The sequence below is a fragment of the Mobula birostris genome, chromosome X (genome assembly GCF_030028105.1).
Source record: "Mobula birostris isolate sMobBir1 chromosome X, sMobBir1.hap1, whole genome shotgun sequence".
NCBI classification, from domain to species: Eukaryota; Metazoa; Chordata; class Chondrichthyes; order Myliobatiformes; family Myliobatidae; genus Mobula; species Mobula birostris.
Genome location: NC_092402.1, coordinates 5,409,839 through 5,481,927, shown reverse-complemented (window position 1 = coordinate 5,481,927; position 72,089 = coordinate 5,409,839). Strand labels below are relative to the sequence as shown.

Below are 72,089 nucleotides of genomic sequence, written 5' to 3'. Positions count from 1 at the left end.
AGACCAGCAGTTGCCCATGCTGCAAGTCTCCCCTCTCCACGCCACCGATGTTGTCCAAAGGAAGGACATTAGGACCGATACAGCTTACAGCTGATTCTGATTAGGCTAGGATTAAATCGGGGGTTGCTGGTTGGCCCAGCTCAAAGAGCTGAATGCCTATTCCACGCCATATCGCAACAAAACTCCTTTTTTAAAAAAAAATACAGCGCGGAACATGCCTTTGCTGAGCCGGGACGCCCAGCAACTCACCGATTTAACACACGGCTAAATCGCAGGACAACTTAGAATCAGCAGCCAACCTGGTCTTCAAATTTGACCTGTGGGAGGAAACCAGAGCCCCCCGGAGGAAACCCCCTGCGGACAGGGCCGGAATTGGACTCTGAACCCCGGAAAGCCCCCGAGCTGCGATGGTGTTGCACAAATTGCTACACTTCCCCGGGTGCCCTAGAGGTTTGAGGCATAAGCAGAGCGGACTGCCCGAGACTTTATCCCCAGGATGGGAAAAGTGGTTAATGCAGCAGGGCCCGATCTTAGGGTGATTAGGGGGATGTCAGAGAGGGGTTTTTTTTTGCACTGGGTGTGGTGGCTGTGTGGAACGGCCTGCCAGGGGTGGTGGTAGAGGCAGAACTTTTAACAGACTCTTAGAGAACCTACTCTGGAAACTGCCTAGAATTTCCCCACCACATAACCCTCTACTTTTCTAAGCTCCATGTACCTATCTAAGAGTCTTTTAAAAGACCCTGTCATATCTGCCTCCACCACTGTCGCCGGCAGCCCATTCCACACACTCACCAGTCTCTGCATAAAAAACTTACCCCTGACATCTCCTCTGTACCTACTTTCAAGCACCTTAAAACTGTGCCCTCTTGTGCTAGCCATTTCAGCCCTGGGGAAAAGCCTCCGACTATCCACACGATCAATGCCTCTCATCATCTTGTACACCTCTATCAGGTCACCTCTCATCCTCCGTCGCTCCAAGGAGAAAAGGCCGAGTTCACTCAACCTATTCTCATAAGACATGCTCCCCAATCCAGGCAAAATCCTTGTAAATCTCCTCTGCACCCTTTCTATGGTTTCCACATCCTCCCTGTAGTGAGGCGATCAGAACTGAGCACAGTACTCCAAGTGGGGTCTGACCAGGGTCCTATATAGCTGTAACATTACCTCTCGGCTCTTAAACTCAATCCCACGGTTGATGAATGCCAACACACCATACGCCTTCTTAACAACACTGTCAACCTGCACAGCAGCTTTGAGTGTCCCGTGGACATAGACCCCAAGATCCGTCTGATCCTCCACACTGCCAAGAGTCTTACCATGTCTTCAAACTTGACCCACCAAAATGAACGACTTCACACTTACCTGGGTTGAGCTCCATCTGACGCTCCTCAGCCCAGATCTTCATCCTACTGACGTCCCACTATAACCTCTGACAACCCTCCAAACTACCCACAACACCCCCAACTTTTGTACCATCAGCAAACTTACTAACCCATCGCTCTACTTCCTCATCCAGCTCAGTTCATCTCCAACATTTTTGTCCTGTAATTTTCCGGTTCTCCTTTCCGATTCCCAGCCTACTGTTATTATGCAGTCACAGCACCAAAACAGGCCCTTTGGCCCATCTAGTTCGTGCCAAACCATTATTCTGCCTCGTCCCATTGACCCCCACCTGGACCGCAGACCCCCCCCCAACCATGTACCCATCCAAACTTCTCTTAAACGTTGAAATCGAAATCGCATGCACCACTTGCACTGGCAGCTCTCACTGGCCCTCTGAGTGGAGAAGTTTCCCCCCATTTTAACTTTCACTGTTAACCCACGACCTCCACCCAACCTCAGTGGGGGAAAGTCTGCTTGCATTTACCCTACCTGCATCACTCAAAATGTTGTATGCCGCTGTCAAATCTGCCCTCCAGGGAATAAAATCCAAACCAATTTAACCTTTCCCAACAACTCATGTCCCGGCCACATTCTTGTCTACCTTTCTCTGCACTCTTACAAACCGATTGACATCTTTCCCATAGGCGGGTGACCAGAACCGGGGCACGCGCCCGCTGGCAGCTGGTCGCACCCTCACGCTGCCCCCTGGGTTAGTTCTGCCGAAATATCCCGCCAACACCCGCCTAAAGGCCATTCACCTCTCGGCGGGATCTCACGTCGGTTTCGGAAAGATGTATTCAGTGGTAACACATTTTGAGAACAGTGACGGCACGTACTGGTCCCGGTATGCCCCAATTAACCGGAATCTACTGCACCTCCATCAAATCTCTCCTCACACTCCCATGCTCCAGGAAATAAAGTCCTAACCTATTCAATACTTTCTCTACAACGCAGGTCCCAGCAACATCCGTGTATAATTTTCTCTGTACTCTTTTCAATCTTATTGACCTCCAGGGCAGATCGCGCTTTGTGTAAAATGACATTCCCCCCTATACTTCCTGCCAAGTTCCCCTGAAGCATTTCACCTTTCACCCTCAACCCATGACCCGTGACCCTTAACCCATGACCCTGTGCTCAGTGGAATAAGCCTGCCTGCACTTACCCTATCTATAACCCCCCCCCCAACATAATTTTGTATCATTCTTCACAGGCCATGTCATATGACATGGGCGATCACGGTCTTTGACCACAGTTGTTCTTGGCAAAAGTTTTCTAACATAAGTGGTTTGCCATCGCCTTCTTCTGGGCAGTGACTTTACTAGATGAGTGACCCCCCACCCCCCCACCTACAGTCATTATCAATACAGGCATCCGTTAGTCTCATGAGAAGGTAAATCCAGGCAGGCTTATTCCACATTATAGGAGGTCAGTATTGGAGTGAATTTTTGGGGTCAGGACATAGACATTTAGCAACTGAATTTGGCTACCAGTCTTCATATCTGAATATGTGTTGGGGATTTAATTTGGGGTGCAGATCTGAACTTTATATATAGGCATCCGAGACCATGGATTTGCACCTTGGAAGGTCTCCAGGGCGCAGGCCTGGGCAAGGTTGTATGGAAGACCGGCAGTTGCCCATGCTACAAGTCTCCCCTCTCCACGACACCGATGTTGTCCAAGGGAAGGGCATGAGGACCCATACAGCTTGGCACCGGTGTCATCGCAGAGCACTGTGTGGTTAAGTGCCTTGTTCAGGGACACAACACGCTGCCTCGGCTGAGGCTCGAACTCACGACCTTCAGGTCGCTAGTCCAATGCCTTAACCACTTGGCCAACACAGCCATCATCAATACTCTTCATAGATTGTCTGCCTCGCGTCAGTGGTCGCGTCACCAGGACTTGTGATCTGCACCGGCAGGGTTTAGTGAGTTGCGGCCTTGGGGCTGCCCCCAGCGGTTCCTCGGACCGCGCCGGCCGGTCGACGCGAACGATTGCATTCCATCGGATGTCCGAATGTACGTGTGACCAAATAAAGCAAACTCCCCGCCACACAGTCACAGCGTTTGGAACAAGGACCTATAGAGGAGACACACACACACACACACACACACACACACACACAGCCGGTGGGAATCAGCAGCTCAGGCAGCATCTATGGAGAGGCAGTACGCGGTTGACGTCTTGGCCCCGAGACCCCTCACCAGGACACGCGGGATAGAAAGGTTTAAGGAGGAGGGGTTCCCAGCCTGACCCCCTCGTAATAAGACCATGAGATATAGGAGCAGAAGTAGGCCATTCAGCCTGCCATTCAATCACGGGCCGATGCAATTCTTCCAGCCCTCCTCACAAGGTCGAGGAACCCCCGGTTTAGAGGGATACGGGCCTCAGCAGGAAAAGTGGGGCTAGCTGGGTGAGGCAGCATGCAAGAGACGGGCCGAAGGGCCCCTGTTTCTGTGCTCCGTTACTCTGTGAATCCGCGATCCCGTCTTGTCCCGAACAGCGGAAGGTCAAAGGGTTTCAACTCCTCCTGGATAGTCTCCTCCAGCTCCCCTTTACCCGTCTACATCTGCTGAATGGAATTCCAGCATCGACAGAATCTCTTTATATTTATTGTGTGTGTGTGTGTGTGTCTAGTTTTTAAAAACTGTGTTCTTATCTTAGCGTTATCCGGAGCAATAATTATTTTGTTCTCCTTTACACTTGTGTACTGGAAACGTCAGTAAACAATCTTGAGTCTCCATGCACTGGAAAACCTCGACGGGCCGAACGGCCCAGTTCTGGTCCTGCGTTCTATGGTGCTCACCTGAACTCTCCTTCCTGCACCGGCGGCTGCCAAGGTTTGGAGCCCTCGCTTTCCTCCCCGAAATTTGTCCGCCTTATCTGCCGCCGACCTCTCTCCGTGACCCCCCCCCCACCCGCATGTCAAAACCTTCAAAATGGACCTGCTCCCGTCGTTAGAACCTAAGGGGGTCCTAAACTCTGTGTGTGTGTGTTTGTGTGTGTGTCTGTCTGTGTGTGGAGGAGATGGATAATTTGTGTAATTCAGTCGGCCCAGCGGCCGGATGAGTGGGGAAAGGCGCGATCTCCCTCCTGGCCCCACCGGGGAGGGAGGGCGATGTCGTAGCGAGCGAGCGAGCGAGCTGTCAGTCAGCGGGACCACTGGCTCGGGTCGGGAGGAGCCGAGCGCCGACCCAAGTACGTGGCATTTCTCACACAGACCCCTCCTGCAACTCCAGACAGTAACGGGGGAGTGGGACTGAGGGACAGTGGAAAGACACCTTCGGGACGGGACGGGACGGGGCGGGGCGGGGAGAAGAGAAAAAAAACTAATTTGGCGTAAGGGAAACGGACTGGTCCCGACACCCACTTTCGGAGTTCGTGAGATGGGGAGGAGGGGGTGAGGAAAGACAGAGGACGAGGATGGAGGGGAAAAATAAAGGGAGGTATGGAGGGGGAGAGGAGGGAAATAGTGGGGTGGAGACGGCAAGATTTTTTTTTAAAAACTGTATCCAGAAGATTACACCATCGCCGACCCGGTCTGATTCCACGGGGTGGAATTTATGTCAAACCGTAGGACGATAGGAGCGGAATTAGGCCCATTCGGTCCATCGATACTGTCTCGCCATTCGGTCACGGCTGATTTACTATCCCTCTCAACCCCCATTCTCCTGCCTTCTCCCCGTAACCTCTAACGCCCCCGACTAATCAGGGAAACCTCCGCTGTAAATACACGCAATGACTCACTCTCCCGCCGCCGCCCTGAGAGAGAGAGAGGGGAGAGAGACAGAGAGAGGGAGATATCGCGGAATCTAGAGAAGCGAAGAGAGTTCAGACAGGCAGTGTTTCCCATCTCAACCCATTTTTTTAAAAAAAGAGTCGAGGCGCGTTCACTGCAAGCCGGCATTCACACCCCATATACGCGCGGGACAGCACGTACCCCCGCGACCGCGCTTGGTACAAAAGTATCTGTGAACTAGGAACACAAAATATTCTGCAGATGCTGGAAATCCAGAGCAACACACACACACACACACACACACACAATGCTGGAGGAACTCAGCAGGTCTGGATGTACAGACAGTGGATGTGTTTTTTTTGGGGGGGGGCAGGACGAGATCTTTCATCTGAAGTCTGGGGGCCGAGATTTCCACAGATGCTGCCTGCCCTGCTGAGTTCCTCCCGCACTCCGTGCGCGAACGTCTCGACACGCCGCGGCCGCCGGTCGGTGCCCACCTGGAAGAAGGCGTTCTCCAAGTACTTGTAGGGGACGCGGTTCTCCATCTGAACGAGGGTCTCCCTGTCCGGGGGGGCGAGCCTAAAGACAGGCAGCGACCGCTTGCAGCGCCTGAGGCACGCGGCCCGGTGCAGGATGTGGCCGAAGGTCCGGAGCTCGTCGAGGTCGGGACCGGACGGCGGCCGCCCGGGGCTCAGCCGGCACTCGGCGCCGCAGTGAGCCTGGCTCTCCCGCAGCAGCCGGTGCAGCCGCAAGCTCAGCTCCAGGTAGCGGATGCTCTCCCGCCAGTGGCCCGCCGCGAACTGCTCCAGCGCGTAGCGGTACGCCGAGTCCAGCGGCACCAGCTCGTCCCGCGGGAAGCTGCGCCAGCTATACTTCTCGTACTGGGCCGCTGTCAACAGCACGCCGCCCAGCAGCAACACGGCGCAGCGGCTCGCCCGCTCCATCCCCCTCCCACCACCAACTGGCTACCGACTTAGCACGGGGGCCAGGCCCGGCGAGGCAGCTGGGACCCCACCAGGTCCTAAAACCCTCCTCCTTTCAGCCTCTCTCCTCCCCGATCTGCTGAACTCCCAATCACCGGGTAATCCGAGATTCAAGATTGCTGATAGTAATTTTCCAGTACTCGAGTGTAAAAGAAAACTCCTCCACTATTTTAATATTTCCTGTCAGGAACCTATCAACTTTCGCCTCTAACTTTCTTTTTGTTAAACAGCTGCGCTCGGAGCAGGAATTTTTTTTTCCCAACACGGCCCTGAAAGTTACACTCCATTTTAAATATATATGGGCACATGCAAGAAATGCAAGCCGCAACTCACCACACAAGTTGTCAGAGCAACCGACAGGCACGATGGCAAGAAGTAAAATGTTTTGGCTAGATGGCGTCGGCGTTCAGCGGGGCTGCCAGTTCATTGAGGATGAGCTACCGGCTTCCATTCTGTGTTTACTGTTACCATTTGTAATCTGTGCTGCAACTTGAAACACTGACAATGTAAATATGTTGAAGATCTGAAATGTTTATTACTTAAAAGATTTGTGGAATTTATTTATTTATACTTTACTGTCGCCAAACAATTGATACTAGGATGTACAATCATCACAGCGATGTTTGATTCTGCGCCTCCCGCTCCCTGAAGTACAAATCGATAGTAAATATTAAAAATTTAAATTATAAATCATAAATAGAAAAGGGGAAGTAAGGTAGTGCAAAAAAACCGAGAGGCAGGTCCGGATATTTGGAGGGTACGGCCCAGATCCGGGTCAGGATCCGTTCAGCAGTCTGATCACAGTTGGAAAGAAGCTGTTCCCAAATCTGGCCGTACGAGTCTTCAAGCTCCTGAGCCTTCTCCCGGAGGGAAGAGGGACGAAAAGTGTGTTGGCTGGGTGGGTCATGTCCTTGATTATCCTGGCAGCACTGCTCCGACAGCGTGCGGTGTAAAGTGAGTCCAAGGACGGAAGATTGGTTTGTGTGATGTGCTGCGTCATGTTCACGATCTTCTGCAGCTTCTTCCGGTCTTGGACAGGACAACTTCCATACCAGGTTGTGATGCACCCTAGAAGAATGTTTTCTACGGTGCACCTATAAAAATTAGTGAGGGTTTTAGGGGACACGCCAAATTTCTTTAGTTTTTTTCAGGAAGTAAAGGTGCTGCTGGGCCTTCTTGGCAGTGAACTCTGCTTAGTTGGACCAAGTCAGGTCATTTGTGATATTGACCCCGAGGAACTTAAAGCTTTTGACCTGTTCCACTTGCACACCACCAATGTAAATTGGGTCGTGCAGTCCACTACTCCTTCTGAAGTCAACAACCAATTCCTTCGTCTTGCTGACGTTGACAGATAGGTTATTGTCTTCACACCATGCCACCAGGTTCTTAATTTCCTCTCTGTACTCAAACTCATCATTACCCGAGATACGGCCTACATATTGTTGTGTCATCAGCAAACTTATATATTGAGTTTGATGGAAACTTGGCTACACTTGAGTACAGCAGGGGGCTGAGTATACAACCTTGTGGGGCACCGGTGCTCAGCGTGATTGTAGAGGAGAGCTTGTCCCCTATTTTTACAGCCTGGGTCCTGTCTGCGAGGAAGTTGAAGATCCAGCTGCAGATCTGAGTGCTAAGGCCCAGGTTCCGGAGCTTAGGAATCTGTGTCTTATTGAGACACAGATAGCCCCTTCCGGCCCTTAGACCCACACCGCCCCAATAACCCCCAATTTAACCCTAGCCTAGTCACGGGACAATTTACAATAACCAATTAAACTACCAACCCTAATGTCTTTTGGATTGTGGGAGGAAACCAGAGCACCCGGTGGAAACCCACGTGGTCACGCCGAGAACGTGCAAACTCCTCGCAGGCAGCAGCAGGAATTAAACCCGGGTCCCGGGTACTGTAAAGCGCCGTGCTCACCACTGCGCTGCCTGTAAACACGTAATTAATTACAGGGCATTTCACAGTTATATTAACACAGTTTCCCAAATGATATTAGCTTTATATAAAAAGAAATTTCCAGCTGGCGTGGCGACGAAGGCTATGTGCACGGGGACATTTCAGTTACTGCGTGGCCATGTACTTATGCGGCTTAGAGGGAACAGTTGGCAACCTAGCGCCACTTTATCAACATACAATCTATATATATATAGATTGTAATAGACAATAGGTGCAGTAGGCCATTCAGCCCTTCAAGCCAGCACCACCATTCACTGTGATCATGGCTGATCATCCACAATCAGTACCCTTTTCCTGCCTTCTCCCCATATCCCTTCACTCCGCTATCTTTAAGAGCCCTATCTAACTCTTTCTTGAAAGAATCCAGAGAATTGGATTATATATATATATATATATATATATATATATATATATATATATATACACACACACACACACACATATATGTAAATAAGCAAACTTAAGTATTTATATTTATTGTAATTTAAGAAATTATTGTGTTATTTATTAAAATGTAATTTTTGCATTGCATCAGATCTGGGAACAATTATTTTGTTTTCCTTGCTGCTGAACAGATCCTGACCTGGATCTGGGCCGTACCCTCCAAATATCCGGACCTGCCTCTCGGACTTTTGCACTACCTTACTTCCCCTTTTCTATTTTCTATTTCTGATTTATAATTTAAATTTTTACTATCGATTTGAACTCCAGGGAGTGCGAAGCGCAGAATCAAATATCGCTGTGATGATTGTACGCTCTAGTATCAGTTGTTTTAAGGTGACTCAAGTCATGCACAGGAATTATAATTATTTATTATAATTCTTTCTTTCTTTTTTTATTTGCAGTTTGTTCTCTTTTGCACTCCGGTTGAACGCCCAAGTTGTCACGGTCTTTCATTGATTCTGTTATGGTTACTATTCTATTATAGATTTATTGAGTATGCCTGCAAGAAAATAAATCTTGGGGTTGTACGTGGTGACAGAGATGTACTACAATAATAAATTTTTTAGATTATGAGGACATGCAGTCCTCTTTTATTGTCATTTAGTAATACATGCATTAAGAAATGATACAATATTCCTCCGGTGTGATATCACAAAACACAGGACAGACCAAGACTGAAAAAACTGACAAAACCACATAATTATAACATATAGTTACAACAGTGCAACAATACCATAACTTGATGAAGAAGTCCATGAGCACAGTAAAAAGTTCAAAGTCTCTCAAATCTCCCACATCTCACGCAGACGGGGGAAGGAAGAAAAACTCTCCCTGCTATGCCCGACCACAGTCCGACTCTGAGTCGTCTGAAAACTTTGATCCTCTGATCAGCTCTCCGACACCGACACTCTCTCTGTGTGCCATCTCTATCCAAACTATTCGACCTCAATCTCAGTTGCCAACAGCAGGCAAGGCTGGGGGATTTTGAGGCCTTCCCTCCGGAAGATTCCCAACTGCGCAGTAATGACCGCAGCGAATGAGCGTTTCGGAAATTTCTCCAGATGTTCCTCTGTGCTTTCACACCTGTCTCCATCAAATCAGAATTGTCCACGGCCCCTATTTAACGGATACGATATCATTTTTCACCGGAGAGCTGCACACGCACGACGCGCTGCACTCTCTCCTCCAAGCCTTAACTGAACTTTAAATTTTACTTCAAAATTTACTTTGAACTTTGATCTTGGTGAGCCTCCATTGGACACGGCCTGCTGTGATACACACTAAGAGATTCTGCAGACGCTGGAAATCCACAGCAACACACACACAAAATGCTGGAGGAACTCAGCAGGTCAGGCAGCATCAGCAGAGGAGGATAAACAGTCGACGTTTCAGGCCGAGATCCTTCATGGGGACTGGGAAACGAAGTGGGGGGGGGTCAAAAGTCCTCCCCTTTACCCCTAATTGGCCTTTTTATTTCAGCTTCTGTCCTCTGCCTTTCCAGTCCTGATGAAGGGTTTCAGACAAAAACGCCGACTCTTTATTCCTTTCCAGAGATGCTGCCTGATCTACTGAGTTACTCCAGCATATTATGCATATAAATTAATTTTATGTATGTAAAATTATACTACACACATATACGTAAATCTAGGGAAGACAATCTCCAGCCCTGCCAAACGTCTGAGTCGCGAGCCCACCCTGAAACCGCCCCCCCGCCATTCGTATGGGTGCTGCATGATTCGTCACCCTGTTACAAATCAGTGCCGAGAGGTAACAGACAGCACACCACATACAATTAAAAGATTTAGCTTTAAAATTCTTGATTTGACTAAAGGGTGAGTAAAGAAAGAACCAGAAAAGGGCCCATTAGGTCTAACGTGCACACGTTGGAGCTCGCGGTTTTCCCTTCGCCGGTCCTCCCTCGATCTCACCCCGGGCTTTGTCGAATCCTGGCCCCACTCCAGGTCGAGTCTTACCACCTCCTCTCTCTTCATCTCCTTAACAAAAGCCCCAGGCCCAACCTTGGTGTCCCTCACCAGAGAAACATCCCCTTAATCCGGCCATCCCAACTGGATGGCACACGATTCTCCCCTCTCTTATCTTCAACAGTAACCTGAAAAAGCAGCTTGTAGAGAACACACAGCAGAACAGTAAAAAAATACGAACCAGGGCATTACACACACACACACACACACACACAGTCTCTCTCTCCCTATCCATCCCATAGGATGATGATGGTTCCTTTCAGTCAGTTAGTGGGGTTCAGGAACAGTTATTACCCCTCAACCATCAGGAAGGAGGTACAGGAGCCTCAGGACCCACACCACCAGGTTCAGGAACAGTTATTACCCCTCAACCATCAGGAAGGAGGTACAGGAGCCTCAGGACCCACACCACCAGGTTCAGGAACGGTTATTACCCCCCTCAACCATCAGGAAGGAGGTACAAGAGCCTCAGGACCCACACCACCAGGTCCAGGGACAGTTATTACCCCTCAACCATCAGGAAGGAGGTACAGGAGCCTCAGGTCCCACACCACCAGGTTCAGTAACAGTTATTAACCCCTGAACCATCAGGAAGGATGTACAAGAGCCTCAGGACCCACACCACCAGGTTCAGGAACAGTTATTATCCCTCAACCATCAGGAAGGAGGTACAGGAGCCTCAGGACCCACACCCCCAGGTTCAGGGACAGTTATTACCCCTCAACAATCAGGAAGGAGATACAGGAGCCTCAGGTCCCACACCACCAGGTTCAGGGACAGTTATTACCCCCCAACCATCAGGAAGGAGGTACAGGAGCCTCAGGACCCACACCCCCAGGTTCAGGAACAGTTATTACCCCCTGAACCATCAGGCTCTTGAAGCTGAGGGGATAACTCTACTTGCCCCATCATTGAAATGCTCGCATAATCTCGCACACTCTCAAGGACTCTTCAACTCACGTTCTCGATATTTATTGCTTATTTATTTATTTATTATTATTTCTTTGTTTTTGTATTTGCACAGTCTGTTGTCTTTCGCGCTCTGGGCTGAACACCCAAGTTATTGCGGTGTTCCATCGATTCTGTTATCATTCAATTACCGATTTATTGAGTAGGGTCGTGAAGAAAATGAACGTCAGGACAATAAATTAACTGGTAGGATATTTTACTGATTGCCTTGCACTGCTACCGCAAAACAGAGTATTTGACGACACAAGTCGGTGACAGTAAACCCGGATTTGATTGTGGTAGCGCCTTACGGTGGGGCAGAAATCTGACCCTTAAGCCTTCTCACTTTATCCTTTCCCAGAGACGCCAGCGTTTTTTTTTGTGCGTGTGTTGCTCCGGATTTCCAGTCTCTGCGCGGACCTGTTTTCCCCGCTGACTGGTTGCTGCACGCCCGGTCTAAAACTGAGCGGCGGCGGGCGCTAGCTTCGCGCAGGGTCCGCTCCCTCCTCCCCGCTTTGAAGAGGGTCTTGACACCCTTTCATCTCGCTGCCTCCCGCCGGCCGAGCTGTTCCCCCCGATCGCCATCGGCGACTTTGACAAAGGGGGTGGGAGGCAAAGGCGGCCGGCGCTGGAGTGGCGGCTTTGGGGAGGTGGGGGGAGCTGATGCGGGAAAGGCGGAGCCGCGCTCCTCGGCCAACTACATCCTGCCTCCAAAGACCGCCTTACACGTTTGCAACATTCCTGAGGGAAGAGCCGGGAGGGGCGGGGGGGGGGCGTGCTGGCGGGTGGGGGGGGGGGAGGGCGGTTAGACGAGGCTGAGCTCGCCACCGAGGAGGATCACTGGAAACTGCCCCCGGGTCCTTCTCGCTGCAACTTCGTACACCGGTTTTTTCTCACGGGGAAACATTTGTAACCCCCCTCCACCAACAAGCTCCCGTTACCTTGTATCCTTTCCTCCGCCATGAGTCCGCTGGTGCTGGTCTGCGTGTGTCTGCTGTTGGCCGCGGTGCTCTGCGAGCCGGGACCCCTCAGCGACGTCCTGGTTGACAGATACTTCGTCCCACCCGAGTGCCCGCGGGAGGTGCAGACCGGGGACTTCATCCGCTACCATTACAACGGCACCTTCGCGAACGGGAACCAGTTCGACTCCAGGTAAAAACGGAGGGGGAGGGAGGGAATCGAACTGGCCACGGACTCCGGCCGCGAAACAATCCGCCGGATATTCCAGCATCTTGGGTATCCGCAGAGCCCAGCCAGGCCTGGGTCACTGTGGCGTAGTGAGGGCCTTTGTTATTGCTATGGGCCATGAACAAGGGATTGGTGGATCCCGGGGTTGGGACCCCCCCCAAAAAAAAAGCGGGAATCTTCGTAAATCGCTGATTATCGGCTTCCTGTTTCCAGGGTGCGTTTCGTGTGTATTGTACTCAGCGGGTCGAGCAGCATCTGAAGGTGGGTGTGTGAGTAGGGGGGAGGTCCCGAACGTCGACAATAGCTTCCCCCACCTCCCCCGGTCCCACAGATTCTGCTGGACCCGGTGAGTTCCTGCAGCGGACTGTTTGTGGCTCTGGATTCTCGTATCTCCGGGAAGTGTTTTTAAAGGGGCCTCGTCTCTGTCGGACATCTGATCGTGGGTCTCCGCCGTTACCCGTGTTTTGGCAGAACCTCGGGATCGGCGACCCCAGTCGCTCGCCACTTCTGCGGGACTGCAGACACGCAGGAACGAAACGGCGAAATTTAAGCACACCTCTCCTCCCCTTCCTTGTCCCCCTCCTCCCTCTTCATCCCCATCCCCTCCCCTCCATTCCCTCCCTCCTCCCCTCCTCTCCCCTTCCCTCTTAGCCCCTCCTCTACCATACCCTAGCCCCCTCGCCTACCCTAGCTTCCTCACCTCCCCAGCCCCCTTACCTCCCCTCCCTCACCCCCTCCCCTCACCCTTCCCTTCCCCTCCTTCCAATCCCATCACTCCCCTTACCTCTCCTCCCCTCCCTCCTTCCCCTCCCCTCCCTCCTGTCCCTCCTCTCCAAATTTCCGCCCCAGTACAGTTCTCCATATATTCCCCGTCCCCATCTCCCGACCACTGCCACATCAGCGGGTCCGCAGCGGGAGGCGCTGCCGGTGCGGGATGATACCTCGGCCGGCCCGTTGCCTTGCTCATGGAAATCGAAGGCCCAGATCCACGCAGCAAAATCCCACGGACCCAGTAAATACACACTCACCCCGCCTGCCTCTGCCCGTTAACTTTTCTGAACGTAGCGCGGGTGGGGAGGGGTGTCTTCCCCCGCCCCGGGACAGCCCCGTTCCGTGTCGGCTCTCCAGAGTGCGGCCGGACCTAACAAATAGTTAGTCAGCCTTTCGGCCCCTCGAGCCGGCCGCACCGTATGACTGACCTTTCACCTCGGCACCAAGTTGCCACGTGAATCTTCTCAGGTTTTCCGTCTCCTCCGCCACTCTGGGTGTAAAAAAAAATTCTCATTTCTGTCTCCAGTCCTGAGCCCCGAGGCTAACAGACGTGGTTCTGGACACCCCCCCCCCCCACCAACCACGCCGGGGGATGTATTATCCCCCACTATTCTGTCGGCGCGACCCCCGCCCACCCCAATCATGTTGTACTTCACACTCAGATTCCTCTTTCCATTGGACCCCAAAACATAGGACGTCCCTCTGTAATGTGACCATGTCCTCCGAAAAAACCTCTCCAAACCCACTCTATCTGTGTTCTCTGGTCCTAGACTCCCCCACTGTAGGAAACATCCTCTCCACATCCACTCTATCTGTGTCCTCTGGTCCTAGACTCCCCCCACTATAGGAAACATCTTCTCCACATCCACTCTATCTGTGTCCTCTGGTCCGTGACTTCCTCACCACAGGAAACATCCTCTCCACATCTACTCTATCTGTGTCCTCTGGTCCCAGACTCCCCCACTATAGGAAACATCCTCTCCACATCCACTCTATCTGTGCCCTCTGGTCCTAGACTCCCCCCACTATAGGAAACATCCTCTCCACATCCACCCTATCTGTGTCCCCTGGTCCTAGACTCCCCCCACTATAGGAGACATCCTCTCCACATCCACTCTATCTAGGTCTTTAAGTATTCGAGGGTTTACATCCCTTGAACCCTGCAGTTTACGGACCCAGACAACTGAGGTGCCACTTGTCGATCTGGTGAGTTTCTACCACACTGCGTTTACAATCAGAATCGGGTTTTTTTATCCACTGGAATATGTTGTGAAATGTCTTCTTTTGCTGCAGCAGGCCAGCGCAGTAGATAAAAAGTTACTGAGTTATGATAAGAATTGTTTTAAAAAGTAAGTAATGCAAGAAGCGAGAAAAAGCAGTGAGGTAGTGTCCATGGGTTCAATGTCCATTCAGGAATCTGATAGCAGAGGGGAAGAAGCTGTTCCTGAATCGTTGAGTGTGTGCCTTCAGGCTCCTGTACCTCCTCCCTGATGGTAGGAATGAGAAGAGGGCATGTCCTGGGTGGTGGGGGTCCTTAATGACGGACGCTGCCTTTTTGAGGCATCGCTCCTTGAAGATGTCCTAGATGCTGGGGAGGCCGGTGCCCATAACGGAGATGGCTGAGGTCACAACTTTCTGTAGCTTATTCCGATCCTTTGCAGTGGCCCCTCCACACCAGACGGTGTTGCAAACGGTCAGAATGTTTGTAGAAATTTGCTGGCTTCTCTGGTGATGTATCCAATCTCCTCAAACTCCCAGTGAGATACAGCTGCTTTCTTTGTAATTGCATCGGTGTGTTGGGCTAGGGATAGGTCTTCAGGGATAGACCTTCAGCCCACAAAGCTGTGCCGAAAATGTCTTTACCTTAGAAATTACCCAGGGTTCCCCATAGCCCTCTATTTTTCTAAGCTCCATGTACTTATCCCGGAGTCTCTTAAAAGACCCTATCGTATCCGTCTCCACCACCGTCGCCGGCAGCCCATTCCACATACTCACCCCCCTCTGCGTAAAAAAACTTACCCCTGACATCTCCTCTGTACCGACTTCCAAGCACCTTAAAACTGTGCCCTCTTGTGCTAGCCATTTCAGCCCTGGGAAAAAGCCTCTGACTATCCACACGATCAATGCCTCTCATCATCTTGTACACCTCTATCAGGTCACCTCTCATTCTTCGTCGCTCCAAGGAAAAAAGGCCAAGTTCACTCAATCTATTCTCATAAGACATGCTCCCCCAGTCCAGGCAGCATCCTTGTAAACCTCCTCTGCACCCTTTCTATGGTTTCCACATCCTTCCTGTAGTGAGGCGACCAGAACTGAGCACAGTACTCCAAGTGGGGTCTGACCAGGGTCCTAAATAGCCGCAACATTACCTCTCAGCTCTTAAGCTCAATCCCACGATTGATGAAGGCCAATGCACTGTATGCCTTCTTAACCACAGAGTCAACCTGCACAGCATATTTGAGTGTCCTGTGGATGTTGACACCCAGGAGCTGGAAACTGCTCACCGCTGAGCCCTCGAGGCAGACTGGTGTGTGTTCCCTCATCTTCCCCTTCCTGAATTCCACAGCCAGTTCCTTGGTCTTTCTGAGTGGAAGGTTGTTGCCGAGGCTCCTCCCTGGGTGGAGTGGACCTCATTCCCCCGAGAGTCCGGGTTCTGCTGGAAGATCCTCGGCCCCCGGCCGATCTTCTCCCCCGGGATCCCACACTGCTGAATCCGATTTTCCTACTGCCTTGCGGGCTCGGGGTCCCAGATACCGACGAAGGCACATGACCAGCCCTGTGCACACGGTGGAGCTGCTCCCTGGGTTGAAAATGCCCTGACTTCCAGAAATCTGACTTTATGCAAACTCTCCCATTTAAAAAAAACAATCATTTTCAAGCTGGGTCACTTAAGTGCAGAAATTCAAACATCTTCAGTGGCGATCGGGTGGAGATAGCCATCAGTTAATTCAAAAGATAACCAGTCAATTACGTAAGACCATGAGGCATGGGAGCAGAAATTAGGCCATTCGGCCCGTCGAATCTAGCCTGTCATTCCTGATTTATAATCCCCCTCAACCCCATTCTTCTGGCTTCTCCCCGACACTCTTGACATCCTGACAAATCAAAAACCGCCTTTGCCTGATGGTATGAACATCGATTTTTCAACTTCTGGTAATGACCCCCCCCCCCCATCCCTTCATCATTTCCCACCCCCTTTTTCCTCTCTCACCTTACCTCCTTGCCTGCCCATCGCCTCCCTCTGGGGCTCCACCTCTCTGTTCTTTCTTTCTTCCACGGCCTTCTGTCCTCTCCTATCAGGCTCCTCCCCTCCACCTTTTCCAGCCCTGTATCTCGTTCACCAATCAACCTCCCAGCTCCTTGCTTCATCCGTCCCCCACCCGGTTTCACCTATCACCTTGTGTTTCTCCCTCCCCTCCTCCCACCTTTTAAATCTACGCCCCAGCTTTCTTTTTTCTCCAGTCCTGCTGAAGGGTCTCGGCCCGATGTGTCAAATGTACTTTTTTTTACACACAGACAGACACACACACACAGACGCTGCCTGGCCTGCTGAGTTCCTCCAGCATTTTGTGTGTATGTTGCTCTAGATTTCCAGCGTCTGCAGATTTTCTTTGGTTTGTGTTTGGAAACCTGTAGCAGACAAACCATATTCCCTTCCCCAGGGTAACCGGACAGAAACGTTCACAGTGCAGCTGCCACTTCAGAGCGGGAGGCCGCTGAAGAGATTTGCTTTGGAAACTAACAAGGTAATCTCTTCTACTGACACTTTGTCAAATGATTAAACATCCATTGACACCTTAAGGCCACCAAAACCAAAGTCAAAGTAAGCATATTATCAAAGGCCTCCCCACCATCAAGCACATCTGTGTGGAGCGCTGATGCAGGAAAGCAGCATCCATCAACAGTGACCCCACCACCCAGGCCATGCTCTCTTCTCCCTGCTGCCATCAGGAAGGAGGTACAGGAGCCTCAGGTCCCACACCACCAGGTTCAGGAACGGTCATTACCCCTCAACCATCAGGAAGGAGGTACAGGAGCCTCAGGTCCCACACCACCAGGTTCAGGAACAGCTATTACCCCTCTACCATCAGGAAGGAGGTACAGGAGCCTCAGGACCCACACCACCAGGTTCAGGGACAGTTATTACCCCTCAACCATCAGGAAGGAGGTACAGGAGCCTCAGGACCCACACCACCAGGTTCAGGAACAGTTATTACCCCCTCAACCATCAGGAAGGAGGTACAGGAGCCTCAGGACCCACACCACCAGGTTCAGGAACAGTTATTACCCCTCAACCATCAGGAAGGAGGTACAGGAGCCTCAGGACCCACACCACCAGGTTCAGGAACAGTTATTACCCCTCAACCATCAGGAAGGAGGTACAGGAGCCTCAGGACCCACACCACCAGGTTCAGGAACAGTTATTACCCCCTCAACCATCAGGAAGGAGGTACAGGAGCCTCAGGACCCACACCACCAGGTTCAGGAACAGTTATTACCCCTCAACCATCAGGAAGGTGGTACAGGAGCCTCAGGACCCACACCACCAGGTTCAGGAACAGTTATTACCCCCTCAACCATCAGGAAGGAGGTACAGGAGCCTCAGGACCCACACCACCAGGTTCAGGAACAGTTATTACCCCTCAACCATCAGGAAGAGGGTAAAAGAAGTTTGCTGTGGGCTCCCAAATCCTACAGGGGCACGACTGAGAGCATCCTGACTGGCTGCATCACTGCCTGGTACGGGAACTGTACTTCCCTCAATCACAGGACTCTGCAGAGAGTGGTGCGGACAGCCCAGCGCATCTGTAGATGTGAACTTCCCACTACTCAGGACATCTACATTTTTAAATCTTTTTTATTAATTATTATTGAAGATCAACAAAAAATACATGAAAGTAATCAAGTCAACATGTCAATATGTACAATGAGGAATTAAATTACTAAATAACTGATTAACAAAGCGAAACAATATATCAATAACAAGAAGAAAAAATAAAGTGTTAAAACTATTTTTTTTTTGGAAAAAAGAACCCGTACTAACTAAAACAAAAAAAACACTGCTAAGGAAAAAAACCCAAAAAAAAACCCCATTTGGAGCACAACCCCGGAGCGATACGCCATACAAGCTTCCATAAAAGAAAAACATCAATCCACCAACTCAAATCCATTTAAACAAAAATCAGAAGGAAACCATCTTAATTAACTCAGATCAGATGATAGTAGCGGGCAAATGAACCCCACCTTTTCTCAAAGTCAGATCGAGGATCAAAAGTTCGACTTCTGATTTTCTCCAAACTAAGAGAACCATCTGTAGGTGTGAACTTCCCACTATTCAGGACATTTACAGAGACAGGTGTGTAAAAAGGGCCCGAAGGATCACTGGGGACCCGAGTCACCCCAACCACAAACTGTTCCAGCTGCTACCGTCCAGGAAACGGTACCGCAGCATAAAAGCCAGGACCAACAGGCTCCGGGACAGCTTCTTCCACCAGGCCATCAGACTGATGAGTTCTACCCGCGTTTTGCTTGTGTCCACGGATTGTGGAACCAGCTCTGAGCTCCAAGACGGATGATCCCGCTGTCAGCTCACTTGGCCTATTTATTACTCCCTGAAGTTCTTGCACGATCTCCCCCGCCCCCCCCCCCCCCAGCTTTGTAATCTCGATCAAACTTGGATATATTACACTTGATACCTCCCGTCCAGAACATTGATAGGAGGGTGAACGGCTTCCCACTGGGGGGGGGGGGGGGGGGAACGACTATTGATATAATTGGTTACTGACTCTTTTATATATTTAGGGATTATAATCACAAAAAAGTATGAAGATTTATTTAAAGCTAATTTTTTACCTTTAATTGATCAGATTAAACTTTTGTTTACTGAATGGCCACCAATGTCTTTGTCTCTGATCGGTCGGCTCAATGCTATTAAGATGATTATTTTGCCTACATTTCTATATGTATTTCAATCAGTTCCAATTTTTATTTCAAAATCTTTTTTTGATAATGTTGACTCAAAAATTTCTTCATATATATGGCAGAACAAAAACCCCAGGTTAGGTAAAAGGCACTTACAGAAATCTAAAAAAGAGGGGGTGGGGGGTAGTGCTCCCAAATTTTAGATTTTATTATTGGGCAATTAACATTCGATACTTAAAATTCTGGTTACGGGACTTGGATGTAATTTCAAGTCCACATTGGGTAAATCTTGAATGTAATTCATTACAAGGGTTTTCTTTGGGTTCAATTTTAGGGACTTCCTTTCATTCTTTCTAAATTGTATAAACAAATGAATAATCCAATAGTTAAGCATACTTTATGTATATAGTTTCAATTTCAAAAATTTTTGGGTTGAACCAATTTATTTTAGCAAGTCCTATTATATCTAATTTCTTTTTTCCACCATCCTCTATGGATCAAGCTTATTTAGATTGGAAAATCAAAGGTCTAGTACGATTTCGTGATTTATTTTTGGATAATTGTTTTATGTCTTTTGATCAACTATCTAATAAATATAATTTACCTAGATCTCACTTTTTTAGATATCTACAGGTTAGAAACTTTTTAATTACTGTTTCTCCTAATTTTCCACACTTATATCCAATGGATATTTTGCAAAAAAATTTTAGATTTAAATGTTTCTCAGAAAGATGCTGTAGCAATTATTTATAACATAATTATGAATTTATGTCCTGATGTACCTAATAAAATTAAAACTGATTGGGAAAAGGAACTTAAGATTACTGTACCGATTGAAAAATGGGGAAAAAAATCTTCAATTAGTTAATTCATCTTCTATATGCGCTAAACATGTGTTGATACAGTTTAAAGTAGTGCATAGGGCTCATATGTCCAAAGATAAACTATCTAGTTATTACTCTTATATAAATCCTATATGTGATAGATGTCACTCCGAGATAGCTTCTTTGACTCACATGTTTTGGTCATGTCCTTTGTTGGAAAAATATTGGAAAGATATTTTTGATGTTATTTCAACGGTTTTGAATATAGACTTACAACCTCACCCAATTACTGCTATTTTTGGATTACCAATGATAGACTCAAATCATTTAACCTCTTCAGCTCGTCGGATGATTGCATTTCTCACTTTAATGGCTAGAAGATCCATTTTGCTGAATTGGAAAGTGATTAATCCTCCTACCATATTTCAGTGGTTTTCACAAACTATGTTGTGTTTAAATTTGGAAAAAATTAGAAGTGTGGTTTACGACCCCTCCATTAAATTCAAAAAGACTTGGAGTCCATTCATTCAGCATTTTCATTTGATGTAATTTGACCATTTCGAAACTTATTTTACTTCCCTGTAGTGTTGGTTGAGAGGAACGGAGTCGTCGACACTAAGGTTTTCTTTTCTCCCATTTTTTACGATGTTGAAACAGCCCAGGTCTTTTTTTTTTTAGTTTAGTTGATTAATTCTGTCTAGATTAGTTCTTTTTTGAGGGGGGGGTTATTTTTTGTTTCCTTTTTTATGATTTTTGTTTAGATATTTTTCTTTGTTTTATATTCTTCACTGGTATCTTATATGACTGGGAGTTTTATCATTTAAGTATTATTTGGCTTCACAATCACTCATGTTATTTATAACAATGTATTCCCAATAAGTTTGTACTACCCATGTCATGTCTATATCTTTGAAAAACTAATAAAAAGATTGAAAAAGAAAGATATAATTATTCATTGTAGTTAGAGAGACGTAGCACGGCGTCAGGGAGTCCTTCCGGCCCGATGAGACCGCGCTCCGCCCGATGCACCCGGTTAATCTACCAACCCGTACGCCTTTGGACCGTGGGAGGATGCGCGCGCGGTCGCTGGGAGAACGTACCGGCTCCTTGCAGACAGCGACGGGAAGTGAACCCGGGGTCGGTGGCACTGTGAAGCGTTACACCCACGGCTAGGCATTTTTTTTTTTAACCGTCCTACGCTCTGCTGATTGTCAGGGAGAAGTCCTTCATTTGGGCAGGTGCTGTACCCTGCGCCCGATGGTGCAAGTAGTGGTGGCCTCCCACCCCCCCCCACCCCCCCACTACTGGCCAGGCATGGATGTCAGATCCCAGAGATCCAATGCAACAGCTGGTGAATCCAGGGGAACGGCAGAGACCGACGCAGTTTGGCACCCGGAGTTGAGAGTCTGGCTCCGGTTTCCTCCCCTGCCTCCGGAGTTGAGAGTCTGGCTCCCCTGCCTCTGGGGGTTCGCTCCCAGGGGTGGGGGGCGGCCGCAAGTCAGAGGGAGGTTCGGGGTCGGGGCCTCCCTCCTCCAGGACGAGCCCCGTCCGCCCAAAGCGACCGGCTTTAAGGTTCCAGCAGGGACCCACCTTTGCCCCTTCTGCCCGCCGGCTTTGTGGCTACGCCGCACGTGATTGAGTTTGAGGTGCCAGTAAGCCACCGTTAATCTGTCTCTTTAGTGGTATTTAATAATCTCCTGTACGGTATTCCTTGAGTGGGGTAGGCGGAGGTGTGTGCTGCTGGGGAGTTTTCATTTGAGTCCCGTATTTCCTTTCCTCAGTTACGACCGGAAGAGCACCTTCAACGTGCTGGTGGGAAAGGGGCGGCTGATTCCGGGAATGGACAAAGCTCTCCTGGGAATGTGCGTGAACGAAAGGCGTCGCATCGTCATCCCTCCTCACCTCGGTTACGGCAGCCAAGGAGTTGGTAAGGCAACTGTACCTCCCCCCCCCCCCCCCCCACTTTCTCTTCTGTCTGCAGTGGCTGCCCTGGTCAAAGTGGGGCGCCCTGACTGACCCAGCTGTCCGCCGTCTGATCCAGATGTTTCTGGTTCATGCACTGTCTGATCCAGATGTTTCTGGCCTATACCCTGTCTGATCCAGATGTTTCTGGCCTATACCCTGTCTGATCCAGGTGTTTCTGGTCTGTGCCCTGTCTGATCCAGATGTGCCTGGTCCATGCCCTGTCTGATCCAGATGTGCCTGGTCTTGCCCTGTCTGATCCAGATGTGGATGGTCTGTGCCCTGTCTGATCCAGATGTGGATGGTCTGTCTGATCCAGATGTGGATGGTCCACCTGATTGAAATGTTTCTGGTCCGATCCAGATGTTACTGGCCTATACCCTGTCTGATCCAGATGTTTCTGGCCTATACCCTGTCTGATCCAGATGTTTCTGGCCTATGCCCTGTCTGATCCAGATGTTTCTGGTCTGTGCCCTGTCTGATCCAGATGTTTCTGGTCCTGTCTGATCCAGATGTGCCTGGTCTTGCCCTGTCTGATCCAGATGTGGATGGTCCACCTGATTGAAATGTTTCTGGTCTGATCCAGATGTTTCTGGCCTATACCCTGTCTGATCCAGATGTTTCTGGCCTATACCCTGTCTGATCCAGATGTTTCTGGCCTATACCCTGTCTGATCCAGGTGTTTCTGGTCTGTGCCCTGTCTGATCCAGATGTGCCTCGTCCATGCCCTGTCTGATCCAGATGTGCCTGGTCTTGCCCTGTCTGGTCCAGATGTGGATGGTCTGTGCCCTGTCTGATCCAGATGTGGATGGTCTGTCTGATCCAGATGTGGATGGTCCACCTGATTGAAATGTTTCTGGTCCGATCCAGATGTTTCTGGCCTATACCCTGTCTGATCCAGATGTTTCTGGCCTATACCCTGTCTGATCCAGATGTTTCTGGCATATGCCCTGTCTGATCCAGATGTTTCTGGTCTGTGCCCTGTCTGATCCAGATGTTTCTGGTCCTGTCTGATCCAGATGTGCCTGGTCTTGCCCTGTCTGATCCAGATGTGCCTGGTCCACCTGATTGAAATGTTTCTGGTCCGATCCAGATGTTTCTGGCCTATACCCTGTCTGATCCAGATGTTTCTGGCCTATACCCTGTCTGATCCAGATGTTTCTGGTCTGTGCCCTGTCTGATCCAGATGTTTCTGGTCCATGCACTATCTGATCCAGGTGTACATGCTCTGTATTCTGGCTGATGCAGATGTGCATCGTCTGTGTCCTGTCTGATCCAGATGTGCCTGGTCCCACCCTTACCCAGATGTGCCCTGGTCTGTGGACATCTGGCTGCTGTGTGTCCCACCTCACTTCAGTGGCTGCCAGCTCTGACACTCCCCCCCCCCCCCCAGCGACCGCGTGCGTCTCCCCCAGGTGCTCCGGTTTCCACCCATGTCTGCGCCGACGTCCGTGTGGCTGATAACGACGACCCCTCTATCTTTTAGTCCTGCCTGTTTTGTGACCATCTTCATGCCAGAAGGGTTCTACGGCAACATTTTTTTTATCCCTCCCTCCCTCACCCCCCCCAGACAAAGTCATCCCTCCAGACTCCACGCTGTACTTCGACGTCGTCCTCCACGACATCTGGAACGCCAACGACAAGGTGCGGACGAGGACGACCTACAGGCCGGCCGCTTGTAACCGCACGGTGCAGAACACTGACTACGTCCGCTACCACTACAACGGTACCCTGCTGAACGGGACGCTCTTCGATTCCAGGTGGAGCCGGGGATCGGGGCGCGGCGCGTTACGCTCTGCCGTGGGTGGCGTGGGCGTTAATCCCCCCCACCCCCAGGGGCGACAGTCCCTCAGTCTCTAGTGCGCGTAAGGGGAGGGGGAGCAGCAGAAACCCACAACACATGAAGTCGGGGATGACACCAAGTCTTGCCCGCCCGTAAACACCACGGCGTCCGTCTCCCCACCCCACTGCCCCCGGCCAGCAACGTCTCACCAACACCCAGCCCCGAGTTAGCATCACCGGAACAGATCGGCGGATCTTTTGTGCACGCAGGCATAAGGGCCACTCGGCCCATCTGGCCCGTGCTGGGTTGTGTTATTTACATTATGATGGGGGACACAGCGTGGAATGGCCCAACGAGCCCGCACCACCCAGCGTCTAGTACCCCGAGTCTAATCCCAGCAGAAGTCACCTGTACCCGTGGGAGGAAACCGGGGGGGAGCCCGGGAGGAAGGTCACGCGGTCACGGCGGGGGGAGGGGGGAAGGGCGCGTGCAAACTCCTGACAGAGGACGCCGGTCTCCGTTGCCCCCACGGTGACAGCTAACGCGGCACCCCCCCCAACCGTTTTGCGTCCAGTGTGCACAGGTTCCTGGGGTGCTAGGGGGTTGATGGATCAGAATGGTGCACCGGAAACAAGGCAGACGGCAGCAACAGCAGTTCAGGGGGAGTAAATTTTGTTAGCTGCCCGCAAAAAAGTCATCAGAACTGTACACTGAACTCTGGGGCACCCCAAGTGGTAATAGTGTTGCTTCTAGTACTGTGCTCAGTTCTGGTCACCTCACTACAGGAAGGATGTGGGAACCATAGAAAGGGTGCAGAGGAGACTTACAAGGACGTTGCCTGGATTGGGGAGCACGCCTTGTGAGAATAGGTTGAGTGAACTCGGCCTTTTCTCCTTGGAACGGCAGAGGATGAGAGGTGACCTGATAGAGGTGTACAAGATGATGAGAGGCATTGATCATGTGGATAGTCAGAGGCTTTTCCCCCAGGGTTGAAATGGCTAGCAGGAGAGGACATAGTTTTAAGGTGCTTGGAAGTAGGTACAGAGGAGATGTCAGGGGTAAGTTTTTTACACAGAGAGTGGTGAGTGTGTGGAATGGGCTGCCAGTGACGGTGGTGGAGGCGGATACAATGGGGTCTTTTAAGAGACTCCTGGACAGGTACATGGAGCTTAGACAAATAGAGGGCTATGGGTAACCCTAGGTAATTTATAAGCTAAGGACATTGTGGGCCGAAGGGCCTGTATTGTGCTGTAGGTTTTCCACGTTTCTGTGAAGCTGGATAAATTACACAAGGTGGGGGAGTGAGGGGGTGGGGGGGGAGAGAGACAGGGAAGCGGTGGCAAGGGGGCAGAAATGGTGGGACTGAACATGTGGCAGATTCTGGTCAGGGTGAAGCCCTTGCGTCTGTCTGCTGTACCCTTTCTGCTCTCAGTAGTCCCTCTTCAAACTTCCCTCACTTCTTCTTCCTCCTTATCCTCCTCCTCATCCTCATCCTCCAGCCACAGCCGCCTGAAGACGTATAACACTTATGTGGGGATCGGCTGGTTGATCAAGGGGATGGAGGAAGGACTCCTGGGGATGTGTGTCGGAGAGAGACGGGTCATCACCATCCCCCCGTTCCTGGCCTATGGGGAAACTGGATACGGTAAGCAAAGTCCCATCAACCGACCCAGCTCTACAACACTGTGGGGCATAACACCATGAGGGGTAGATTTGACCAGTAGTCCACACGACATGGAACCAGAATTGACCAGAGGTTCATGGGACCAGAGTTGACCAGATGTCCATGAGACATGGGACCAGAGTTGACCAGATGTCCATGAGACAAGGGACCAGAATTGACCAGAAGTTAATGGGACCAGAATTGACCAGAGGTTCATGGGACCAGAGTTGACCAGATGTCCGCGAGACATGGGACCAAAGTTGACTAGATGTCCATGAGACAAGGGACCAGAATTGACCAGAGATCCATGAGGCATCGGAGCAGAGTTGACCAGATGCCCATGAGACATGGGACCAGAATTGACCAGAGGTTCATGGGACCAGAGTTGACCAGATGTCCATGAGACATGGGACCAGAGTTGACTAGATGTCCATGAGACAAGGGACCAGAATTGACCAGAGATCCATGAGGCATCGGAGCAGAGTTGACCAGATGCCCATGAGACATGGGACCAGAATTGACCAGAGGTTCATGGGACCAGAGTTGACCAGATGTCCATGAGACATGGGACCAGAGTTGACCAGATGTCCATGAGACAAGGGACCAGAATTGACCAGAAGTTAATGGGACCAGAATTGACCAGATGTCCACGAAACATGGGACCAGAGTTGTCCAGATGTCCACGAGACATGGGACCAAAGTTGACTAGATGTCCATGAGACAAGGGACCAGAATTGACCAGAGATCCATGGGGCATGGGACCAGAGTTGACCAGATGTCGATGAGACATGGGACCAGAGTTGATCAGATGCCCATGAGACATGGGATCAGAATTGATCAGAGATTTATGAGACATGGGACCAGAACTGACCAGATGTCCATGAGACATGGGACCAGAATTGACCAGAGGTTCATGGGACCAGAGTTGACCAGATGTCCATGAGACATGGGACCAGAGTTGACTAGATGTCCATGAGACAAGGGACTAGAATTGACCAGAGATCCATGAGGCATGGGACCAGAGTTGACCAGTTGTCCATGAGACATGGGACCAGAGTTGACCAGATGTCCACGAGGCATGGGACCAGAGTAGATCAGATGTCCATGAGACATGGGACCAGAGTTGACCAGATGTCCGTGAGACATGGGACTAGAATTGACCAGATGTCCATGAGACATGGGACCAGAATTGTTTAGGAGTCCATGGGACATTGGGAACAGAAGTCTACCACATATATGTCACCATATACAACCCTGAGATTCATTTTCTTGTGGGCATACTCAATATATCTATAGAATAATAACCAATGAAAGATCACACAACTAGAATATTCAATCAGAATGCAGAAGACAACAAACTGGATGCAACTACAAAAAGAAGTAATAACAAATAAATAAATAAACAATAAATATCGAGAACATGAGATGAAGAGTCCTTGACAATGAGTCCGTTGGTTGTGGAAACATTTCAGTGATGGGGCAAGTGAAGTTGAGTGAAGTTATCTCCTTTAGTTCAAGAGTCTGATGGTTGAGGGGTAATAACTGTCCCTGAACCTGGTGGTGTGGGACCCGAGGCTCCTGTACCCCCTTCCTGATGGTTGAGGGGTAATAACTGTTCCTGATCCTGGTGGTGAGGGTCCTGAGGCTCCTGTACCTCCTTCCTGATGGTTGAGGGGTAATAACTGTTCCTGAACCTGGTGGTGAGGGTCCTGAGGCTCCTGTACCTCCCTCCTGATGGCTGAGGGGTAATAACTGTCCCTGAACCTGGTGATGTGGGTCCTGAGGCTCCTGTACCTCCTTCCTGAAGGCACCATGTCCTGGATGGTGGGGTCCCGATGAGGGATGATATTTTCCTGATAGTATTTCATGTAGAGGTGCTCAGTGGTCGGCGGGGGGGTGAAGCTTTACCCTTGATGGACTGGGCCGTATGCATTGCTTTTGGTGGGATTTTCCATTGAGGCCTTTGGCACTCGTTTCGCTTCATTCAGCAGGCCAGGCCTCCCTCCGAGTTGATTTGGATTTCTTTTCTCCCTCCACCCCCCCCCCCCACCTGCCCGTTAGGTGAAGAGATCCCTCCGCAGGCCAGCCTGGTGTTCGACACCTTACTGCTGGACCTACACAACCAGAACGACACCATCTCGGTGGAGAACCAGGTCATTCCCGAGCCATGCACCCGCAAGATCGAGTCCGGAGACTTCATTCGCTATCATTACAACGCCAGCCTGCTGGATGGAACCCTCTTCGACTCCAGGTGAGCCCTTCTTTCACTCGGACACCTTGGCTAGCCGTGGTTTCTCAGGTTAACAAGTTAGCTATTAGGACCAGACTGATGCTGTTATGGTGCCGGGGATCAGAAGAGTGGGGTTCGGTTCCTGCTGTTGTCTCTAATGAGATCATGCGCTCTCCCCATGACCGCGCAGCTTTCCTCCGGGTGCTCTGGTTTCCTCCCACACTCCAAAGGCGTACGGGTTAGTAAGGAGTTTGTAAGCTCTGCCTGTGAATGTGTAGGTTTCCTCCGGGTGCTCTGGTTTCCTCCCACATTCCAACGGCGTACCGGTTAGGGTTAGTGAATTGCGGGCACGCTGCGTTAGCACCGGAAGCGCGTTGACACGTGCGCGCTGCCCCCATCCCTCCCTCCCACCGTTGGCGCATCCTTGGACAGCGTTGGCCGTCCGTTCCGATGCACGTGCGACAAATCAAACCGATCTCTAATCTCCCGTGAGAATTGTCGCAGGGGAGAGCCCAAAACCCTGGTCTCACTTCGCTCTCCCTCAGCTGAGCGTACTGTAACGCATTCACCTGCGTAGCCTCTTCAAGGGAGGGGCGAAAGGCAGCCCTGTCCTCGACCGGGGCTTACCCTCGCACCAGTGTCACTGACGAAGCCCTGTTTTTGGCTGCTCTGGGAACTTCCTGGGTGTTAAAACCAGCTGCCAGGTTTCCTACACGACACCACATTTCCAGAAAAAGGCTATACCAGTTCTGCAAAACTCTGGGATACCTTAGTGGTTATGAAAAGCGCGACGGGTGGATGTGGTAGGGCTTGGGGCGTCGGATTTCGATTCCGGCGTCCTCTGTGACGATTTTGTACGTTTCCTTCCCGTGTGACCGCGTGCGTTTCCTCCGGGCGCTCCGGTATCCTCCCACAGTCCAAAGACGTACCGGATTCGTAAGTTAATTGGCCGTTGTAAATTGTCCCGTGATCGGGCTCGGGTTAAATCGGTGGGTTGCTGGGTAGCCGGCTCATTGGGCCTGTCTGCACTATCTCTAAACAAATAACGAAAAACAAAACAGGAATGCACACATTTCAAAGCGTCAAAGGTCCAATTTAATGCCAGAGAAATGTATACAGTACACATCCTGAAATCCTTTCTCTTCGCAAACACCCACGAGAACAGAGAAGTGCCCCAAAGGATGAATGACAGTTAAAAGTTAGAACCCCAAATTCCCCCCTCCGCCACCGCTCCCCCCCTCCCGCGTGTAAGTGGCAGCGAGCGACATTACCCCCCCCCCCCCCGCATCGGCACTCGCCACCAAGCACTCAAGCGTGAGCAAAGCAACAGCAAAGACACAGACTTGCAGTTACCCCAAAGACTTCATGTTTCACCCGGTATTCAGCAAACCACAGGTTCTCTCTCTGTCTCCCTAATAAGGGAGAGGGAGGTGTCCCCCATTTTTCCAGTGAGCAGGGAGACATAACAACAACCCGCTGGTTTACGATGTTAAAAAGTCCGTTTCGTCGCTTTTCATGAGCTCCGTGCCTGAAGATGGCAAAGATCTCGGGTCTTTGGGTCCCCAGCGGAAGATTTTCCGGCCTCACCAACGACACACGGGTCTCCTGCCGTGACACCAACCCTCGATCCGTCCATCCATCCAGAGCCCCGAATTTGAGCCGGGCTCTCAGGCCGAGCCCTTGGCGTGCCGAACAACGACGGCCGGCCCTGAAACCACGAGGACAGGTCCCATTCTCGCAAGGAACCAAAGTCAGCATGTAACTGCAGGTCAGGGTCTTCAAAAGAACCCTGAAAGGGGAAAAATAAAGATATTAAAGATGGAAATGGAGCTGTTTCTGAAGATACGAGCAAAGGAGTTGCCGTTTAGCGCCATCTTAACTTCACCTAAACACCCTGCCCTGATCAGCTTGTGTGTGGCTGCACCCACCGTCCCAGCAGTGCCTTCCACGTACTCACCACTCTCTGCAAGGAAAAAAAAACCCCTCTGACATTCTCCCCAGACCTTCTCCACTCTCCTCGAACAGACATCGTCTGGTATTAGCTCTTGCCACCCTGGGGAAAACTGTGGTGGCTGTCTACTCGATCTATGTCTTTCACCAGCTTTCACCGCAGTACTCCAGGTACAGCCTCACCAGTACCCTGTACAGTTGCAGCATAACCCCCCTGCTCTTACATTCAATCCCTCCAGCAATGACGGCCAACGTCCCACCTGCAAACCAACCTTTTGTGATTCATGCACAAGCGCTCCCAAGTCCCTCTGCACAGCGGCACGCTGCAATCTGTTACCACTTAAATACTCTATCATGAGAAGGAACCTCGACAAGAAGGTTTAGAAGATTGTAAGATATAGGAGAAGAAAAGGCCATTCATCTCGTCGAAAATAAGAACATAAGGACTAGTCCAGGACCAGATGGTCTGCATCCCAGGGTGCTTAAGGAAGTAGCCCAAGAAACAGTGGATGCATTAGTGATAATTTTTCAAAACTCTTTAGATTCTGGACTAGTTCCTGAGGATTGGGGGGTGGCTAATGTAACCCCGCTTTTTAAAAAAGGAGGGAGAGAGAAACCGGGGATTTATAGACCGGTTAGCCTAACATCGGTGGTGGGGAAAATACTAGAGTCAGTTATTAAAGATGTGATAACAGCACATTTGGAAAGCGGAGAAATCATCGGACAAAGTCAGCATGGATTTGTGAAAGGAAAATCATGTCCAACGAATCTCACAGAATTTTTTGAGGATGTAACTAGTAGAGTGGATAGGGGAGAACTAGTGGATGTGGTATATTTGGATTTTCAAAAGGCTTTTGACAAGGTCCCACACAGGAGATTAGTGTGCAAGCTGAAAGCACACGGTATTGGGGGTAAGGTATTGATGTGGATAGAGAGTTGGTTGGCAGACAGGAAGCAAAGAGTGGGGATAAACGGGACCTTTTCAGAATGACAGGCAGTGACTAGTAGGGTACTGCAAGGCTCAGTGCTGGGACCCCAATTGCTTACAATATATATTAATGACTTAGATGAGGGAATTAAATGCAGCATCTCCAAGTTTGCGGATGATACGAAGCTGGGCGGCAGTGTTAGCTGTGAGGAGGATGCTAAGAGGATGCAGGGTGACTTGGATAGGTTAGGTGAGTGGGCAAATTCATGGCAGATGCAATTTAATGTGGATAGATGTGAGGTTATCCACTTTGGTGGCAAGAACAGGAAAACAGATTATTATCTGAATGGTGGCCGATTAGGAAAAGGGGAGGTGCAATGAGACCTGGGTGTCATTATACACCAGTCATTGAAAGTGGGCATGCAGGTACAGCAGGCGGTGAAAAAGGCAAATTGTATGCTGGCATTCATAGCGAGAGGATTCGAGTACAGGAGCAGGGAGGTACTACTGCAGTTGTACAAGGCCTTGGTGAGACCACACCTGGAGTATTGTGTGCAGTTTTGGTTCCCTAATCTGAGGAAAGACATCCTTGCCATAGAGGGAGTACAAAGAAGGTTCACCAGATTGATTCCTGGGATGGCAGGACTTTCATATGATGAAAGACTGGATCGACTAGGCTTATACTCGTTGGAATTTAGAAGATTGAGGGGGGATCTTATTGAAACATATAAAATCCTAAGGGGATTGGACAGGCTAGATGCAAGAAGATTGTTCCCGATGTTGGGGAAGTCCAGAACGAGGGGTCACAGTTTGAGGATAAAGGGGAAGCCTTTTAGGACCGAGATGAGGAAAAACTTCTTCACACAGAGAGTGGTGAATCTGTGGAATTCTCTGCCACAGGAAACAGTTGAGGCCAGTTCATTGGCTATATTTAAGAGGGAGTTAGATATGGCCCTTGTGGCTAAAGGGATCAGGGGGTATGGAGGGAAGGCTGGTACAGGGTTCTGGGTTGGATGATCAGCCACGATCGTACTGAATGGTGGTGCAGGCTCGAAGGGCCGAATGGCGTACTCCTGCACCTATTTTCTATGTTTCTACGTTTCTAAACTCAGATACTCTACACTCGGTCCCCTCTTCCGGATTGTTAATATATACCGTGAACAGCTGTGGGTCCAGGACCGACCCTTGCAACACACTGATTACCAACCAGAGTGACACCCATGTATCCCAACTCTCTGCCTTCTATCAGTTAACCAATTCTCTATCCTATGCTAATACGTCCTTAACTTATGGATAAGTCTTTTATGTGGCACCGTGTCGAAGCCTTCTGGAAATTTAAGTAAATAACGTCCATCTGTTCCCCTCTATCCACTGCGCTCATTATGTCCTCAAAGATCTTCAGTAAGTTTGTCAAACAGGACCTGTCTTTGCTGAATCCATGCTGCGTCTGCCTGATGGATCCATTTCTTTCCAGCATGCTCCCCCCATTCCATCACAGCTGACTTATTATCCCCGTCCGCCCCATTCTCCTGCCTTCTCCCTGTAACCCCTGACGCCCTGACTACTCGAGAACCTGTCAACCTCTGCTTTAGATACACCCGATGGTTGCCTTCCACAGCCGACTGTGGCAATGAATTCCACAGATTCACCTCCCTCTAGCTAAAGGAATTCCTCCTCGTCTCTGTTCTTTCTTTCTTTTCAAATCTTTTTATGGTTATATTATACAAAAGAAATAACAGGAGTACTTTGAAGTAACAACACTTACAATGTCTCAAAAAAGACATTATCTTGAAAAAAAATTTGTGATAAACAAAAAAAAACCTACTAAGCAGAAAAAGTGAGAAAAAAAAAGAACCTATTAGGTGTTCAACCCCGGAGCCATGCGTCATACAAAAAGCTTCTAAAAATAAACATCAAACCGCCAGCAAGAAAAGAAAATATACCAAAAAAAAATTACAATGAGGTCGTGGAAAAAAATCTAACAATTAGCTCAAATAATAATAACGAGCAAATGAGCCCCATCTTTTCTCAAAATCAAATAAAGGATCAAAGGTTCGACTTCTAATTTTCTCCAAACTAAGACGTAGCATCACTTGAGAGAACCATTGTGACAAAGTGGGAGCTGATGTCTCCGTTTTAAAGAGATAGTCTTCTGAAGCTGTGCACTCGAGTCCTAGACTCTCCTGCTCAATGAGATCTCCTCCCTCATTCTCCTAAGCTCCAGCGAGTACAGGCCCAGGGCCACCAACCCTTTCGTTACCAGCATCATTCCCGTGAACCTCCTCTGGAACTTCTCCAATGCCAGTGCATCCTTTTCTCGGATAAGGGGCCCAAAACTGCTCCCAGTACACATCGCCGACTCAAACCTGCAAGTTAACCATCAGGGAATCCTGAGCAAGGACTCCCAGGTCCCTTTGCACCTCCGAATTCTGAGTTTGTATACCCTCCGCCAGGGGTTCCCAACCTGGGGTTCAAAGACCGTTTGGTTAGTAGTACGGGTCCGTGGCGTAGAAAAAGTTTGGGAACTCCTGGTCTGTACCTACGTTCCTTTCTCTCAAAGTGCATGACCATACACTTCCTCGCACTGTATTCCATCTGCCTCTTCTTTGCCTATTCTCCTCATCTGTCCAAACCCTTCTGAGCTCTCCCGACCTCCTCAACAAAGCCAATTCCTTCCCAACAAGGTTTACTATCAAGGTACACATATGTCACTATATACAGCCCAGAGATTCAGGCGCACTCCGCAGATCTATAGAATAGTAACTGTAAACAGGATCAGTGAACGATCAACCAGAGTGCAGAAGACAACAAAAACTGTGCAAATGCAAATATAAATAAACAGCAATAAATAACGAGAACATGAGATAAAGAGTCCTTAAAGTGAGATCACTGGTTGTGTGAAAATCTCAACAGATGAGTGTTCAGGAGCCTGATGGTTGAGGGGTAATAACTGTTCCTGAACCTGGTGGTGTGGGTCCTGAGGCTCCTGTACCTCCTTCCTCATGGTTGAGGGGGTAATAACTATTCCTGAACCTGGTGGTGTGGGTCCTGAGGCTCCTGTACCTCCTTCCTGATGGTTGAGGGGTAATAACAGTTCCTGAACCTGGTGGTGTGGGTCCTGAGGCTCCTGTACCTCCTTCTTGATGGTTGGGGGGGTAATAACTATTCCTGAACCTGGTGGTGTGGGTCCTGAGGCTCCTGTACCTCCTTCCTGATGGTTGAGGGGTAATAACTGTTCCTGAACCTGGTGGTGTGGGTCCTGAGGCTCCTGTACCTCCTTCCTGATGGTTGAGGGGTAATAACTGTTCCTGAACCTGGTGGTGTGGGTCCTGAGGCTCCTGTACCTCCTTCCTGATCATTGAGGGGTAATAACTGTTCCTGAAGCTAGTGGTGTGGGTCCTGAGGCTCCTGTACCTCCTTCCTGATGGTTGAGGGGTAATAACTGTCCCTGAACCTGGTGGTGTGGGTCCTGAGGCTCCTGTACCTCCTTCCTGATGGTTGAGAGGTAATAACTGTCCCTGAATCTGGTGGTGTGGGTCCTGAGGATCCTGTACCTCCTTCCTGATGGTTGAGGGGTAATAACTGTTCCTGAACCTGGTGGTGTGGGTCCTGAGGCTCCTGTACCTCCTTCTTGATGGTTGGGGGGGGGGGGTAATAACTATTCCTGAACCTGGTGGTGTGGGTCCTGAGGCTCCTGTACCTCCTTCCTGATGGTTGAGGGGTAATAACTGTTCCTGAACCTGGTGGTGTGGGTCCTGAGGCTCCTGTACCTCCTTCCTGATGGTTGAGGGGTAATAACTGTTCCTGAACCTGGTGGTGTGGGTCCTGAGGCTCCTGTACCTCCTTCCTGATCATTGAGGGGTAATAACTGTTCCTGAAGCTAGTGGTGTGGGTCCTGAGGCTCCTGTACCTCCTTCCTGATGGTTGAGGGGTAATAACTGTCCCTGAACCTGGTGGTGTGGGTCCTGAGGCTCCTGTACCTCCTTCCTGATGGTTGAGAGGTAATAACTGTCCCTGAATCTGGTGGTGTGGGTCCTGAGGATCCTGTACCTCCTTCCTGATGGTTGAGGGGTAATAACTGTTCCTGAACCTGGTGGTGTGGGTCCTGAGGCTCCTGTACCTCCTTCTTGATGGTTGGGGGGGGGGGGGTAATAACTATTCCTGAACCTGGTGGTGTGGGTCCTGAGGCTCCTGTACCTCCTTCCTGATGGTTGAGGGGTAATAACTGTTCCTGAACCTGGTGGTGTGGGTCCTGAGGCTCCTGTACCTCCTTCCTGATGGTTGAGGGGTAATAACTGTTCCTGAACCTGGTGGTGTGGGTCCTGAGGCTCCTGTACCTCCTTCCTGATCATTGAGGGGTAATAACTGTTCCTGAAGCTAGTGGTGTGGGTCCTGAGGCTCCTGTACCTCCTTCCTGATGGTTGAGGGGTAATAACTGTCCCTGAACCTGGTGGTGTGGGTCCTGAGGCTCCTGTACCTCCTTCCTGATGGTTGAGAGGTAATAACTGTCCCTGAATCTGGTGGTGTGGGTCCTGAGGATCCTGTACCTCCTTCCTGATGGTTGAGGGGTAATAACTGTTCCTGAACCTGGTGTTGTGGGACCTGAGGCTCCTGTACCTAGTTCCTGATGGTTGAGAGGTAATAACTGTTCCTGAAGCTGGTGGTGTGGGACCTGAGGCTCCCGTACCTCCTTCCTGATGGTTGAGGGGTAATAACTGTCCCTGAACCTGGTGTTGTGGGACCTGAGGCATCTGTACCTCCTTCCTGATGGTTGAGGGGTAATAACTGTCCCTGAACCTGGTGTTGTGGGACCTGAGGCTCCCGTACCTCCTTCCTGATGGTTGAGGGGGTAGTAACTGTTCCTGAACCTGGTGGTGTGGGACCTGAGACTCCTGTACCTCCTTCCTGATCATTGAGGGGTAATAACTGTTCCTGAAGCTGGTGGTGTGGGACCTGAGGCTCCTGTACCTCCTTCCTGATGGTTGAGGGGTAATAACTGTTCCTGAACCTGGTGGTGTGGGTCCCGAGGCTCCTGTACCTCCTCCCTGACGGTAGCAATGAGAAGAGAGCATATCCTGGGTGATGGGGGTCCTTAATGACGGATGCCCCCTTCCTGAGGCACCACCTTTTGTCGAGGGGCTTGACGCTGGAGAGGCCAGTGCCCTCCGTGGAGGGGGCTGAGTTCGCAACCCTCTGCCGCCCTTTCCGATCCCGTGCCGGGGTCCCTCCGTGCCAGACGACGCTGCATCCGGTTAGCATGCTCCCCAAGGCACATCTGTCGAAATCTGCCGGAGTGTTGAGTGACCGACCAAACCTCCTCCATCTCCCAGTTGCACCCCGGTGACCAACTTGGTAACCCGGAGGTCTTTGGTGTGCGGGAGGAAGCTCTCACAGTCACAGGGAGAACGTACAAACGCAGTGGAATTGAAGCCCAGTCACTAGCGCTGTAATGGTGTCACACTGATCACAACTCTGCCGTGTGATCTTCAGTGGTGGCTCAATACTTTCAACCTGATATTCTCACTCGGACTGGTGGCGCTCAAGTGGTGCTGGTTATCTGACACGAGGACGAGCAAGTCTGCAGACGCTGGAAATCCAGAGCAATGCGCGCCTACGAAATGCTGGAGGAACTCGGCAGGTCAGGCAGCATCTGTGGGGAAGAAAGTACAGTCGACGTTTCAGACTGATTCATCAGGTCTGGGGTGGGCGGGGGGGAGGGAAGAATCAGAGCAAGAAATAGAAGTGGTTGGTGATAATGTGAAACCGGGAGAGGGGGAGGGAAGAAATAAAGAGCTGGGAAGCTGATTAGTGAAAGAGATAAAGGAGGAGGGGCCTTCTATCCTCTTCTATCAGATTCACCCTTCTCCAGCCCTTTCCATCATTCACCAATCAACTCGCCAGCTCTTTATTTCACCCCTCCCCCTCTCCCCGTCTCACCTCTCACCTTGTGCTTCCTCCTCCCCTCCCCCCACCTTCGCACTCTGACCCCTCTCCTTTATTTCTCTCCTCCAGTCCTGATGAAGGGTTTCGGCCCAAAGTGTCGACCGTTTGACTCTTTTCCATAGGAGCTGCCCGGCCTGCTGAGTTCCTCCAGCGTTTTGTGTTTGTGTTTTCCCTGGCTGGCTGACCTTCATTGGCCCAGCACAGGCAGCTGTTCATTTACAGACAAGAAACAAAATTATCTCAAACAGTTGCTGAAGTGGATCAGCTGGAAGCGAAAGGTTCATTCAGCAAAATCCTGTGTCGTGGTGGCCTTGACAGCCTCTTCCCTCTTGTTCGTGCCACCTCAAACTTGCCTCTCTGCATCGATTCAAAGTACGGTATTGCAAGTTTCTTTTTGCTCCTGGGTTGAACACACAAGATTCTGCAGATGCTGGAAATCCAGAGCAAAGCAACAGACAGACAGACACACAGACACACGCACACAGACACAGACGCACGCACACACAGAGACACAGACACACATACAGACACAGACACATGCACACAGACACACAGACACAGACACACACACGCAGACACACGCACAGAGACACAGACACAGACGCACGCACACACAGAGACACAGACACACATACAGACACAGACACATGCACACAGACACACAGACACACACACGCAGACACACGCACAGAGACACAGACACAGACGCACGCACACAGACGCACAGACACACACACAGACACACGCACACACACACACACACGCACACAGACACACATGCACACACACACACAGACACAGACATGCACACAGATGCACACGCGCACACACACAGACGTATGCACACACACATAGGCACACAGACGCACACACGTACGCACACATAGGCACAGAGATGCACGCACACACACACATAGGCACACAGACACACGCACGCACACACATATAGGCACACAGACACACACAAATACTGGAGGAACTCAGCAGGTCAAGCAGCATCTCCAGAGGGAATAAACAGTCAACCTCTCGTCCCGAGACTCTCCTCTGTCAGTCTCGATGAAGGGTCTCGGTGTGAAATGTTGGCCCATTATTCCCCCTCCAAAGATGCTGCCCGACCTGTTGAGTTCCTCCAGCATTTTGTGTGTGTCTGCTGCTGTTCAGTACTTGCCCTGACCTGATTCACACCAGCAGTGAAGTGGGGCGGGAGACAGGGGGGAGAGTGGGAAGTAGAGCAAGTTTGGCCTTGCCGAGCAATTTTCCAGAACATTCCATTCCTCAGCTGTGCCTACTGGCAGATCTGTGTGCCAACAGACAACACTTTGAGACACGCAACTGTTTAAACTGGGTGTGACCACACCTCTTTATCACAAATGTACAACAGTTTATCCAGTGACATTGAAGTGGTATGAAACTCTCGGAATATTCTGTTCAGTTCTGGTCCCCTCATTATAGGAAGGGTATGGAAAAGCTTTCGAACACCAGGATGCTGCCTGGATTAGAGAGGGTGCAGAGGAGATTCACCAGGATGCTGCCTGGATTAGAGAGGGTGCAGAGGAGATTTACCAGGATGCTGCCTGGATTAGAGAGGGTGCAGAGGAGATTCACCAGGATGCTGCCTGGATTAGAGAGGGTGCAGAGGAGATTCACCAGGATGCTGCCTGGATTAGAGAGGGTGCAGAGGAGATTCACCAGGATGCTGCCTGGATTAAAGAGGGTGCAGAGGAGATTCACCAGGATGCTGCCTGGATTAGAGAGGCTGCAGAGGAGATTTACCAGGATGCTGCCTGGATTAGAGAGGGTGCAGAGGAGATTCACCAGGATTCTGCCAGGATTAGAGAGGGTGCAGAGGAGATTCACCAGAATGCTGCCTGGATCAGAGAGGGTGCAGAGGAGATTCACCAGGATGCTGTCCGGATTAGAGAGGGTGCAGAGGAGATTCACCAGGATGCTGCCTGGATTACAGAGCATATCTAATGAGGGACAGGTTGAGCGAGCTGGGGCGTTTGTGTTTGGAGTGAAGGAGGGTGAGAGGTGACTTGATAGGGGAGTACCAGATGACAAGAGGCGTAGATCGAGCGGACAGCCGGAGACTTTATTCACAGGGCGGAAATGGCTAATACCCGGGAGCATAATTTAAGGAGATTGGAGGAAAGTATTGGGGAGGGATGTCAGAGGCTTTTACACACAGAGAGTGGTGAGTGTGTGGAAGACCCTGCCAGGGGTGGTGGTGGAGGCAGATACATTCGGGACATTTAAGAAACTCTTAGATAGGCTCATGGATGATAGGGAAATGGAGGGGTGTGTGGGATTGATCTTGCAGTGGGTTAACAGGTCGGCAGAGCATCGTGGGTTGGTCCGGGGGACTCCTTCGCCGGGCTGTGAAGTTCCCTGATCCGTGAACACGAGACCGAACGCTTGCACCCTCCATCTCTTCTGGTTGAGGTCAGGTGAGCCAGCTTATTCGCGAACAGAAATGCGAAGTTCAGAGTAAATTTATTGCTGAGGTTTATCTACGCCTCGGCAGACAGTGCCCGCATTTCAGTTTCTTGCAGGCATTCGCAGTAGAACCAAGAAATACAATCGAGTGGATAAAAAACTACCCACGCAGAACGTGGAAATCTACGGCACATTACCGGCCACGTAACCCACTCTAGAGACGGTCTAGAATTACCCTACCGCATAACCCTCTATTTTTCTAAGATCCGTGTACCTATCTAAGAGGCTCTTACACGACCCTATTGTATCCACCTCCACACCGTCGCCAGCAGTGCATTCCATGTACTCACCACTCTCTGTGTGAAGAACTTGCCCCTGACAATCTCCTCTGTACCTATTTCCAAGCTCCTTAAAACTGTGCCCTCTCGTGTTCGCCATTTCAGCCCTGGGGAAAAGCCTCTGACTATCCACACGATCAATGCCTCTCATTATCTTATACACCTCTATCAGGTCACCTCTCATCCTCCGTCCCTCCAAGGAGCAAAGGCCGAGTTCACCCACACAGACACGAGGAAATCTGCAGGTGCTGGAATTTCAAGCAACACACATCAAAGTTGCTGGTGAACGCAGCAGGCCAGGCAGCATCTCCAGGAAGAGGTACAGTCGACGTTTCGGGCCGAGACCCTTCGTCAGGACTAACTGAAAGAAGAGCTAGTGAGAGATTTGAAAGTGGGAGGGGGAGGGGGAGATCCAAAATGATAGGAGAAGACAGGAGGGGGAAGGATGGAGACAAGAGCTTATATTCCGTCTGGGTAGCCTCCAACCTGATGGCATGAACATTGACTTCTCTAACTTCCGCTAATGCCCCACCTCCCCCTCGTACCCCATCCGTTATTTATTTATATACACACATTCTTTCTCTCTCTCTCCTTTTTCTCCCTCTGTCCCTCTCACTATACCCCTTGCCCATCCTCTGGGTTTCCGCCCCCTCCCCCTTTCCCTTCTCCCTGGGCCTCCTGTCCCATGATCCTCTCGTATCTCTTTTGCCAATCACCTGTCCAGCTCTTTGCTCCATCCTTCCCCCTCCTGTCTTCTCCTATCATTTCGGATCTCCCCCTCCCCGTCCCACTTTCAAATCTCTTACTAGCTCTTCCTTCAGTTAGTCCTGACGAAGGGTCTCGGCCCGAAACGTCGACTGTACCTCTTCCTAGAGATGCTGCCTGGCCTGCTGCGTTCACCAGCAACTTTGATGTGTGTTGCTTGAAAAGAAGACATTCTATGTTAATAATAATGAATTACAAATGCAAATAATTAATGTAATTGTAATAGGTAATTCTGAGAACATAAGTAGGGGAGTCCTTGGAAGTGAGTCAAGGGTTTGCAAAAAATCTACTTACCATTTAAAATGGGATTACTGTTATCCCCAACACATTCAAGACCAGGCCCATTCTCAGAACTCCCCCAGGGTGCCCGTGCTGACCCCTCCCCAAGGGCGCCTGGGTAGAGATGTAAGCTCGGAAGAGGGGCAGGCAGTGAGCTTGGGCAGAGCCCACCGCCTGGACCCGCGGGCGCCCGTCTCGGTCAGACCCAGGAGCAAGCCCACCAGATCTTCCCCCCACCCCCCCGATCGCCCGCGACTGGCACGGACGCGAGCCGGATCCTCGAGCTCTCCTGATGGAATCGTCGCGGCTGCTCTGCTGGCCGGGGGTGGGGGGGGGGACTCGACGCCGTACGATGACGCCTCCGAAATAATCGAGTTCCAAGTCAAGAGAAGTACGTTGGATCTGTTATGACGAAGCCAGCAAAGACGAGTGATCTTATATAGCTATAAAAAGTTAACAAAACTAGTGTAGCGAAATTAGCGAAACAAACAAAGTTAATTTTTGAAAAAATTATTGAGATACAGTGCAGATTAGGCCCTTCGTGCCCTTTGAGCTGGAATGCCCAGCAACCCCTGATTTAACCCTAGCCTCATCACGGGGGCAATTGACATAGGCCGATGGACCTGCCTTTGGACTGTGGGAGGAAACCCGAGCACCCGGAGGAAACCCACCCGGTTCACGAGGAGGGAGCGCACAAACTCCTTGCGGGCGGCTGTGGGAGTTGAACCCGGGTTGCCAGTTACTGTGGGGCGTTGTGCTAACCACCACACCCCAAATGTAGCGATGCTTATAAGTACTCGTTCCCTGGCTGTCTCCAGCTTGCAACAGGGGTGAGCAGGTAGCTGTGCTCGTTTGCTTCCCCCACCCACGCACCCAGCCCACAGGACAAGTTTCCCTGACCCATAGTAAGCCCACAACACAGACGGACAGGAAATAAATACTTGGCTCCTGCAGGAATAATGCCTCGTACAATTGAACTTGTGATAGAACAGTACAGAACAAGGACAGGCTATTTGGCCCCACAGTGTTGTGCTGGCCCAATTAAATTAGTCATCAAAAGGCCAATTAAACTAATCCCCTCTGTCTACACAATATACGTATCCTTCCATTTCCTCACATTCATGTGCCTGCATAAATGTCCCTTAAGAGCTTAAGCTCAAGTTTATTGTCAGTCAACCGTACACACGTATACTGCCAGACAAAACAATGTTCCCCTGGACCAAGGTGAACAACACAGTACATATAACTCATACACACACACACACACACACACACACACACACACACACACACACACACACACACACACACACACACACAACACACACATAAATTATATCGTCAAACGGAACAACGTTCCTCCAGTCCAAGGTGAACAACACAGTACATATAACTCACACACACACAACACATAAAGTATACCGTCAAACAGAACAACGTTCCTCCAGTCCAAGGTGCACGACACTCACACAAAACACATAAAGTAGTATTGCCACAAATAAATTAACAAATAATCAGGTGCATTTACGACACAAGTTTAAAAAGTAAAACAGTCTATAAAGCCACTGGGTGCCTCATCTGTGATGAGACCGGGCTGATGTCAGGGAGTTCAGTCGTCTCACAGCCTGGGTGGAGGAAGCTGTTTCCCATCCGAACTGTTCTTATCCTCATGCTGGGGTACCTCCTGCCTGTTGGTGAGGGGTGGTAAAGAGACGTTAAAAGGTGCCTGATGGTGGGTGGAGGGGGGGGGTCAAAGAGATTGTTGGGCAGATGGGAGGGATCATTGACAATACTAAGAGCACTTGTGTACGCGGTGCTGTCCCAGACGGGTGGAAGGGAGACCCCAGTGATCCTCTCCGCGGCCCTCACAATCTGGCAGTCAGCTGCCTTGTGGCCCCGGTTCCAGGCGGTGATGCGTCTGGACAGGACGGTCTCGATGGTGCTCCCGTAAAAGTCGAATTAGAACGGAGGAGCCTAGCGCACCTCAGTCTCCTCGGCTAGTGGAGACCCTGCTGTGACCGAGAGAGGCGGTGCTGAGCTCGTCCATTATGGGCACTCCCAGAAACTCGGTCGCTGCTATCTCTCACCATGGCTAAGCCGTGCACGTCCACTGAGAAGTGGAATGTATCGGACTCGGCCACCACCCCAGGCACCCACCACTCCCCTGTGTGGGGGAGAAAGCCTACCCCTCACATCTCCTTGGAAATAGATAGATATACTTTATTGATCCGGAGGGAAATTGGGTTTCGTTACAGCTGCACCAACCAAGAATAGAGCATAAATATAGGAATACAAAAACCACAAACAATCAAACAACAATATGCAAACTATGCCAGATGGAAATAAGTCCAGGACCAGCCTATTGGCTCAGGGTGTCTGACCCTCCACAGGAGGAGCTGCAAAGTTCGATGGCCACAGGCAGGAACAACCTCCCATGACGCCCAGTGTTGCATCTCGGTGGAATATGGCCGGAGTCCAACAGCAAAAAGTTCAATACCTGGGCTACAAACACGTTCCTCGATCGTAATATGACCCAGATTGCATCATCCGTTGTTAACCAGAACAGTAAGCCCCCAAATTCTTTACGCTTACCGCTCTCGGTGCACTTCCGGTCAGCCGAATGGTCTGGAAGCCCTCCATGGAAAAGTTTTGGTCGGGTATGTCCTCGTGCAGCCACGTTTCAGTAAAACACATAACACTGCTCTCCCGAAATGTTCTCTGACTCCTGGCTAGCGCTGTCAACTCGTCCATTGTATTACTCAGCGATCTCACATTGCCCATAATGAGAGAGGGAAGACACAGCTTATAAATTCTCTTCTCAATAAGTCTCTGCTGTCTCGACCCGGGCCTCTTCTCTCGCCTTTTTGATCCCCCTCTACATCCTCTGTGTGTTTTCCTCCAGATTTCAGCAGGGGTGTCCACTGCTCTGTTTGCTAAACTGGCCGAATTTACCCCCCCCACCACCTTCAATGCATGCCCTCTCGCGCTAGACATTTCAACCCTTGTCCACTCTATCTATGCCCCTTGTAATCTTATAAATGTGTCGGCATGTGGCCACGTGGTTAAGGCGTTGGTCTAGTGATTTGAAGGTCGCTAGTTCGAGCCTCAGCTGAGGGGACGTGTTGTGTACTTGAGCAAGGCACTTAACCACACATTGCTCTGCGATGACACCGGTGCCAAGCTGTATGGGTCCTAATGCCCTTCCCTTGGACAACATCGGTGGTGTGGAGAGGGGAGACTTGCAGCATGGGCAACTGCCGGTCTTCCATACGACCTTGCCCAGGCCTCAGCCATCATCGAAAATCAATGGACAGTCGAAGACGAAGAAGAAGAATCTTATAAACATTTATCAGATCTCCCCACAGACACCGCCACTCCAAAGAAAAGCAAGTTTGTCCAACCTCTCGTTATAGCACACGCCCTCTAATCTTAACTGGGTAATGTAGTCGTTAGAACTATACATATCGCCGAGGACCTCACGTGGTCTGTGCGCACCGGTTGTGTGGTGAAAAAGGCACAACGGTGCCTCTTTCGCCTCAGACGGTTGAAGAAGTTTGGCACGAGTCTCCAAATCCAAAGGGTGTTCTACAGTCGAGAGCATCCTGACTGGCTGCATCACTACCTGGTCTGGGAACTGTACTTCCCTCAATCGCAGGGCTCTGCAGAGAGTGGTGCGGACAGCCCAGCGCATCTGTAGTTGTGAACTTCCCATGATTCAGGACATTTACAGTGACAGGTGTGTAAAAAGGGCCCGAAGGATCATTGGGGACGCGAGTCACCCCAACCACAATCTATTCCAGCTGTTACCATCCAGGAAACGGTACCGCATCATAAAAGCCAGGGCCAACAGGCTCCGGGACAGCTTCTTCCACCAGGCCATCAGACTGATTAATTCACGCTGATACAATTGCATTTCTATGTTATATTGACTGTCCCGTTGTATATACTATTTATTATAAATTGCACATTCCACATTGAGACGGAGACTTAACGTAAAGATTTTTACTCCTCGTGTGTGAAGGATGCAAGAAAGTCAATTCAATTCAATATTACATTTCGGGCTGTCGGAGTTCGTAGTTCAGAGTTCAATTCCAACGTCATCTATAAGGAGTCTTTGTATGAACCCCGCCCCCACTGAAATGCGGGGGTTTCCTCCGGGTGCTCTGGTTTCCTCCCACAGTCCAAAGACGTACCAGTCAGTAGGTTAATTGGTCATTGCGAATTGTCCAGTAATTAGGCTAGGATTAATCAGGAACAGCTCGAAGGGCAGGAAGAGCTTGTATCTTAGTAAATAAATATATTGATAGATATATAACTAATCCAGGGAGCACCTCAGTAAACCTCTTCTGCTCCCTGCGATGCTGAACATGTTCTTTACTCTCCGAGCAACAGACTTCTCAAGGATTTCCAACAGGAGTCTTCTCGGGGGTTGCGATTTCAGAACGTGCAGAGAGACGTGAGCCCGTGCGCTCAGGATGGTTAAGTTGCGACTTTCCTGTGGCTTGTGGGGGCGGGGGGAGCGGGAGGGGTGGTGGCGGCAGTGGAGCGGTCAGGCAGGCTTCTGGATGGCCCGGGTCCCGGCGGAACGATGACCTTTCACCTTTGCATTCCCAGGGAGCGGTGAGTTGACGGGACTGCGAGGCAGGAAGCAGCAAAAGTCTTCCGTCTGGCTTGTAAGAACCCCCTCGGGAGAAGGTAGTGTGGTTTGAGTCTGAGACGCTTCATTCGAATCGGGGAGGTGGGGAAGCAAATACCACCGTGTGTGTGTGTGTGTGTGTGTGTGTGTGTGTGCGCGCAATCCAGAGGAGTAGTGGGCATCTGGGTGGAGATTGCACCCCCCCCCCCACTTCCTCCCCATGGGAGATAAATTATCAGCAGTTATTGTCTGGGGTATTTATGGAATCCGTCTCCCTGACACCGACTGTCGCTGGGATACCAGTGTGTCTGTCAGTGACAGGGGCAGCTCCAACTGTCTTCCTCAGATGCTGGTGTGACAGTTTTGCGTACACAGGTTCACTCAAAGCTGCTGTGCAGGTTGACTCTGTGGTTAAGAAGGCATACGGTGTATTGGCCGTCATCAATCGTGGGATTGAATTTAGGAGCCGAGAGGTAATGTTGCAGCTACATAGGACCCTGGTCAGACCCCACTTGGAGCACTGTGCTCAGTTCTGGTCACCTCACTACAGGAAGGATGTGGAAACCATAGAAAGGGTGCAGAGGAGATTTACGAGAATGTTGCCTGGATTGGGAAGCATGCCTTATGAGAATAGGTTGAGTGAACTCGGCCTTTTCTCCTTGGAGCGACAGAGGATGAGAGGTGACCTGAAAGAGGTGTACAAGATAATGAGAGGCATTGATCATGTGGATAGTCAGAGGCTTTTTCCCAGGGCTGAAATGGCTAGCACAAGAGAGCATAGTTTTAAGGTGCTTGGAAGTAGGTACAGAGGAGATGTCAGGGGTAAGTTTTTCACACACAGTGTGGTGAGTGTGTGGAATGGGCTGCCGGTGATGGTGGTTGAGGTGGATACGATAGAGTCTTTTAAGAGACTCCCGGACAGGTACATGGAACTTAGAAAAATAGAGGGCTGTGGTAACTTCTAAAGTAAGGACATGTTTGGCACAGCTTTGTGGGCTGAAGGGCCTGTATTCTGCTGTGGGTTTTCTATGTCTTTCTATGAATGTCTGCAGTCGATATCCCGATTATCCTGGTAGAGGGTTGACTATTTTCTAAGCAGGGAGCAAATTCTGAAATTAGAGGCGCCAAGGGGCTTGGGAGTCCTCGTGCAGGAAGATGAGCAACACATCTGCAAACCTCCTGGTGTTTGTGCCTCTCCTGAGAGCTAACTTGCGGGTTGAGTTGCGGGCAAGGTCGGCGACGCGCGGGTGCCAGCGCTGGGGCCGCGGCCTCTCACGTTATATGTCACTGACCTGGACAACGGACTTGATGGCTTCGTGGCCGGGTATGCGAAGGATGGAAAGGTACCCAGACGGGGAGGCAGGCAGAGCTGAGGAAGTGGAGAGTCTGCAAGAGGGCTTGGACAGAGTCGGAAAATGGACAAAGAAGTGGCAGATGGAATATAGTGAGGGGAAGTGTATGGCCATGCACCTTGGTAGAAGGGATAAAGGCATAGACTATTTTCTGAATGGGGAGCAAATTCTGAAAGCTTGGAAGCCTCAGTGCAGGATTCCCTAAACGTGCAGGTTGAGTCGGTGGTGAGGAAGGCAAATGCAGTGCTAGCATCCGTTTCGCAAGGATGTAATGTGAGCCCCTTGGATGTGCTGGTGTTGGAGAGGGCCCACAGGAGCCTCACCCAGGGATCGACATGTCTACCATTCACCGAGACTTAAAGTAACGGTCAAGGAAGTGTGTTGGAGGCTTGGATGAGGGAGTGGAGGTGGTTGGGGGGGGCGGTTTAGTAAGTTTGCAGCTGACACAAAGGTTGGTGCTGTTGTGTAGAAGCTTGTCACCGGTTGCCACGGGACACCGATAGGGCGCATAGCTGGGCTGAAAAGTGGCAGATGGAGTTCGGTGTGAAGTGATGTTGTTCGGAGTGGCAGATTAGCGGCAGGATTTCTCAGCAGTGTGGAGGAACGCAGGGACTTGGGGCCCGCGTCCACAGATCCCTCAGAGGTGCCGTGTCGGTGGGGCGGTTAAGAAGGCGTACGGTGTGTTGGCCTCCATTAGTCAGGGGAATTGAGTTCAAGACCTGCAAAGTAATGTGGCAGTCTTACCAAACTCTGGCTACACCACACACACGGCATATTTTGGTCGATTTCCTGCATTGTGTTCATTCTGGGAAGGGTGCGAATGCTTCAGAGAGGGTGCAGAGGGAGATTCACCAGGATGCTGCCTGGATTAGAGAGGGTGCAGAGGAGATTCACCAGGATGCTGCCTGGATTAGAGAGGGTGCAGAGGTGATTTACCAGGATGCTGCCTGGATTAGAGAGGGTGCAGAGGAGATTTACCGGGATGCTGCCTGGATTAGAGAGGGTGCAGAGGAGAGTCACCAGGATGCTGTCTGGATTAGAGAGGCTGCAGAGGAGATTCACCAGGATGCTGCCTGGATTAGAGAGGGTGCAGAGGAGATTTACCAGGATGCTGCCTGGATTAGAGAGGGTGCAGAGGGAGATTTACCAGGATGCTGCCTGGATTAGAGAGGGTGCAGAGGAGATTCACCAGGATGCTGCCTGGATTAGAGAGGGTGCAGAGGAGATTTACCAGGATGCTGCCTGGATTAGAGAGGGTGCAGAGGAGATTCAGCAGGATGCTGCCTGGATTAGAGAGGCTGCAGAGGAGATTTACCGGGATGCTGCCTGGATTAGAGAGGGTGCAGAGGAGAGTCAACAGGATGCTGTCTGGATTAGAGAGGCTGCAGAGGAGATTCACCAGGATGCTGCCTGGATTAGAGAGGGTGCAGAGGGAGATTTACCAGGATGCTGCCTGGATTAGAGAGGTTGCAGAGGAGATTCACCAGGATGCTGCCTGGATTAGAGAGGGTGCAGAGGAGATTTATCAGGATGCTGCCTGGATTAGAGAGGGTGCAGAGGAGATTTACCGGGATGCTGCCTGGATTAGAGAGGGTGCAGAGGAGAGTCACCAGGATGCTGTCTGGATTAGAGAGGCTGCAGAGGAGATTCACCAGGATGCTGTCTGGATTAGAGAGGCTGCAGAGGAGATTCACCAGGATGCTGCCTGGATTAGAGAGGGTGCAGAGGAGATTTACCAGGATGCTGCCTGGATTAGAGAGGGTGCAGAGGGAGATTTACCAGGATGCTGCCTGGATTAGAGAGGGTGCAGAGGAGATTCACCAGGATGCTGCCTGGATTAGAGAGGGTGCAGAGGAGATTTACCAGGATGCTGCCTGGATTAGAGAGGGTGCAGAGGAGATTCAGCAGGATGCTGCCTGGATTAGAGAGGCTGCAGAGGAGATTTACCGGGATGCTGCCTGGATTAGAGAGGGTGCAGAGGAGAGTCACCAGGATGCTGTCTGGATTAGAGAGGCTGCAGAGGAGATTCACCAGGATGCTGCCTGGATTAGAGAGGGTGCAGAGGAGATTCACCAGGATGCTGCCTGGATTAGAGAGGGTGCAGAGGAGATTCATCAGGATGTTGCCTGGATTAGAGAGGGTGCAGAGGAGATTTACCAGGATGGTGCCTGGATTAGAGAGGGTGCAGAGGAGATTCACCAGGATGCTGCCTGGATTAGAGAGAGTGCAGAGGGAGATTTACCAGGATGCTGCCTGGATTAGAGAGGGTGCAGAGGAGATTCACCAGGATTGCCTGGATTAGAGAGAGCAGAGTGCCTTATATGGAGAGTGTGAGCTCAGATTCTCTTAGGAGCGAAGGGGGACATGATAGAACTATACAAGAGAATTGGAGGCTAAGACAGTGTGGACAGCCAGGAGGCTTTTTCCCACAGCTGATATGAGGAGGTCATAATTTTAAGGTGATTTGGGGTGGGGGGTAGGTTTTTACAGAGTGTGGTGGTGGAAGCAGATACATCAGCGACACTTAGATAAGCACGTGGATGATAGAAGAATGGAAGGTTATGTGGGAGGGCACAGTTGAATTGACTGTGAAGTAGGTTACAATATCAGTACAATGTCATGGGTCGGTGTGAGGGGGTGATCTTGTACTGTGAATGTAAGGATCTACACTCTGTAAACATGAGAGAGATCTCCGTCAACCAGCGACTTTCCTGGCTGAGATCATGGTGGCCAGCGCTGGGCGCGTGGGACGTTTTTGCGCGAACCCGGTTGGGGTTGGCCCGTGTGCCACACAGGAGGTTAGCCTGTAGCTGTCCGCCTACTTGTGTCGCAGGGGCCGCCGGTGGAGCTGGCGGGGGCCGCCAGTGGCCGGCTCAGGGTCCTGCTGCACCCGAAACACCCCCTGTTCAACTGCTCTCGCAATTTGTGTTCTTGACCTCAGCCACTCGCGGAACCACACCTACGACACCTACATCGGGATGGGGTACGTGATCGAGGGGGTTGACCAAGGTTTGATCGGAGCATGCATGGGAGAGAGACGGAGAATCATCATCCCACCTCACCTGGCCTACGGAGAGGACGGAGTCGGTAAGGAACTTAACTCTCTGACCCCGAATCCAAAGGCGACACTTACATAAGAGAATGGACTTGCAACACGAGTACCATCCTGGGATGTTCTGACTCTGGCCGACAGCACCTTCGAACGAGTGTCTGTCGTCTGAGCCGTTTACACATTAATTCCACGAGACACAGGAGTAGAATTAGGCCATTCAGCCCATTGAGTCTGCTCCACCATTCCATCATGGCTGATTTACTATCCCTCTAAACCCCATTCTCCTGCCTTCTTCCCGTAATCTGTGACACCGTCTCTAATTAACAACCTATCAACTTCCACTTTCAATGTGCCCAATGACTCGGCCTCCACAGTCATCTGTGGCAATGAATTCCACAGATTCACCAGCCTCTGGCCAAGAAAATATTTCCTTATTTATTTTATAAATGGACATTTCTCTGGTTGAAGAAATTCTTTCTCATCTCTGTTCTGAAGGAGCATCCTCTTCTAAACTAGTGTCCTCTGGTCCTAGACTCCCCCACTATAGGAAACATCCTCTCCATATCCACTCTATCTGTGTCCTCTGGTCCTGGACTCCCCCACTATAGGAAACATCCTCTCCATATCCACTCTATCTGTGTCCTCTGGTCCTAGACTCTCCCACTATAGGAAACATCCTCTCCATATCCACTCTTATCTGTGTCCTCTGGTCCTAGACTCCCCCCATTTTTTTAATCTCCAGCAAGTCCAGGCCCAGGTCCATCAGCGTTCCTTATATGTTAACCCTTTAATTCCCAGAATCATTTTTGTGAACTTCAGTTGGACCCTCTCCAGTTTCAGCACATCCCTTCACCGACAAGGGGCCCAAAGCTGCTCACAATACTCCAATTGCGGTCCGACCAGTGCCTTACAAACCCTCAGCATTACACCTTTGCTTTTATAATCTCGTCCTCTGGAAATGAATGCTGACATTGCATTCGCCTTCCTGACCACCGACTCAACCTGCAGGTTAACCTTCCTGCACGAGGACTCCCAGCTCCAAATTCCGATTTCACTCTCCGTTTACGAAATAGTCAGCACCTTTATTCCTTCTGCCAGAGTGCTTGACCGCACACTGCCCGACACTGAACACCACCTGGCACTTCTCTGCCCATTCTCCCAATCTGTCTCCGTCCTTCTGCAGGCTCCCCGCTCCCTCAGCACTGAAGCAGAGAGTTCAGGGAGTGAGCTTGAACTGCAGAGTTCCCTCTCTCGCCTCCCTGCAGAGTATTAGGCTCACCGTCCGCACGTGCGACAGAGTCACAGCTCTCTGTTCAGTGAAGGGGCTTTTGTTTTTCTCTCCAGAATGGGTTACCTTCTGGTAATTTTTTTCCCACTCCTCCTTCCCTCTTCTTCATTTCCCGACTCTTCTCCTCATCTGTCTATCACCTCCCCTTTCTCTCATGGTCCACTCTCCCATCAGTTTCCTTCAGGGGTGCAGTGCTAGCTGGAGTGCGTCCGGCACATATTTAAGAAAAAAGCCGAAATAAACAAGCTGATTAATTAGGTGCTGCTCAGGATGATTTGAGTATCCCAGAAACTGCTGATCTCCCGGGATTTTTACGCACACAGACTCTGGAGTTTACAAAGAATGGTGCCAAAAACGAAAATAAAGCATCCAGCGAGTGGATTTAACGAGATGTTTTTGCTCATAGAACAGCCGCTCGCTGGATTTTTCTTGTTTGTTTTTGGCACCAGGCTCAGTCTTCCTATAGTCCATCACTGTCTCCTTTGTCTCACTGATGCCGAGCTGCAGATGATTCAGCCTGCACTGTTCGACAAAGTTGCGAAGGCGAACCGGTTTGGTAGGTGAATTGGTCATTGCAAATTGCCCCGTTAAAAAAGGGGTTAAATCGGTGGGTTGATTGTGAAATGTGCTGGGGCTTGGGTTGGGATGTGGGGGGAATGAGGCAGGCATAATTTAAATCCAGAGCTGCTGTTACTGGCATGGCGTCACCACCTCACCGTCCGAAGTTGGTTGGGGCGACTGTTGCTTTTGGGCTCTGTGAAGACGACGATGTGGTGTGCGTGTGTGTGTGTGTGTGTGTGTGCGCGTGCCTGCCTGCCTGACCGCTGTCTGCCTCCCACCCGCAGACGACAAGATCCCGAGCTCCGCCGTGCTGGTGTTCGACGTCCACGTGGTTGACTTCCACAACCCAAAGGACACGGTGGGAATCCAGTCCTACTTCAAGCCCCAGGACTGCAACAAGACCTCCCAGCTGACCGACTTTGTCAAGTACCACTACAACGCCTCGCTGATGGACGGCACGCAGCTCTACACCTCGTACGTTGCAGAACACCCCCACCCCCCCCAGCACCACCCCAATGACGTTCCGGTTACCGCGATCTTTAAAAAACTTCTATTGCTCTCGAGCCAGCGACCCACTGACTGAACCCGAGCCCGATCGTAACGACCAATTAACCTTCTAACCCACGAGCTCCTAGCAGATTGAACTCTGAATTCCGGCACCCCAGTTTGCGACGGGCGGGTGCTGGGGTCCGCGGGGGATGGTGCATCGACACCGGGGGGGTTGGGGGGGCCATGAGGGGACATTACACTCGGCCAGGCGACGGAAGATGGCGGCCGAGCGGGGTCGGACACGGGGTTGGGGGGGTGTCGGTGGTGGGGGGGGGGGACACAGCTCGCATCTCCAGTGTTGTAGGTTCAATTAGGTGCTGCCTGCGCGGAGTTTTCACGTTCCTCTGGCTGAGCGCGGAGGGCAGAATGCCACAGCGCTAGCGCAGTACGGGACCCTCGGCCCACGGAAGTTGTGCCGACCTTTTAACCTGCTCCAAGATCAGTCGACCCCACCCCCCTTCACCTTCCCTGCCACACAGACCTCCACCCTGCTCACAGACTGTCTGTCCCACTCCCGTCAGGGGGGAGGCTACGTAGCATCTACGCCAGGACGACCAGACTCAAAAACAGTGACTTTCCCCAAGCAGTGAGGCTGATCAACACCTCCACCCACTAACCCACCCCTCCACACCCCCAACCACCCACCGACCCACCCCACCACACCCCCCATCACCCACCGACACACCCCTCCACACCCCCCATCACCCACCGACCCACCCCTCCCCACACCTCCAATCACCCACCGACCCACCCCTCCACACACCTCCAATCACCCACCGACCCACCCCTCCACACCCCCAGTCACCCACCGACCCACCCCTCCACACCCCCAGTCACCCACCGACCCACCCCTCCACACCCCCAGTCACCCACCGACCCACCCCTCCACACCCCCAATCACCCACCGACCCACCCCTCCACACCCCCAATCACCCACTGACCCACCCCTCCACACCCCCAATCACCCACCGACCCACCCTTCCACACACCCCCAATCACCCACTGACCCACCCCTCCGCACCCCCAATCACCCACTGACCCACCCCTCCGCACCCCCAATCACCCACTGGCCCACCCCTCCGCACCCCCAATCACACATTGACCCACCTCTCTGCACCCCCAATCACCCACTGACCCACCCCTCCACACACCCAATCACCCACTGACCCACCCCTCCACAGCCCTAATCACCCACTGACCCATCCCACCACACACACCCCCAATCACCCACTGACCCATCCCACCACACACACACCCCCAATCACCCACTGACCCACCCCTCCACACCCCCAATCACCCACTGACCCACCCCTCCACACCCCCAATCACCCACTGACCCACCCCTCCACAGCCCTAATCACCCACTGACCCATCCCTCCACACACCCCCCATCACCCACTGACCCACCCCTCCACACCCCAATCACCCACTGACCCATCCCACCACACACACCCCCAATCACCCACTGACCCATCCCACCACACACACCCCCAATCACCCACTAACCCACCCCTCCACACCCCCAATCACCCACTGACCCACCCCTCCACACCCCCAATCTCCCACTGACCCACCCCTCCACACCCCCAATCACCCACTGACCCACCCCTCCACACACCCAATCACCCACTGACCCACTCCTCCACACCCCCAATCACCCACTGACCCACCTCTCCACACCCCCAATCACCCACTGACCCACCCCTCCACACCCCCAATCACCCACTGACCCATCCCACCACACACACCCCCCATCACCCACCGACCCACCCCTCCACAGCCCCAATCACCCACCGACCCATCCCTCCACACACCCCCCATCACCCACCGACCCACCCCTCCACACCCCCAGTCACCCACCGACCCACCACACACACCCCCAATCACCTACCGACCCACCCCTCCACACCCCCAGTCACCCACCGACCCACCCCTCCACACACCCAGTCACCCACCGACCCACCCCTCCACACACCCAATCACCCACCGACCCACCCCTCCACACCCCCAATCACCCACCGACCCACCCTTCCACCCCCCAATCACCTACCGACCCACCCTTCCACACACCCCCAATCACCCACTGACCCACCCCACCACACACACGCCCAATCACCCACTGACTCACCCCTCCACACCCCCAATCACCCACTGACCCACCCCTCCACACCCCCGATCACCCACCGACCCACCCCTCCACAGCCCTAATCACCCACCAACCCATCCCTCCACACACCCCCGATCACCCACCGACCCACCCCTCCACACCCCAATCACCCACCGACCCATCCCACCACACACACCCCCAATCACCCACCGACCCACCCCTCCACACCCCAATCACCCACCGACCCATCCCACCACACACACCCCCAATCACCCACCGACCCACCCCTCCACACACCCAATCACCCACCGACCCACCCCTCCACACCCCCATTCACCCACCGACCCACTCCTCCATACACCCAATCACCCACCGACCCACCCCTCCACACACCCAATCACCCACCGACCCACCCCTCCACACCCCCAATCACCCACCGACCCACCCTTCCACCCCCCAATCACCTACCGACCCACCCTTCCACACACCCCCAATCACCCACTGACCCACCCCACCACACACACGCCCAATCACCCACTGACTCACCCCTCCGCACCCCCAATCACGCACTGACCCACCCCTCCGCACCCCCAATCACACATTGACCCACCTCTCCGCACCCCCAATCACCCACTGGCCCACCCCTCCACACCCCCAATCACCCAGTAACCCACACCTCCACACCCCCGATCACCCACTGACCCACCCCTCCACACCCCCAATGACCCACCGACCCACCCCTCCACACCCCCGATCACCCACCGACCCACCCCTCCACACCACCAATCACCCACTGACCCACCCCGCCACACCCCCAATCACCCACCGACCCACCCCTACACTCCCCAATCACCCACTGACCCACCCCTCCACACCCCCAATCACCCACTGACCCATCCCACCACACACACCTCCAATCACCTACTGACCCACCCCTCCACACCCCCAATCACCCACTGACCCACCCCTCCACACCCCCAATCACCCACCGACCCACCCCTCCACACCCCCGATCACCCACTGACCCACCCCTCCACACCCTCAATCACCCACTGACCCACCCCTCCACACCCCCAATCACCCACTGACCCACCCCTCCACACCCCCAATCACCACTACTTTATAATTTCCTGTCAGAGTCACCTCATGGACTGACACTCCTGTGCCCAGCGTCACTTTACGGACACACGATCAATCTGTGTGTATAAACTATCGTATGGATTTATATTTATTGGGGTTTTTTAAATTCTTACTGTGTTTTTTTTTGCTCTGCATCGGACCCGGAGTGACAATTATTTTGTTCTCCTCTACACTTGTGTGCAGAAAATGACCTCAAATCAATCCTGAATTTGTCATCCATGTGCTTACCTAAGTCTTTTAAATATCCGTAATGTATCTGCCTCCACCACTGTTATACACACCCACCAAAGAAAGCCTACTTCTGACATCCTCCCTATACTTTATTCCAATCACCTTAAAATTATGCTCACTCGTGTTAGCCATTTCCCCCCTGGGAGAAAGCCTGTGGCTCTCCACTCTATCTTGTACACCTCTATCAAGTCACCTCTCATCCTCCTTCGCTCCAAAGTGAAAAGTCCCAGCTCACTCAACCTGTCCCTCGTAAGACATGCTCTCTCATCCAGGCAGCATCCTGGTGAATCTCCTCTGCACCCTCTCTAATCCAGGCAGCAACCTGATGAATCTCCTCTGCACCCTCACTAATCCAGGCAGCGTCCTGGCGAATCACCTCTGCGCCCTCTCTAATCCAGGCAGCATCCTGGTGAATCTCCTCTGCACCCTCTCTAATCCAGGCAGCATCCTGGTGAATCTCCTCTGCACCCTCTCTAATCCAGGCAGCATCCTGGTGAATCTCCTCTGCACCCTCTCTAATCCAGGCAGCATCCTGGTGAATCTCCCTCTGCACCCTCTCTAATCCAGGCAGCATCCTGGTGAATCTCCTCTGCACCCTCTCTAATCCAGGCAGCATGCTGGTGAATCTCCTCTGCACCCTTTCTAATCCAGGCAGCATCCTGGTAAATCTCCTCTGCACCCTCTCTAATCCAGGCAGCATCCTGGTGAATCTGCTCTGCACTCTCTCTAATCCAGGCAAATCTCTGACAAATCTCTGCGCCCTGTTCAAACTCAGGGGTGGGTTTATTAAATAAATATGCTTCCGGGGCAGATACATTTAAGAAACTCTTACATGGACACATGGAGTTAGAAAAATGGACGTCTATTTGGGAGGGAAGGGTCAAGTGGATTTTGGAGTAGGTTAAGGGGTCAGCACAAAATTGTGGGCTGAAGGGCCATGTTGTTTAAGCCCTGTCACCCCCTAGTGGGGGTTGACAGCGGTGCGCCAGTGCCCTCTGTCCTGTGCAGTTCTTTCAACACAAAATAACCTGCAGATGCTGGAAATCCCCCTCTCTCCCGGTTCCACCTATCACCTACCACCTTCTAAACGCAAAATAATCTGCAGATGCTGTTGTCAAAGGAACACTCACAATGCGTTGGAGGAACTCAGCAGGTCAGTCAGCATCAGTTGAAGAGATTAGTCGACGTTTGGGGCCAAAACCCTTCGTCAGGACTGAAGGAAGAACTTTGGGGAGGGTTTGAAGAATGCTGGTAGTTGGAAAAAAACAGTAATTTGAAAGACAAGGGACAGGGAGGGGAAGCAGGGAGGTGATTGGCAGGAGAACAATGCACAGTAGTAGAAGGAGGTGGAACTATGAGGGAGGTGATGTGAAATAGGGATAGAGGAAGAGAGGGGGAGGGAATTACCAGAAGTTGGAGAATTCTATGTTCATACCAAGGGGCTGGAGACTACCCAGATGGTATATGAGGTGTTGCTCCTCCAACCTGAGTTTAGCCTCATCATGGCAGTAGAGGGGGCCACGTATGGACATATCTGAATGGGAATGGGAAGCAGTTCTTTCAAGTTGTCCACAGGTGGACCCCATCTTCGAAGATCCTTCCTCTCCCGGGGACGAGGTCTTCGGCGTGTCTGTGGCTCTGGGTTTTAACGGGAGGGGGCTGCTGGCAACCCCCCTGTGCCCATCCCTCCTCCTCTCGCAGCCGGGCTTGGGGGCCGTCCACGGCGGAGTCCGCAGGGCCTGTCCTGGGCTGTAATGCTCCACGTTAGTAATGGTGGGCCTGCCAGCGGGAGCTCTCTGTGGGGAAGGTGTTGCACGTGAAGAATTTGAACCTGGGAGATGGGGGGGTACCGCACATTTGGACAGAGCGTCACCTCTCATCTCAGGGGGAGGGGGGCGGGGGGTTGCTGTTAAGATCAGGGTCGTAGTCTGCAGCCTCTATATCCCCATTCCCAGTGGCCCCGACAGGAAGACGTGGGTTTTCGGGAGTGTCTGTCGGCTGGGGTGGGGCATGCCTGCCGTCTGGTTCAGTCTTGCTGCCTGGGGGAGGATGAACAAGGCGGTACGGAACAGGGGCCGTCGAACAGCGCAGCACACCAGCACAATGTTGGGCCGCACCAATGAAATTAGTGATCCAACGGCTAAGAAAACCAATCCCCTCTGCCTACACAATGTCCATATCCTTCCATTTTCCTCACAGTTATCTGCCTATCGAAACGTCTCTTAAAAGTCTCTAATGTATCTCGCACCACCGGCCCCAGGCAGCACGTTCCAGGCATCCACCATTCTCTAAAAAACTTGCCCCTCACATCCCCTCTGAACCGACCCCCTCTCCCCTTCCATGCATGCCCTCTGGTGTGAGACATTTCAACCCCGGGAAATGCTGTCCACTCGATCTGTTCCTCTCCTCGTAAACCTTTATCAGTTCTCCCCCCTGGCCTCAGCCCTTCCAGGGGAACACCCCAAGTTTGTTCAGCCTCTTGTGATAGCACACACCCTCTAATCCAGGGGTAACGTCCCGATAAAACTCCTCTACACCCTCTCCAAAGGCTCGGCATCCTCCCTCCAGTGATGGGAGACCAGAACTGTATGCAGTACTCCAGAATCAGCCTGACTGGAGCTGCGATGTAACTTCCTCACTTTTCAACTCAGTCTCACGACCTCCAGGGGAAGTCATGCCCTACGACTTCCTAATCTCCCTCCCTACCATCCAAACTGCGCCCCGACCGTCCTCGTGTGGCTGGTTCACGCCTCGTACCCGCGGGATCTTTGGGTTTCTCAGCAGCAACGGGGACCAAGACGCGGGGCGGAGAACGGGCAGGGGTCGTTTCTTTTGACCCTTTGGGAAAACGTGCTGACATCGTGCCTGGTCATTCTGCCAGGGGTCTGGATGGGTACATTGGGTCGTCTAATTTGGCAGGGGCGGTGGGAACCGGAGGGATAGGGCTGAGGAAGGGGAAAACAGAAATAAATCAAAGATAGCGTGCAACAGAGGTGATAGAAAGGACAGGCAGGAGATGGGGCTTAATCACAGCCAGTGATTTACAGGGCAATAGAGGCGTGGCCCAGTTAAAGCAGAAAGCAACAAATACTGGACTGGGAGTGTTGTATTTAAATGCACGCAGCATAAGGAATAAAATGGACAATATTGAAATTCAGCTACAGATTGGCAAGTAGGACGTTGTGGCCATCTCTGAAACTTGGCTAAACGATGGCTGCCACTGGGAGCTGAACGTCCAAGGATATACGGTGTATTGGAAAAATACGTTAGTAGGCAGAGGGGGTGGTGTGGTCCTGTGTATAAGAAATACTACTAAATCATTAGAAAGGGATGACACAGGATTGGAAGGTGTAGAGTCTCTATGGGTTGAGTTAAGAAATGACAAGGGTAAAAGGACCCTAATGGCAGTTGTATACAAGCCTCCAAACAGCAGCCCGGATGTGAATTACAAATTACAGCAGGAGATAGAAAGGATGTGTCAGAAGGGCAATGTCATGATAATCGTTGGGGATTTTAACATGAAAGTGGATTGGGAAAACCAGGCCAGTACTGGACCTCAAGAGAGAGAGTTTGTAGAATGTCTAAGGAATGGCTTTTTAGAACAGCTTGTTGTTGAGCCCACTAGGGGATCGGCTGTGCCGGACTGGGTGTTGTGCAATGATCCGGAGGTGATAAGAGAGCTTAAGGTTAAGGAACCTTTAGGGATCACAATATGATCGAGTTCACTTTGAAATTTCAGGAGAAACCAAATTTCAATGTGTTGGTATTTGAGTGGAATAAGGGAAATTACAATGGCATGAGAGGGGAACTGGCCAAGGTTGACTGGAAAGGGATACTTGCAGGAAGGACAGCAGAGCAGCAATGACTGGAGTTTTTATAAAAAAATGAGGGAAGTGCAAGACAGATATATTCCAAATAAGAAGAAATTTTCAAATGGAAGAAGGACACTACTGTGGCTGACAAGTGAAGTCAGAGCCAAAGTAAAAGCAAAAGAGAGGGTATACAAGGAAGCCAAAGCCAGTGGGAAGATAGAGGATTGGGAAGCTTTTAAAAACTTGCAGAAGGAAACTAAGAAGGTCATTAGGAAGGAAAAGATGAATTGTGAAAGGAAGCTGGCAAGTAATATCAAAGAATATACTAAAATATTTTAAAGTAAAAGATAGTTGAGGATAGGTATAGGACCAGTAGAAAATGACGCTGGAGATATTGTGATGAGAGATGCAGAGATAGCAGAGGAACTGAATGCGTATTTTGCATCAGTCTTCATAGTGGAAGACATCTGCATTATACCGGACGTTCAAGAGAGTCAGGGAAGTGAAGTATGTGCAGTGAAAATTACGACTGAGAAGGTGCTCAGGAAGCTTAATGGTCTGAGGGTGGATAAATCTCCTGAACCTGATAGAATGCACCCTCAGGTTCTGAAGGAAGTAGCTGGAGAGATTGCAGAGGCATTAACTATGATCTTTGAAGAATCAATAGATTCTGGCATTGTACCGGATGATTGGAAAATTGCAAAAGTTACCCTGCTATTGAAGAAGAGTAGGAGGCAGCAGAAAGGGAACTATAGACCTGTTAGCCTGACATCAGTGGTTGGGAAGTTGTTGGAATCGATTGTTAGGGATGAGATTGCGGAATACCTGGACGCACATGTCAAGATAGGCCAAAGCCAGCATGGTTTCCTGAAAGGAAAATCCTGCCTGACAAACCTACTGCAATTCTTTGAGGAAATTACAAGCAGGGTAGACAAAGGAGATTGGTGTACTTGGATTTTCAGAAGGCCTTTGACAAGGTGCCGCACATGAGGCTGCTTAGCAAGATAAGAGCTCATGGAATTACAGGGAAGTTACTAACATGGGTGGAGCATTGGCTGATTGGCAGAAAACAGAGAGTGGGAATAAAGGGATCCTATTCTGGCTGGCTACTGGTTACCAGTGGAATTCCACAGGAGTCAGTGTTGGGACTGCTGTTTTTTACGACGTATGTCAATGATTTGGACTATGGAATTAATGGATTTGTGGCTAAATTTGCTGATGATACAAAGATAGGTGGAGGAGCAGGTAGTGTTGAGGAAACAGAGAGCCTGCCGAGAGACTTAGATAGTTTAGGGGAATGGGCAAAGAAGTGGCAAATGAAATACAATGTTGGAAAGTGTATGGTCATGCACTTTGGTGGAAGAAGTAAACAGGCAGACTGTTATTTAGTTGGGGAGAGAATTCAAAATGCAGAGATGCAAAGGGACTTGTGAGTCCTTGTGCAGGATACCCAAAATGTTAACCTCCAGGTTGAGTCAGTGGTGATGAAGGCGAATGCAATGTTGGCATTCATTTCTAGAGGTATAGGGTATAAGAGCAGGGGTGTGATGTTGAGACTCTATAAGGCACTCGTGAGACCACACTTGGAGTCTTGTGTGCAGTTTTGGGCTCCTTATTTTAGAAAGGATGTACTGACGTTGGAGAGTGTTCAGAGACTGATTCCAGGAATGAAAGGGTTACCGTATGAGGAACGTCTGGCAGCTCTTGGGCTGTATTCCCTGGAGTTCAGGAGAATAGTCATAGTCATACTTTATTAATCCCGGGGGAAATTGGTTTTTGTTACAGTTGTTCCATAAATAATAAATAGTAATAGAACCATAAATAGTTAAATAATGAGGGGGATCTCATAGAAACATTCCAAATGTTAAAAGGCCTGAACAGATTAGATATGGCAAAGTTATTTCCCATGGTAGGGGAGTCTAGGACAAGGAGACACAACTTCAGGATTGAAGGACGTCCTTTTAGAACAGAGGTGCGGAGAAATTACTTTAGTCAGAGGGTGGCAAATCAGTGGAATTTGTTGCCACGAGCAGCTGTGGAGGCCAGGTCATTGGGTGCATTTAAGGCAGAAATAGGTTCTTGATTAGCCAGGGCGTCAAAGGATATGGGGAGAAGGCAGGGGAGTGGGGATGACTGGAAGAATTGGATCAGCCCATGATTGAATGGCGAAGGGCCGAATGGCCTACTTCTACTCCTATATCTTCTGGTCTGGGTTACGTGCATCTGACAGCTGCTAGACTGAGTCGGAGGTAAGGAAGGCAAATAAAATGTTGGCATTCATTTCCCGAGAACTAGAATACAAAAGCAAGGATGCAATGCTGAGGCTATATAACGTATCGGTCAGACCACACGTGGAGTATTGTGGCATTTTTGGGCCCCTTATCCATGGGAGAGGGTCCAGTGCAGGTTCATGAGGACGATCCCAGGAATGAAAGAGTTAATGTATGAGAAGAGTTTGATAGCTCGGGGCCTGTACTCACTGGAGTTTAGAAGAATGAGGGGGATCTTACTGATACCTCTCAAATATTGAAAGGCCCAGATAGAGTGGACATGGAGAGGATGTTTCCTATAGTGGGGGAGTCTAGGACCAGAGGGCACAGATAGAGTGGATGTGGAGAAGATGTTTCCTATAGTGGGGGAGTCTAGGACCAGAGGACACAGATAGAGTGGATGTGGAGAGGATGTTTCCTATAGTGGGGGAGTCTAGGACCAGAGGACACATGTGGAGAGGATGTTTCCTATAGTGGGGGAGTCTAGGACCAGAGGACACATGTGGAGAGGATGTTTCCTATAGTGGGGGAGTCTAGGACCAGAGGACACATGTGGAGAGGATGTTTCCTATAGTGGGGGAGTCTAGGACCAGAGGACACAGATAGAGTGGATGTGGAGAAGATGTTTCCTATAGTGGGGGAGTCTAGGACCAGAGGACACAGATAGAGTGGATGTGGAGAGGATGTTTCTGATAGTGGGGGAGTCTAGGACCAAAGGACACAGATAGTGTGGATGTGGAGAGGATGTTTCCTATAGTTGGGGAGTCTAGGACCAGAGGACACAGATAGAGTGGATGCGGAGAGGATGCTTCCTATAGTGGGGGAGTCGAGGACCAGAAGACACATATGGAGAGGATGTTTCCTATAGTGGGGGAGTCTAGGACCAGAGGACACATGTGGAGAGGATGTTTCCTATAGTGGGGGAGTCTAGGACCAGAGGGCACAGATAGAGTGGATGTGGAGAGGATGTTTCCTATAGTGGGGGAGTCTAGGACCAGATGACACATGTGGAGAGGATGTTTCCTATAGTGGGGGAGTCTAGGACCAGAGGACACATGTGGAGAGGATGTTTCCTATAGTGGGGGAGTCTAGGACCGGAGGACACAGATAGAGTGGATGTGGAGAAGATGTTTCCTATAGTGGGGGAGTCTAGGACCAGAGGATACAGATATAGTGGATGTGGAGAGGATGTTTCCTATAGTGGGGGAGTCTAGGACCAGAGGACACAGATAGAGTGGATGTGGAGAGGATGTTTCCTGTAGTCGGGGAGCCTAGGACCAGAGGACACAGATAGAGTGGATGTGGAGAGGATGTTTCCTATAGTGGGGGGGAGTCTTGTTGATAGTTGGTGGGTTAGTCAGGGCTCCAAAAATTGCAAGGGAGGAGAATAGGGTTGAGAGGCATAATAACTCAGCCATGATAGTATGGAAGAGAAGACTTGATGGGCTGAATGGCCTAATTTTGCTTCCCCACCTCTTTTTATGCCCTGGATGCATACTATTAACCCTGTGTTCGGAGCCCCTGTCCTGCAGTGTGTCTGATGGTCTGTTTTCACCCTGCAGCCGTGACTACGATACACCACAAACTCTGACCCTGGGATCCAGCAAAATGATCGCCGGGCTGAACCAAGGGCTGCTGGAGATGTGCATCGGGGAGAGGCGAATTCTGACGATCCCGCCACACCTTGGACATGGCGAGTCGGGAGGTGAGGAGCATGTGTGTGCCCGCGCGCGCCTTTGCGCACTTCCGAGACTTTTCGGTCTGCTCTTGGCCTCGCACTGCAATCGGCGGCTCACCGTCTCCGCCGAGCCCGTGCGGGAGCTTTCCAGTTTCTTTTTAAGAAGCAGGAACCCTGTGGCATTGGTGCGGCTCCGCTCTCGTGACCTCGGAAGTCCGGGTCCGGTGAGTTTGGCGCCGTGACCGGAGACCGCCTCGGTGGTGACACATGGCCATGACTTCTTCGGTGCCTTGCCCCGCGCCCTCCGCTCTCCGCCGAGCGCTGCAGGGCCCGCTGGATCTCACCTCCGCCCAGTCCGCCTGGAGCCGGCTTCGCTCGCTGGGCGGGACAGGTGCACCCCTATCTCACTGGGGTGCAGAGCCTGCCGGCTGCCCTCTGCTGGCTCAGCCCGCCTGTTCGAAGCGGCGTGCCGGGGGGTGGGGTGGACGCTGTCGCGTGCGAACGCTGACTTGGAGCCACAGGTGATAGCTGGGTGCCCGGTGGGGACCGAAGGTGAGTGAGCTGCCCCCTGGAATGGACAGGACAAGCCCCCCCCCCACCCCCCCGCCAGAGGTGGCTGGACACCCTCGCGCCTTGCACTGTACTGCGGGCTCAGAGGGTCAAATTTTGCGACGTACGTGGAGGTGCGCCTCTACCTTTCCTCCGCCAGCCTGCAGGTCACCCTCGGGCAAGGTGGAGCACCTGCTCAGCCCCCCGATCAGGGTCGGCTGAAACCATGGGAGCGGATGGTGGACGGTCGTATGAGCAGATCACCAAGTCCTGGTGATGCGACCACTAGCGCCAGGCAGACATTCTCTGAAGGGTGTTGATAATGGCTGTGGGGATCACCCACCTTGCCCAGAATAAGGCGATGGCAAACCACTTCTGTAGATGAAACTTTCCAAGAACAAACTGCATGGGACGCAGACACAAACAAAAACACTACTTCCATCGAGCAAGTCCAAAGACAGGCAGCCCGATTTGTCACAAATACCTATGAGGGAGAAATGAGTGTTACTCAACTTTTAAATTCATTAAAGTGGAACTCTCTCCTGGACATGAAGCACACCGCCTGACATGTTGTTACAAAATGTTAAATGGTCAGCTCGACATAGACTACCAATCCCACCTCAAACCCAAACCTATTAGGAGCAAGCGAGGGCACTCAACTCAATTTGAAATACTAACTAACAAGTCAGATGTGTACAGCAGTTCATTTTCTTCCCCCGCACAATTAAAGCATGGAATAATCTTCATCCTACCACAGTCACACAACTGAACCCAATTAAATTTAAGGCAGCTTTCCTTCTTCAAAAATCTCCTCCTTCAGCCCACCCTCCAGTTTAAAATCCACGCGGAATATTTTGGAGGGTCAAGAACCAAGAGCGATCACGGTGATCGCCCTCGTCATAGCGACGTGGCAGATAATGATGATGTCATACAACACGGCACGTTATGGTGATGTCATGCAACTGAGGACATAATGATGATGTCGTACGACACCAAACCTGACTGTGAAAGCCTGGGTGCGCTCCCTGCCCGAAACTGTGGCGGGGCCATCATTTCAGGCTTGTCGCCCCTGTGCATTGACTGCCGGTGAGCGGTTTAATTCCTGTGCAAATACCCCAGCGTTCGGGCACATTGACTCCTCTCTACCTCCGCTCCCTGGGAGGTCCACGTCCAGTTGTCATTCAGCCCTGCCCATGTGCAAAACACAGCACCCACAGTCACAAGTGACATGTGTAATTGCGATAGCAGTGGAGAAAAAATATAGGTACAGTACTTTCTATTTTATTTGTTGAGAACAGGCCCTTCGTGCTGCATTGCTCTGCAGTTCCCCGATTTAATCCCAGCCTAATCACAGGACAGTTTACAATGACTGATTATCCTAGCGACTGGGGCGGCTTTGGACTGTGGGAGGACACCGGAGCACCCGGAGGAAACCGGCACAGTCACGGGGAAAATGTACAGGCAGCAGCGGGAAATGAACCCCAGTCTCCTGTATTGCAAGGCATTGTGTGAACCACTACGCTACCGTGCCACGAAAAACATAAGCCCATATGACGTAGAAGTAGAATTAGACCATTTGGCCCTTCGATTCTGCTCTGCCATTCCATCGGGACTGATTTACTATCCCTGTCCATCCCATTCCCCATAACCAATGACACTCTGAATAATCAAGACCCTATCAACCTCCGCTTTAAATATACACAATGACTTGGCCTCCACAGCCGTATGTGGCAACGAATTCCACAGATTCCCCACCCTCTGGCTACAGAAAATGTCCTTATTTCTTTTCTAAATGGACGTCCCTCTATTCTGAGGCTGTGCCCTCTGGTCCTAGACTCCACCACTATAGGAAACATCCTCTCCACATCCACTCTATCTGTGTCCTCTGGTCCTAGACTCCCCCACTATAGGAAACATCCTCTCCCCATCCACTCTATCTGTGTCCTCTGGTCCTAGACTCCCCTACTATAGGAAACATCCTCTCCACATCCACTCTATCTGTGTCCTCTGGTCCTGGACTCCCCCACTATAGGAAACATCCTCTCCACATCCACTCTATCTGTGTCCTCTGGTCCTAGACTCCCCTACTATAGGAAACATCCTCTCCACATCCACTCTATCTGTGTCCTCTGGTCCTGGACTCCCCCACTATAGGAAACATCCTCTCCACATCCACTCTATCTGTGCCCTCTGGTCCTAGACTCCCCCACTATAGGAAACATCCTCTCCACATCCACTCTATCTGTGTCCTCTGGTCCTAGACTCCCCCACTATAGGAAACATCCTCTCCACATCCACTCTATCTGTGTCCTCTGATCCTAGACTCCCCCACTATAGGAAGCAGCCTCTCCACATCCACTCTATCTGTGTCCTCTGGTCCTAGACTCCCCCACTATAGGAAACATCCTCTCCACATCCACTCTATCTGTGTCCTCTGGTCCTAGACTCCCCCACTATAGGAAACATCTTCTCCACATCCACTCTATCTGTGTCCTCTGGTCCTAGACTCCCCCCACTATAGGAAACATCCTCTCCACATCCACTTCAGTCAGACTTTTCAATATTCAATAGGTTTCATTGTAATTCCCCACCCCCACCCCCACATCCTTCTAAACTCCAGTGAGTACAGACCCAGAGCCATGAAACGCTCCTCATACATTAACCCTTTCATTCCCGGGATCATTCTCGTGACGTTCCTCTCGACCCTCTGCAATGCCAGCACAGCCTTTCTTGATAAGGGGCCCAAAACTGCTCACACTACTCCAAGTGCGGACGGACTGATTCCTTATCCTCTTTCTCGAAATCCCCTGGGACTCTCCCTGAATGCTGTCCATCAGGGATGTCTCATGGGCTCTGTGGGCCTTCCTAATTGCCTGTTTGCCCACTTCCACAAGGGGGCCTGTCTGATTTTAGCTCCTTGCTCCTTACACATGCTCCCATTACACGGAGTCATGGAAAAGTACTGCCCAGAAACAGGCCCTTTGGCCCATCTAGTCCGCGCCAAACCACTTAAACTGCCTCCTCCCATTGACATACACTGGGACCACACCTCTCCCATCCGCGTACCTATCCAAACTTCCCTTAAACATTGAAATCGAGCTGACGTGCACCACCTGTGCTGGTAGCTCGTCCCGCACTCGATGAGTGAAGAAATTTCCCCTCAAGTTCCCCTTAAACATTTCACCTTTCACCCTTAACCTGTGACCTCTGATTGTAGTCCCACCCAACCTCCGCGGAAAAAGCCTGCTTGCATTTACCCAATCTGTACCCCTCATAATTTTGTCTAACCCCAAAGACTCGTACGGCCAGATTTGGGAACAGCTTCTTTCCAACTGTGATAAGACTGCTGAACGGATCCTGACCCGGATCTGGGCCGTACCCTCCAAATATCCGGACCTGCCTCGCGGTTTTTTTGCACAACCTCACTTTCCATTTTTCTATTTTCTATTTATGATTTATAATTTAAATTTTTAATATTTACTATCAATTTGTAATCCGGAGAGCGGGAAGCACAGAATCAAATATCGTTGTGATGATTGTACGTTCTAGTATCAATTGTTTGGCCACAATAACGTATAAAGTATAAGGTGTAAAGTATTAAAAATTAAAGGCATCCGTTAGTCTTGCGAGACCATGGATCTGCGCCTGGAAAGTCTTCACTCTCCAGGGCGCAGGCCTGGGCAAGGTTGTATGGAAGACTGGCAGTTGCCCATGCTGCAAGTCTCCCCTCTCCACGCCACCGATGTTGTCCAAGGGAAGGGCATTAGGACCCATACAGCTTGGCACCGGTGTCGTCGCAGAGCAATGTGTGGTTAAGTGCCTTGCTCAAGGACACAACACGTCCCCTCGGCTGGAGCTCGAACTCACAACCTTCAGGTCGCTAGTCCAATGCCTTAAGCACTTGGCCACGTGCCCACACGGTATAAAGTAACTCTATCAAATCTCCTGTCAATATTCTCTGTTCCAAGGAATGAAGTCCTAACATATTCAATCTTTCTTCATAACTCAGGTCTTCCTGTCCCAGCAAGGCCTTTGTAAAATTTTATGTTTTAAATTTATTTATTGAGATACATACAGTGCAGAATAGGCCCTTCGAGTCGCGCTGCCCAGCAATCGGCCCGATTTGACCAGCGGGGCAGTTTACAATGACCAGTCAACCCTACCAACCGGTCCGTCTTCGGACTGTGGGAGGAAACCGGAGCACCCGGAGGAAACCCAGGCGGTCACGGGGAGAACGTACGGACTCCTGACAGAGAACGGTGGGAAATGAAGCATCCTGCTGCCCTGTTTTCTCCGTGCTCCTTCAACGGACCAAGTGACGGGACACATCCTCACTCCTTTAAATCTTCAACCCTTTCGAAGGAGCTGATCTCCACAAGGCTGCGTCACGCCCTCAGCCGAAGTCACTGCCCTTTGCTAAGCTTGCTTCCGGACCACGCTGAGGCGTTCAGCGCTTGTGGGCTTGGTTCAGGATCGGGTTGAAAATCACTGGCGTAGGGCGTGAAATTTGTTGTCTTTGCAGCAGCGGTACAGTGCAATACATAATAGATAGAGAAAAACCTGTGAATTACTGTAAATATATAAATGTATATGAAATAACTACAATACATCATAAAAATTGTGAACGTCAGTCAGTGTGTGTGTGTGTGTTTCTATATGTACACACACACTTACATGGGCAGACCAACCAGTGGCATAGTGGTTAGCACGACGCTTTACAGCCACCGGAGACCCGGGTTCAATTCCCGCCACTGCCCGTAAGGAGTTTGTACGTTCTTCCTCTCTGACCGCGTGGGCTTCCTCCGAGTGCTCCAAAGGCGCACCGGTTGGCGGGGTTAATTGGTCATTGGTTAAATCGCCCCGTGGTTAGGCTGGGATTAGGTCGTGGGATTGTCGGGCCGGCGCGGCTCGAAGGACCGGAAGCATTTATTCCGCTCTAGCCTCAATCAATCAATCAATAAATAATTAGTTAAATTAAGTAAGTAGTGCAAAGAAAAAATGGTGAGGTGGTGTTTTATGGGTTCAATGTCCATTCAGAAATCGGATGGCAGAGGGGAAGAAGCTGTTCCTGAATCGCTGAGTGTGTGTCTTCAGGCTCCTGACCCTCCTCCCTGATGGCAGAGGGGAAGGAGCTGTTCCTGAATCGTTGAGTGTGTGTCTTCAGGCTCCTGTACCTCCTCCCTGATGGCAGAGGGGAAGAAGCTGTTCCTGAATCGTTGAGTGTGTGTCTTCAGGCTCCCTGTACCTCCTCCCTGATGGCAGAGGGGAAGAAGCTGTTCCTGAATCGTTGAGTGTGTGTCTTCAGGCTCCTGTACCTCCTTCCTGATGGCAGAGGGGAAGAAGCTGTTCCTGAATCGTTGAGTGTGTGTCTTCAGGCTCCTGTACCTCCTCCCTGATGGCAGAGGGGAAGAAGCTATTCCATGAATCGTTGAGTGGTGTGTCTTCAGGCTCCTGTACCTCCTCCCTGATGGCAGAGGGGAGGAAGCTGTTCCTGAATCGTTGAGTGTGTGTCTTCAGGCTCCTGTACCTCCTCCCTGATGGCAGAGGGGAAGGAGCTGTTCCTGAATCGTTGAGTGTGTGTCTTCAGGCTCCTGTACCTCCTTCCTGATGGCAGAGGGGAAGAAGCTGTTCCTGAATCGTTGAGTGTGTGTCTTCAGGCTCCTGTACCTCCTCCCTGATGGCAGAGGGGAAGAAGCTGTTCCTGAATCGTTGAGTGTGTGTCTTCAGGCTCCTGTACCTCCTCCCTGATGGCAGAGGGGAAGGAGCTGTTCCTGAATCGTTGAGTGTGTGTCTTCAGACTCCTGACCCTCCTCCCTGATGGTAGCAATGAGCAGAGGGCACGTCCTGGGTGATGGGGGTTATTAATGATGGACGCCACTTTTTTGAGGCATCTCTCCTTGAAGCTGTCCTGGAAGCTGGGGAGGCCGGTGCCCGTGATGGAGCTGACTGAGCTTATAACTCTCTGCAGCTTCTTTCGGTCCTGTGCAGTGGCCCTCCCACACCAGACGGTGATGCAGCCTGTCAGAATGCTCTCTACGGTACATCGGTAGAAATTTGCAAGTGTCTTTGGTGACAGACCAGGTCTCCTGAAACTCCTTTGTGTCACCTATGTAACCAGTTTGAGTGTCACCAATGGGACGAATACTTCTGACTTCTTGAATACTAACCCTCCCCCCCCCCTCATCCCACAAACCCTCACCCCCCCTGCAGCTGGAAACGTACCTGGCAGTGCAGTGCTGCTTTTCGACGTCGAACTGCTCGAGCTGAAGGCCGGCGTTCCGGACGGTTACCTCTTCGTCTGGAACGGGGACGCCCCGGAGAAACTGCACGAGGAGTTCGACCTCAACAAGGACGGGGAGATCTTGTTCGAGGAGGTAAGGGTGCTGCCGCCGAGTTGCCCGTGCCCCCCCCCCCCGCACTGTGGGGCCGGTCCTCCCGCACCCTCCGTCACACCCCTACGCTCTCCTTCCTCGCGTGGCCCCGAGTCTTTAGAAAACTACGTCCTCTGGTCGCCGCACTAGAGGAAGGACGTCGAGGCTTTGGAGAGCTTGCAGGGGAGGTCTACCAGGATGTTGCCTGGCTTAGAGGGCATGAGAGGCTGGGTAAAGGTGATGAGAGGCATTGACCGTGTGGATAGTCAGAGGCTTTTTCCCAGGGCTGAAATGGCTGGCACGAGAGAGCACAGTTTTAAGGTGCTTGGAAGTAGGTACAGAGGAGATGTCAGGGGTAAGTTTTTTTACGCAGAGAGTGGTGAGTGTGTGGAATGGGCTGCCGGTGATGGTGGTGAAGGTGGATACAATAGGGTCTCTTAAGAACCTCCTGAACAGGTACATGAGGCTTAGAAAAATAGAGAGCTATGGGTAAGCCTCGGTAGTTTCTCAGGTAAGGACATGTTCAGCCTGTACTGTGCTGTAGTTTTTCTATGTTTCTAAACTTGGGTTGTTTTGTCTGGAGCGCCGGAGACTGAGGGGAGATCTGATAGAGGATTACAAGATTAGAAGAGGCATAGACAGAATGGACAGACAGTATCTGTTTCCCAGACTTGAAATGTCTAACACCAGAGTGAATGCATTGAAGGTGAGAGGGGGGTACGATCGAGGGGGGGATGTGAGGGGTAAGTTTTTTACTCAGAGAGTGGTGGATGCCTGGAATGTGCTGCCTGGTCTGGTGGTAGAGGCAAATACATTAGAGGTTTTTTAAGAAACATTTGGTTAGGCACGTGAATGTGAGGAAGATGGAGGGATATGGACATGGTGTAGGCAGGAGGGTTTAGTGCTTGGGTGTTTTCGATTTGCTTTTTAGCTGGGTCAGCGCAGTACTGTGGGCCAAATGGCCTGTTCCTGAGCTGTGCTCTTCAATGTTCCATGAGGCACTCATCTCTCCCTGTCTTCCACTCCCCCATCATCCACAGAGTTAGCCAATAGCTTCGCACAAAATGTCCCAAGGCTCGTGTCAGCACGAAGGCTGAGCCAAGCGGCTCAGTGTCATTTGCGTGCGGCAGAGGAGAGCGGGACCCTCCCCGCTTGACGGATGAGTCTGCTTCCAAGAAACCACCAGGTCCAATTTAATGACCATTCAGCCGCATGCCTGAACTCAGGCAAAATAAAGCAGCGTTCCTCAGGCTGCGAGGTGAGATATTCAAGGCTGCTGTGGCTACCCTGCGTCACCAATGGGACAGGATCGTGTGTGTGTGTGTGTGTGTGTGTGTGTGTGTGTGTGTGTGTGTTACGTTTAACCATATAACATATAACAATCACAGCACTGAAACAGGCCACCTCGGCCCTTCTAGTCCATGCCGAACTCTTACTCTCACCTAGTCCCACCAACCTGCACTCAGCCCATAACCCTCCATTCCTTTCCTGTCCATATATCTATCCAATTTAACTTTAAACGACAACATCGAACCTGCCTTAAGCACTTCTGCTGGAAGCTCGTTCCACACAGCTACCACTCTCTGAGTAAAGCAGTTCCCCCTCATGTTACCCCTAAACTTTTGTCCTTTAACTCTCAACTCATATCCTCTTGTTTGAATCTCCCCCATTCTCAATGGAAAAAGCCTATCCACATCAACTCTATCAATCCCCCTCATAATTTTAAACACCTCTATCAAGTCCCCCCTCAACCTTCTATGCTCCAAAGAATAAAGTTTGTTCTTTAACAGAGGGAAACTTGGCGAGGGTTTGGACACGAGAACTATTTTATGAACAGGAGACAGCCATGGCTTCAGCCCGCCAAAAGCACGCGCGTGTGTGCCCTGCCCACTGACCTCACTTCCAGTTCCGGGTGAACCGCCCGCAATGCCCACAGGGAACTGAAGTTCTTTGTTACGTACACGCATGATAACACAGTGCGGTGAAGATTTTTGACCTGTTGTGTACGAACCGCCCATCTTCCCACAAACCCAGGGAGCAAAACGCTGTAGCAAAGGTCACGCACACAGCAC

General features: G+C 51.1%; 2 protein-coding genes across 2 annotated transcripts in view; one reads left to right on the top strand and one right to left on the bottom strand.

Annotated features, from left to right (window-relative positions):
• LOC140191847 (cartilage-associated protein-like) overlaps positions 1-6,104 on the bottom strand; it is a 49,019-nt gene extending 42,915 nt beyond the window's left edge. Inside the window, exon 1 of the mRNA XM_072249638.1 lies at positions 5,617-6,104. Coding sequence (XP_072105739.1) covers positions 5,617-6,063 — 447 coding nt within the window. The 5' untranslated portion in view covers positions 6,064-6,104. The remainder of the gene's footprint in view (positions 1-5,616) is intronic.
• Positions 6,105-12,222: 6,118 nt separating this feature from the next.
• Positions 12,223-70,167, top strand: LOC140191846 (peptidyl-prolyl cis-trans isomerase FKBP10-like). Its single transcript, XM_072249637.1, has 9 exons — positions 12,223-12,591; positions 21,926-22,071; positions 23,677-23,866; positions 25,389-25,534; positions 27,614-27,803; positions 49,351-49,496; positions 51,595-51,784; positions 62,982-63,124; positions 69,857-70,167. The coding sequence occupies exons 1-9, from the start codon at positions 12,401-12,403 to the stop codon at positions 70,165-70,167; spliced, it is 1,653 nt and encodes a 550-aa protein (XP_072105738.1). The 5' UTR covers positions 12,223-12,400.
• The last annotated feature ends 1,922 nt before the right edge of the window (positions 70,168-72,089 follow it).

Bases quoted from the DNA above. Each gene is read 5' to 3' on its own strand.
- LOC140191846 (XM_072249637.1), top strand. From the start codon at position 12,401: ATGAGTCCGCTGGTGCTGGTCTGCGTGTGTCTGCTGTTGGCCGCGGTG. The intron at 27,804-49,350 runs GTGAGCCCTTCT...TCTTGACCTCAG, and splicing joins GGAACCCTCTTCGACTCCAG to CCACTCGCGGAACCACACCT. The intron at 63,125-69,856 runs GTGAGGAGCATG...CCCCCCCTGCAG, and splicing joins TGGACATGGCGAGTCGGGAG to CTGGAAACGTACCTGGCAGT.